Consider the following 72,089-nt stretch of genomic DNA (forward strand, 5'->3'; position numbering starts at 1 on the left):
GAGGGCGTGAGCCCATTTCTTTCCAGAGAGATTCCGACCCTGTGCCAGCATGAAGTTCATATTCTATCATCTTGCACAAAAGAAAAAGATTTACTGTGCTGATATATTAAACCATAATGCACACACACACACACAAAGATAATGTCTTAAGGAGCATTTTCATTTAGAAGGCTGAATCCGTGCATCGTGGTAGAAAATCAATTCCAATACCAAAACTGCCATGCAAGAGAGGGGATTTTTTTTTCATAAAGATGAGAGAATGCACAGGAACCAAACTGATTTTTTAATTGATTTACTGGACCTACATGTCAATTAAATAGTATATATGTTGTTGATGTTAGTTGCCGTCCAGTCCGTAAGATTTTCCTTGGCCGATTAGTGGAAGCAGATTGCCAGGTCTGCCTTAGTCTGTAAGCTCTGTGGAAACCTGTTCAGCATCATAGCAACACACAAGCCTCCAATTACAAAATAGTGTTGGCTGTGCACGAGGTACTTCTCCCTCATGGAACGTAAGAATTCTACTGCTGAACCACCAATGCCCTCAAATAGCATGTATGGATTGTGGAATACAAGAGGGCCATATTCTTGCATGAAAGAAGTACATCAAACGAACAGGGAGAACTGCACAGCTTCCACAGCATGCATGCCCCTGCTGCAGAGTGCCCCATGAGATGTCCAGGATCCTAGATGGTTTAGCCAAATGTCTTCCAATACGGGCATATTTAATGTCTTGTGCCAAAAACCTATACGGCACGAATAACGAGCTAAGCTCTTACATCTACATTGTTAAAAAGAGCAAGAAACTGTGTGTATAAAAATGAATGGTTGGACTGACAGTGCAATTGGAAACAAAAGCCTCACAATAAAACTAAACAGATGATAGATTGATAGATACATGCTTACATAGAATCTTTGGCTAATATTAAACAAAAAAAATTCCATTAAAATATTTACATAACAGGACTAAAAACAGATTATGGGAATAAAGGGATTCCTCACACTTGGGTCTCTGACTACTTCTTGGAAAAGATATCCTGTGTGTGCCCCCTCAGTCCCCTGGCAGTCTGCAAGGCACCTCTTGCTTTGGCAGGTTCCCAACCTGTAAGTCAAAATATTAAGAAACCATTATACAGGGAAGTGACTCATCTGAAAATATTTGCATTACACTTCCCACTAAGCAAGAGGCTTAAAGAAGGATTGCAATTACTTAGAAATAACAATGCTTTGTAGAAAGACAAATGAGAGTTCAGATAGAACTCACCTTGTTTGTGCAGACAACTACTACACAATTTGAGATTCTTATATTCTGGTTAAAATACTTATGTCTGTATTTTACTTGGAGCCACTTGCCCAGTGGTTAAAAGCTATGGCTGCTAACCAAAAGTTCTGCAGTTCAAATTCACCAGCTGCTCCTTGGAAACCCTGTGAGGCAGTTCTATTCTGTACTGTAGAGTTGCTACGAGTAGGAATCAACTTGACAGCATTGGGTTAACGGGTTAATGTTTTACTTACAGAAAGATGTAATGTTTGGATGAAAGATATCACTCGTTACTTTTTTGTCTAAATTATATAACTTTACCCTCTAAAGCCTATGGGAATTTCAATCAACCATTCTTTGGGGCACCTTTTGTTTTTCTAGGGCCATATGAGAGTCTTAAAACTCATGGGTATCGCAAGAGAAATCTCTCACTCCATAATCAAATTCACCTTTTCTTCATAGGATAACTCGTTTCCTTGTTCAGACATTGCTTCTCCGCTGTCTGTCTGCTTGGTGGTTCTGTCTACAATGTTTATTACTTGCTTAGTTTTCTGGATATCCCTGGATGATGCAAAAGGGTAATGCGTTCTGTTGCTAACTGAAAGGTTAGAGGTTTGAGCTCAGTGAATTCGTGGATGAAAGTCTTGACCATCTATTTACAAAAAAAATCAGCCATTGAAAACCCTTTGAAGCACAGTTCTACTATGACACACATGGGATCACCATGAGTTGGAGTCCACTCAATGGCAAATTATTATTTTTTTTAAGCTTTCTGGCTAGGACAAGTCTTCTTATGTTGGTAGACGGCTTTTGCTAGTGGCATCATTTTATCCAAAGCCCAGGGCTTTGTGACTCATTCTTCCTGTTACTCCACTGCCATTCCCATGAGATGGATGCCCTAACATTTCTGAGATGCTATGCTCCACAGGACTGAGCCCATGTGTCTTCCCTTCCATGAGATCTACAATCCTTTCTCTCTATCCACTAGGAAGAGCCGTCATGTATAATTTTGTAGTTTGTGCAATTGTGCAACAGAACCTAGGTGAAGGGGCAAATCAGAGGGCTAAAATCCAGGCTTGCTCTGCTGGCCAAACCTTGAGTCTTGGCACTGGAATGTGTTTCCCAAGAATGAGTCTTTCTCTAATTTGCAGAAACATTGTATCAGTCAGTCTGTGATGGCATTGCCCCAGGGTCTAACACCCTTCCCGATTTAGTCCACTTTGCACTCAATTCCCTCTTTGAATGGAGTTCCCCTCTTGGATAATCCACATTAATCCTTTTGTTGGCAACTGCCGGATAGTTGGTCACCAATTCATAGTGACCCCATTCACAACAGGATTGGACCATTGTGATCCACAGGGTTTTCGCTGGCTGATTTTCAGCAGTAAATCACCAGCTTTTCTTCTTAATCCATCTTAGTCTGGAAGCTCTGCTGAAACCGGTTCAGCATGATAGTAAAACACAAGTCTCCACAGATGGGTGATGGCTGTGCATGAGGTGCTTTGTCCAGTAATTGAACCAGGGTCTCCCTCATGTTGTTGTTGTTGGGTGTCGTCGAGTCGGTGCAACATGAATGTACAACGGAATGAAACTCCACCAGGCCCTCCTGCACCATCCTCACAATCATTGTTATACTTGAGCCTGTTATTACAGCCACTGTGTCAATCCATCTCACTGAGAGTCTTTCTCTTTTTCACTATCCCTCTACTTTACCAAGCACGATGTCCTTCTCCAGGGACTGTTCTCTCTCGTTAACATGTCCAAAGTATACAGGATGAAGTCTCACCATCCTTGCTTCCAATGAGCGTTCTGGCTGTACTTCCTCTAAGACAAATTTGCTCGTTCTTCTGGTAAAAAAAAAAAAAAAATTTGCTCATTCTTCTGGTAGTCCATGGTATATTCAATATTCTTCACCAAGCCAACACCATAATTCAAACACATTAATTCTTCTTCAGTTCTCCTTATTCATTGTCCAGATTTCATGTGCATATGAAGCAACTGAAAATACCATGGCTTGGATCAGGCACACCTTTGCTTTTTAGCAAAGTGACATCTTTGATTTTTAACTCTTTAAAAAGGCCTTTTGCAGCAGATTTACCTAATGCAATTCATCGTTTGATTTCTTGACTGTAGCTTCCATGTACATTGATTGTGGATCCAAGTAAAATGAAATCCTTGACGACTTCAATCTTTTCTCCATTTATCATGATGTTACTTGTTGGTCCAGTTGTGAGGATTTTTGTTTTCTTTATGTTTTCTTCATGGAAGGGGAGAATTCTACCACTGACCCACCACTGCCCTTATCAATTCTCTTAAGGACCCTGAAACATAAAAAGCTTTTAAGACTTTCATGTCACTATCCTGCCCCAAAAGAAGTAATAAAGACTTGGTTGCCTTCCTGTGTGGTTGAGGGAAAAGAGAGGTGCGAGAGATCGGGGAATTGCTTTCACATAAATTTAGACAATTAAGAGAGAGAGAGAAAAGACAATAACAGTTAACTTTTTACTATGCTCTAAATGCATGTTATCTAATTTAATCCTCACAGCAACTGAGAGATATTGTAATTCCCACTTTACAGGGGAGAAAACTAAGGCACAGGAGCATTACCCAACATCCCTAAAATCACACACTTAGTAAAATGATAGATTCAAGACTTGAACCCAGGCACGCTAAGTCCAGACTTGCGCAATTAATAGCTAGACCATAATGATTCTGTGACTTATTCTGTCACAAAGGTAATTTGAGGAAACCATTGAAAGGATCTGTCCTTTAAAAAACAACCACTTTGAATGACAGTTTGGCAGTTTCTTACAAAGCTAAACATAGTCTAATAATATAATCTAGCATCAATATAATCAAATGAGTTGAAAACTTATGCCCCCACAAAAACCTACACAAGAATGTTTACAGCAGCTTTATTCACAATCACCAAAAACTAAATGCAACCAAGATATCTTTCAATAGGTAAATGGATAAATAGTGGTACATCTATAAGAAAAATTATACAACTGAATATTAGTGATAAAAGGAAATGAGCTATCAAGCCAAAAAAAAATACATGGATAAAATTTAAATGCATATTTCTGAGTGAAAGTCGTCAGTCTGAAAATATTATATAGTGTAGAATTGCAATTATAAGACATTCTGGAAAAGTCAAAACTATGGTGATGGTAAAAAGATTAGTGGTAGCCAAGGGTTCAGGGGGAGTAGGAATAGATTGAATACGTGAAGCTCGGGGAGTAATTTTTAGGGCAGTGAAACTATTCACCCTAAATTATTGTAGCAATATCTTAAATTTACTGAAGATTGACTGTGTTCCAGGCACTGCCTTGAGTGCATTACATGGCTTTACAGATGATGCACAAAAGCAAGGGAACTCAAATAAGCCGAACATTGCAATGAATTCAATCAAGTCAATTTTTAACTGTATGTCATTTATGTACAGAGTTATGGCCTAAGTTTTGTAAACAATAATATTTATAACTTTAACTTTGAAATGTGTTTGGCATACACGCAGATGAAATCTAATATACATTTAATATAATACTAACATAGCTAACAGTTTAATATAATACTAACAAATGTCCAAAAAATACTGGAAATGCTAACACTTATCTAACAAGAAAAGTTTTAATTTATGTATCAAATGAGTTTCTTTTTTTATTGTCTGTTGCTAATAAATGAGGTATTAGGCCTATTAAGAGGACATGAAATTAAATATTTATTTACATGCAAAATATATTTGTTTTGCAACAGTGAGTATGCTTCTAAATTCATCTTCCAAGAAAGCAACAAAGGGTATTTATCAGAACATCATATCTATATTTTATTAGAATATTTACATATCTCTGTATAAGGAAATTGGACAATTCCTTGGGGAAATAAATGAGTACTTAACCAAAAAAAACAAACAAACCCATTGCGTCAAGTTGATTCCGACTCAAAGCAACCCTATAGGACAGAGTATAACTGCCCCATAGTTTCCAAGGAATGCCTGGTTAATTTGAACTGCTGACCTTTCCGTTAGCACCCAAACTCTTAAACTCTGTGGCACCAAGGTTTCCAACATGAATACTCAGATAATAAAAATCATATAAATTTATTTTAATTTCCGTTTCCTTCAGACTGACTTTCTTTTAAGAAATTTATTGATACAGTTTTATATAGTTATGACTCACAAAACAAACTTGCTCATGAAGAAGTGGTGCTATTGTTACATCAATTATGAATGTATATCCAAATAAGGGAGTTGAACAATTTCACAAAGAAATAAAATATACATGTTATAAATTTTGTATCTAATAACAATTATATTTTCCTTTTCATTTCAGACCAATCAGGTATAAATTCACATTCAATTCTCTCTAGTCAACAACATAAGAACGTGCCAGCAGCACTGTAATCATGAATCGTGACATACCTGGTCCTGTCCTGAGTAAAGTGAACCATAACACATCTTTAGATTGAGCATACCATTATATTTATTTTTGTCATGCTCTTGGAGATTGCTCTCACCCTCGCTGACTGTCAGCAGTAGTCCAATGAACTGTGAAGATGCAGCATCAAAGGGCAGAAAGTGAGTGTGCAAGTTTTTATGTATTAGTTCAAGATGGAAAACTCTCATGGTGATCTGCGAAGGGCTTGCCAACAAGCATTGCATGACAAAAGAATGAAATTATTTCCACCTGCCTTGTAAATACTATTTCTTTTGACTGTCTCAGACTTGAAGAGCAAAATTACATGTTTCAAATCAATTTTTTTACTTGCTAATTTTCAAATATGAACTTTTGTGCTAATGCCCAAATTTGAATGTAAATTTTATTTTATAAATTTTATTTATTTTCAATTATTCAAATTTATTTGCTATGGTAGAACCAAATTTAAAACATGACATAGTTTTGTATCCAGGTACAATGAAACAGGAACAATTAAGTGAAATGCAAAAACAAAAGCTTGCAGAAGATAAAAAGAAAAGGATTTCTGAATCCCTGAAGACAATTCCAAAATGAGCTTCCTTCTTAAAACAATGAATCAGAAGGGACTTCTTGCATTAAATGCTTAAGTTTAATGGGTGCAAATCATTGCACTAATACTGCTCGTGCTGAAATTACTAATAACAATATGAATATAACAGAATTGGTTCCAAATTCTGCATCCATTCCTTGCTGTAGTAAAAAAAATTAACAATGGTGTAAAAAGTGAAACTCTTTTAGAATCTGAAATTATCACATCTGCAGACCCCATGAACAACAGAAATAAAGATCCTGTTTTGAGGAATAATTTTTTCTTCTAATGGTATAAATTATTGGGTTGACAGAGGGTCAAATGGTTGTCAGCATTACAGTGGACCATTTCAAAATTTGTTTTGAAAATTTCTGGATGGTAAACAAACAAGGTTCTGTAGCCAGAATATATTTTTAGGGTACAAAGCTAATGGTGAAAATTATAAGAGGAAGTGGCCACTGTACTCTCCACCAGTCACTCTGTAAATTGTTCTATCTGCAAAGTATTCAGTCCTAAATTAATTAATTCTCAATTTGCTATGGATAGATTTAACAATGGCACAACTCAAATATGACTGCTAAACATGAAAACAGTTCGATTCACAGAGATTGTATGTTCTCATATTTAAACCAAAAGCATGGTTTTGGCTTAATTCATGAACTAGAAATGCAAATTAATGAAGAATGTCAGTATTGGAAAGCCATTTTGCAATGCATTGTTGCTGTTGTTATAACAATCATTGAATGTAAACTATCTTTTCAAGAAAGAAACGAAGTGTTTGGGTCCCCACAAAATGGAAATTTGGGGGGTTTACTTGAATTTGTTCCTTAGTTTGATCCATTTTTAGCAGGTCACATCTCAAAATATGCTAACACAGGAAAGAGCAACCCATCATATATATCCATAACAACGTGTGAGGAATTAATAAACTTACTAAGTGATAAAGTTCAAACAACTATTTTCAGTGAAATAAGTATAGCCTGATATTTCAGTTTGTCTGTAGATTTGACTCCTCATCTTTCTCATACAGATCAGCTAAGTACTGTTTTAAGATATGTATCTGCAAGAGTTGGAAAACCTGTCAAGCAATTTGTCACGTTTACTAGCTTAAAAAGTCATATTGGTGAAGAAATTGCAAATCAAGCACTTCACTATGTGAAGTTTGCAAAATTTATTTTTCTAAGTGCAGAGGCTAGTCCTATGACAATGTTGCCAATATGTCAGGGCTTCATAAAAGCATGCAACAGAAAATTTTAGAACATAATGAATATGTCATTTTAATACCATGTGCTACGCAATCACTTAATCTTGTAGGATGTAGCCCAATAGATTATTGTCTGGAAGCTGTTGTTTTGCCATCTCTGCTCACCAATGGGGTTCTTAAAACATATTTAGGAAAAAAATCAAATATTAAAATACTTTCCAATACACATTGAGAAGTGCATGCTGTAGCAACAAGTGCAATCCTGGAATCGTACAGTCAGATTCTAGATGCCTTAGAAAATATTGCTGAAGACCAGACACAAAAAGGACATACCAAAAGAGAAATGGAAAACATCACCAACAAAATGCAAACATTAGAGTATGTATTTATGGTGTTTATGTGGAATAATATGTTAGAGCATTTTCATTGGACAAGCCAAGCTCTCTGAGATTTGGAAATAAATTTAAAGACACACACAGATCTCTAGTAGTCATTAACAAGGTATTCACATAATTTAAGATTTTGAAAACACAACAAGAAAAATACTGATTATCATGCAGTTCACCATCACAGAAGCATTAGAAAGAAACAAGTGAATGACAGAAGTGCTTCAGAAGTATTGAGTGCCAAAACTCAATTTCACATAACTGCATACTACGCCATCTTTGAAACACTTGAATCTTGCATGAAAAGAACGGCAAAAGTGTATGAAGTTCTTTCAAATAGATTTTCCTTCTCAAACAGTATGGGTATACCTGATGAAGAATTCATGAAGGCATCCAAGAAATTAGTGTAGGCTTATCCCAATGATTTAAATACAAACATTTATGGAGAACTGCAACAATTTCATTCTTACACGAGAACGGAGTTTACAGGTTCAGGAAAGACAAGTTTTGCTCATGTTGGCATGTACCACTGCACCACCAGGACTCCGTGATTCCATCATAGAAGATAAAATACAATGCATATTTCCCAATGTTGAAATTGCTTTACACATATTCCTAAATTTAATGATCATGAATTGCACAACAGAACGCATATTTTCATCCCTAAAGAGACAAAAACCTCAGCATGCAGCAATATTTCAAGAAAGACTAGATTCATTATACTTATTATGTATGGAAGTAGATATTGTTCAGCAGCTTAATTGTGATGAAATCATTGAAGAATTTGAGCAAAGAATAGAAATATTTTTAATTATAACATGTTAGAGATGAAAGATCTAAAAATGAAATACAGTAATTTGTTGTAATATTTGTTTTCTGATCATTAAATTTTCTTTAATGACATCTTTTCACTTGTTCTTTATAATTGTAACATTTATTACGAAACATGCATCAAAATTGAAGTAACAGCCACTTAAAGTAAAAACGGCGAAAGCAATTTTTTCTTTGTGAGAGATAAATAGAATTTTACATGGATTGTTTAAACAACTAACTTCACTGACTCATTTTCTTTGTTGTACAATATGTAGAATATTCTTTTTGTAGAAAATATGGTATATAGTAAAAACAGTACCCCGTATCCACTAAAAAATTTATAATCCAGTTCATCTCATTCTGCTAAAATGGAATATGGTACTTTTGCATTCAATTGCTAATATTATAGTTGCACTTAAAAAGAAGTTACACCATGAATAGCTAAGGCATACACACACATATGCATGCATATCCTATTCAAATCCATGAGTAAGCAGAGGAAGGGGCACCATAGATTATCAGTGTTTAGGGCCCTCACATGCCTTAATCTGGCCCTGGGAATGGGTTTTGTTCTGTGTCAGTTAAATTAATACGAGGTCATACTGGAATAGGGTAGGTCCTAATCCTGAGTGATGTGCTTATAAAGAGAACAAACACAGAGAGACAGGCAGAGGAAAGACAGCCATGTGAAGAGGCATCTACATAACAAGGAATGCCTAAGGATTACCAGAAGCTTGGAGAGACAAGAAACAGTCTTCTAGAGCCTTCAAACAGAACATAGCCCTGCTTCCTAGACTCCAGAACTGTGAGACAATAAATTTCTGTTGTTTAAAGCCATGTAGTTTGTGCTACTTTGTTACAGCAGCCCCAGGAAATTAATATACTATTGAATGAAAGTTTATGCTTTAACAAGATTCCCTCGGACGATTTGTCTGTAAATTAAAATTTAAGAAGCACTGGTTTAGAGAGCACAGTTCTAGTTCAAAAGAAGTTGGAAGTTCTTTAAACTTTCATCAAACTATTTCAGATTTACTTGTTCTTCACTAAGAATGAGCCCTTTTAAATCAAAACAACCTCTCCCCTTGCAGAACAAATATGTGTCTTTTGGTGTCCCCTTTTTATGCATAGACCATGCCAGCTACAACTTTTATGTTAACAAGTCCTCCAGTCGACCAAGTTCATTAGAATGAATCTCCGTCTTAGTCATCTAGTGCTGCTGTAACAAAAACCAAAAGTGGATGGCTTCAAAAAAGAGAAATTTATTTTCTCACAGTCTAATAGGCTACAAGTCCAAATTCAGGGCATCATCTCCTGGGGAAGTCTTCCTCTCTCTGTCGGTTCCAGAGGAAGTCCTTGTAATCAATCTTCCTTTGGTCTGGGAGCTTCTCTGTGAAGGAACCCCAGTCCAAAGGATAGGCTCTGCTCCCAGTGCTGCTAACTTGATGGTTTGAGGTAGCCCACTCTCTGCTCACATCCTCTTATCTCTTATAAGATAAAAGGTGATCTAGGCCACATCCGTGGACTCTCATGGACTTGCTTTGATTTTCTTCAGTTTCAGCTTGAACTTGCATATGAGCAATTGATGGTCTGTTCCACAGAGCAAGTCCACGAGAGCCAAAATATGACCTTGAGTATATATATCACACCTGAATTTAAAGACCATCTCAAGAATAGATTTGATGTATTGAACACTAGTGACCGAAGACCTGACAAGTTGTGGAATGACATTAAGGACATCATCCATGAAGAAAGCAAGATGACATCGAAAAGATAGGAAAGAAAGAAAAGACCAAGATGGATGTCAGAGGAGACCCTGAAACTTGCTCTTGAGTGTCGAGCAGCTAAAGCAAAAGGAAGAATTGATGAAGTAAAAGAACTGAAGAGAAGATTTCAAAGGGCCTCTCAAGAAGACAAATTAAAGTATTATAATGACATGTGCGAAGAGCTGGAGATGGAAAACCAAAGGGGAAGAACACACTCGGTGTTTCTCAAGCTGAAGAACTGAAGAAAAAATTCAAGCCTTGAGTTGCAATAGTGAAGGATTCCATGGGGAAAATATTAAACGACACAGGAACCATCAAAAGAAGATGGAAGGAATACACTCAGTCATTATACCAAAAAGAATTAGTCAATGTTCAACGATTTCAAGAGGTGGCATGGAAGAAGTTCAATCTGCTCTGAAAGCACTGGTGAAAAACAAGGGTCCAGGAATTCATGGAATATCAACTGAGATGTTTCAACAAACAGATGCAGCACTGGAGGTGCTCACTTGTCTATGCCAAGAAATGTGGAAGACAGCTTCCTGGCAAACTGACTGGAAGAGATCCATATTTATGCCTATTCCCAAGAAAGGTGATCCAACCGAATGTGGAAATTATAAAACAATATCATTAATATCACACGGAAGCAAAATTTTGCTGAAGATCATTCAAAAACAGCTGCAGCAGTATATCGACAGGGAACTGCCAGAAATTCAGGACGGATTCAGAAGAGGATGTGGAACCAGGGATATCATTGCTGATGTGAGATGGATCCTGGCTGAAAGCAGAGAATACCAGAAGGATGTTTGCCTGTGTTTTATGGCTATGCAAACGTATTCGACTGTGTAGATCATAACAAACTATGGATAACATTGCGAAGAACGTGAATTCCAGAACACTTAATTGTGTTCATGAGGAACCTTTACATAGATCAAGAGACAGTTGTTCGGACAGAACAAGGGGATACTAATTGGCTTAAAGTCAGGAAAGGTGTTCGTCAGGGTTGTATTCTTTCACCATAGCTATTCAATCTGTTTACAAGTTTTATTCAATCTGTATGCTGAGGAAATAACACAAGAAGCTGGACTATATGAAGAACAGGGCATCAGGACTGGAAGAAGATTCATTAACAATCTGCATTATGCAGATGATACAACCTTGCTTGCTGAAAGTGAAGAGGACTTGAAGCATTTACTAATGAAGATCAAAGACCACAGGCTTCAGTATGGATTGCACCTCAACATAAAGAAAACAAAACCCTCACAACTGGACCAGTGAGCAACATCATGATAAGCAGAGAAAAGATTGAAGTTGTCAAGGATTTCATTTTACTTGGATCCACAGTCAACAGCCATGGAAGCATCAGTCAAGAAATCAAAAGATGCATTGCATTGGGTAAATCTGCTGCAAAGGACCTCTTCAAAGTGTTGAAGAGCAAAGATGTCACCTTGAAGACTAAGGAGCGCTTGACCCAGGCCATGTTATTTTCCATCGCATCATATGCATGTGAAAGCTGGACAACGAATAAGGAAGACAGAAGAAGAATTGGCACCTTTGAATTGTGGTGTTGATGAAGAATATTGACTATACCACGGACTGCCAAAAGAACAAACAAACCTGCCTTGGAGGAAGTACAGCCAGAATGCTTCTTAGAAGCAAGGATGGCAAGACTGTATCTTACATACTTTGGACATGTTGTCAGGAGGGATCAGTCCCTGGAGAAGGACATCATGCTTGACAGAGTACAGAGTCAATGGAAAAGAGGAAGACCCTCAATGAGGTGGATTGACACAGTAGCTGCAACAATGAACTGAAGCATAACAATTGTGAGGATGGCTCAGGACCGGGCAGTGTTTAGTTCTGTTGTGCATGGGGTTGCTATGAGTCAGAACCAACTTGACGGCACCTAACAACAACAACAACAGACCACACCGCAGGGAGACTCCCTTTACATTGGGCCAGGGATGTGACATGAGTGAGGGTTTTACATCCCACCGTAATCCTCTTTAACATAACCTAATCTTGCCTCATTAACCACAGGCAGAGATTAAGGATTTACAACCCATAGAAAAACTACATCAATTACAAAATGGAGGACAACCACACAATACTGGGAATCATGGACCAACCAAGATGACACATATTTTGGAGGGACACATTTCGATCTGTAACACTCTATTTCTTAGCTTTATTCCTGTTCAGTCATGTCTTCCTGACACCATACTTTGTTCTAGTAGTAGAGAAATGTCTTGATTAGCGGCTCATTATTAACTAACTTTTAGGGAGGGCCACTCTGTAGACTACTCTTTTCATCTATTATGTACTGAATTATTCTACTTTAAGAACTTTTTGTTCTTTTTCCATATTTATACACTAATACAAGTGCCATAACCAAAGGACTGACTCTGGTGATTGTGATTTGAAGCATTATGGAAGAATGATAAGTGAAATTTGGCAGGAATCCTTTTATTGCCTCAAAAGTGGCCCCATAACTCTTTCATACATTTCCACCAATTCACCATATTTAGCCCACGCTATTAATCAATCCACAAACATCTTGTTTGAGCAGCTACTATAAGTAGGATATTCTGTTAGTGCCTCTGAACAATTCAAAGAAATGTAGAATATGTGCACTACCCCTAAAAAACTAAAATTCAGATAAACATTCAAACACATAAAAACTAAAATAACCATAAAGAAAGTAAATGAAAGCAAATGATACAAGGCAATACATTTAATGTATAATTGGAATCAATTATAAATGTAACTCACAGAAGAATATGAAAGACAGTTTTTGAGTTACCATTAATGGCTGGCATTTATTACGTCCTCATAAGGACCAAGAAGTCTGGGAAGCCTAGACTTCTGTTCAGGAGCTAGTGAATAGACCTGTTAAGCTGAAAAAGAGGCTTTATGTAGGAGGTTGTTATTAGAAAGGCAGTCAAAGCCACTCTATCTTGAGCCTTTATCTTATAGGCAGTGAGAAGGCTGCTGAATATGGACTTCTGTATAAATCATAGAAGCAGCGAAGTTGAAGGGTCTACAGAATCAAGCCACTAAATTAGGAAGCTATTCAAAAGTCCAGGTACCATTGCCAGTCAAGTCAATTCTGACTCATGGAGACCCCATGTGTGTCAGAGTAGAACTGTGCTCCATAGGGTATTAAGTCACTCAGTTTGTGGTATTTTGTTATGGTAGCATTAGGACACTAATACACCTTCTAGCTATTCTACCTGATACTACCTTGCTCACCCCTTAAATTATTTTGTCCTCTCTCTGTCTTCCACAGAGCAATTGTTGTTGCTAGCTGTTGTCAAGTCAGCCCCAACTCGTGGTGACACCTTTCACAACAGAATCCATAGGGTTGTGATCCATAGGATTTTCACTGGCTGATTTTTGGAAGTAGATCACTAGGCATTTCTTCCTAGTCCATCTTAGTCTGGAAGCACGGCTGAAACCTGTTTAGCATCACAGCAACACTCAAGCTTCCACTGACAGACAAGTGGTGACTGTGCTTGAGGTTCATTGGCCAGGAACCAAACCGAGGTCTCCTGCTTGGAAGGCAAGAATTCTACCACTGAACCACCAATCCACCAATTCCCTCAGTCCACAGCATTCTAAATGGCTATATTTTTCCAAAGTAGATCACCAAACTGTCTTTTGAGGTACCTCTGGGTGGACTTGAACCACCAAACTTTCAGTACAAGATAATAAATAAATACTGATCAAGGATGGTGGTATTAGGATTGGAAAGGGTGTAATGATACAAGAAATTTTGGAAGAATAATAGATTTGATGTTAAAAAGAAATTAAATCATAACTTGAGTTTTAAGTACCATTAGCTAAAAAAATAAAAAGAAAACTAATTTAGAAAGAGAACCCATTTAGAAATAGCAAGTTAGAATAGAAATGTCCAACTAGAAATGCAAGTTCATAATTCAATGAGTGGTAAAATAAGCCCAGTAACACTTAGTAAATGATTGTCAATGAATAAATAAATATGTGAAATCCAAAGATGAAATTTGGAGATAAAGATTATAAAATCATATGAGAATAAATAAATATACGAAATCTGAAGATGTGCTTTGGAGACAGAGATTGTAGAAGCATACAAACGTAAATTAAAATTGAGACCAGAGATGGACAGGGAGTCACACACAAGAGGAAGAATGGTCATGTGACAGATACAGCTGGAAGCCAAGGAATGTCAAGAAATGCCTAGGGTTGCCAGAAGCTAGAAGAGACAAGGAAGGATCTTCCCCAAGAGCAGAAAAAAGGAACAAAACCCTGATTTATGACTTCTAGCCTCCAAAAATGTGAGACAATAAATTTCTATTCTTCAGAGCCATCCACATTTTGGTATTTGGTCGTGGTAGTTCTAGGAAGTTAAGACTCACTTGAAAGCTTTTTTCAACAGAAAGTAGGCAAGAATCATATTCAAGTTGAAAACAGAGGACATTTCTTATAGGAAAAGAAAGATGACTGAGACGATAGAGCCAAGCACCACAGAAAAAAACCGCCAGAGAGTGGAACTTACCTCTAATCAAGGAACTAGAAGCATGTGCTCAAATAAATGTTACAACTGTTACGGATGTGAGTGCTATATACATCCTGTTTTCTCCCTTTTTGGAACAGGAGCGTCTATTGCCATTACCTTATACCTATGCTACCACTGTATGTTAGACGTACAGAGGACAGATAACCTTTTCTCTTTAGTTCACATATCTTTATAACAAAAAAAATATAGTAAAGGGGTAATACTCAAGGAACCACACCTGAAGAGCCTCATCCACACCTGAACTTGACTTAGTGATTAGATTCTGGATCTTAAGCCTGAGCCTGATGCTTTAATAGAACAAGACTTTTGGGCGGCCTTGAGAGACAAGGTGAGTGTATTCCTCATGTGGGAAGAGTTTAATTAATCTGTGGCCAGAAGAAATACTAATATCTTATAGAGAGATGGGGTCTCTTGACATTGGGAAGGCTTGTGACTTACTTGTAACCAATAGAAAGTAGTGGAAGTGAAGCTGTATGACTTCTGAGACTAGAACATAAAAGGTGATGCAGCTTTCACTCTATTTAAGACACTCACTTTTGAAGGTCTCTGTAAGAAGTCCAACAACCCTGAGGCTGTCGTGTTATGAGGACACCCAGGCCACATGGAGAAGCTATACATAGGTGCTCTGATCAACAGCCCTCGCTCAGGTACCAGCCTTTAGTCAGCAACAACTGCCAGACATAGGAATGGAGATTCCCCCAAATACTTTCAACTCCCCACCAGCAAATTACCACCAGCTATCAAGACTTCCCAGTGTTACAGCAACACACTAGCTATCGTGGGGCAGAAATAAGCCATTCTGCTGTGCCCTGTCTGAATTCCTGACCCACAGAATCCACAAGCTTAATAAACTGCTTATTTTGAGCCAATAATTTTTGAGATAATTTATCACAAAAGAATAGTAATTGGAACATTTAGGAATAACCTTACAAGAAATGTGCCAGCTCTATATAAAGTTCTCCTAAGAGACTCACTGAGAGACATGAACAAAGGAAGGAGTGGTGGCACTGTGTGTAGATGAGAAAATGATCTCTAGTTTCAAATCCTGGCTGTCTCTTACTTTCTATGTGAGTTTGACAAAACCCTCTTTAACCTCTCTTTCACTCAGTTTCCTCATCAATAAAGTGGAAATAATAAAAGTACCAACCCATAAGGTTATTACGAGGAACGAACACTTAGAACAGTGCCTGATACATAGCAAGCATTATACATGTGTTGGTTTTGTGGTGGTGGTTGTTGACGTTGTTATTTCGTAATGTGTCAGGCCTCCCTAAATTAATCTATAAATTTAATATAATCTGAATTAAAATACTCACAGGATTTATTTTCAAACCAGGCAGGCATAGATAGCTACATTATAAATCTTCTGTAATTAAAACAATGGTACTGTGTTTCATATTACTAAAATAATAGTTCATGAATAAATAGAACCAGTGAACAGACTAGAAAGTCCAGAAACAGATGCAAGTACATTCAGAAATTTATTGTAAGACGCAGATAGCTTCTCAGTATGGAGGGAAAGGTGTATTATTCAAGGAATGGTTTGGGGAGACCATTTGGGGAAAAAAATAGATCCATTCTTTATATCTTAGAATAAGTTCTAGTTGAATAAAATTGTTTTTTTAAAAAAATAAAAGTTCGGAAATGAATATGGAAGAATTATTTTATATCTTTTAAATGCAGAAGACCTTTAAAATTCTCCAACAAAATCAAGAGGTCATAAAAAAATTGCTATATTGAACTATATAAATATTAAAAATAGCTACATAGCAAGAACCACACTAAGCCGAGTCAAAAGAAATTGAGAAATAATGGGAGTGGGAGCATTGTAGCTCACATCATTTACAAATATGTGCTTTACATACATCATAGACATTGACATATATCATTTACTTATAACCTTTCCCTCTAATATTTAAAGAAGTCTTGCTAATTATTAAGAAAATGTCCAAGATCCCAATAGAATGGCAAAGGATATGAACCAATGATTCACTGAGTAGGAAATAGAGATGATTTTCAAGTATATGAAAAGACGTTCTCTCTTGTTCACACATGATGCCAGAAAGAAAATTAAAACCCAGCCAGATACCATTTTTAACTTATTACATTGCCAAAGATCCAAGTTTGATAGCACATTGTATAGGTTCAATGAAAGAAAAAGGCATTTTCATATTTAAATTTGCACAAATTTTGTGAAGAACAGTTCGGCAATATCTATTTAATATGCCAACTCATATACACATCAGAGGAAACCTTGGTGGCATAGTGGTTAAGTGCTATAGCTGCTAACCAAGATGTCGGCAGTTCAAACCCACCAGGCTCTCACTAGAAACTCTATGGGGCAGTTCTACTCTCTGTTCTATAGGGCCGCTATGAGTCGGAATCGACTCGAGGGCAGGGGGTTTGGTTTTTTGTTATACACATCAGGAATTGACAAGCCAAGGACTTGTTTAAACTGACCAACCATTTTTCCTTGTGAAATGTAGCATTTGCCTTTAAAATCCCCCAACCTCCATCCCTTGCCTTAGATAAAAAAAAACTAGTCCACAGTGGCTGTTCTCCCTTGTATAAAGTCATACAGCTGTGAGTAAATGACTAGCACTTGAAACTAATCGTGGCTGAGTTATTCTTTGACACTTCTTCTAAAAGCTCCATCCCACAGAGCCTACTAACTGTGCTGAATTAGGTTTTACCCTCCTTGCCTAGCAGTACAACTTAGCTTAAGTGCATAATAAACTGCTTAATAAAGCTTCTGACACAGGGCCTTTATTTTTCTTTCATCACTATGTTACCATTAATGTAAAATGTGGAAAACAGATGTATTTGCTTTAGATAGCAAAAGGTATATTTGGATGTACATGCAAGCAAATAATTATACAGGAGGGAGATTTCATTATATATCCCATTATACTTTTTGTAATTTTGAATGATGAGAATACATTACCTACACAAAAACTAAATAGCAATGTACTTTTGAATTCAACTCTATCACATTTATAAAAATTAAACAGACTGTTCAGTCTTCCTAAACACCTATTGGTTCATGCAGGAATCTCCGTAGATAAAAATTGGCATTCCAATGGATGTAATGCACCTCAGAAAGCACCCCTAAATCACTGTCTTTATGTATTCTGCTCAGTTATCTCTGGACTCAGCAGAAAGCCAGTTAGATGAGTTAAATGGGCATTAACTTCTAAATTAATAGGGTCAAACAGGGAAAGAATTATCCTCCAGTTGGCTGTCTCCTTAATGTACCCTTTTCTATGCTGGAAGTTGTCTAAATTGCAAGTTTGAGTACTTTCTCTCTCATTTTAGCCTACGTCTTTCTTGTCCTTTAATCATTACCTTGATTCCTGCTTATTCCCTTAGTCAACTTCTGCAGTCATGGTTTCGTCATATTAAAATAGACATATTAACTCTGTAATGGCTGCCATATTCCCTGACGAACTTTTTGCCCAGATATGGAGCCAAGAGTTTCTAGAGCTGCATTTTTCATTCATTTATTTAAAAAATACATTTATTGAAAAACTACTGTATGCCTAGTATTAAGCAGGGCACTGGAGACAAAGCCATGAGCAAGATATCTTTATGGAGTTAATATTTAAGTGGGAAAGAGAGATATTAAACAAATCATAGAAATTATAACTTTGTTTTCATTAGTTGCTGTGGAGTCAGCTCCAACTCATGGTGAGCCATTTACACCAGAACTAAATGTCACCCAGTCCTGTGCCATCTTCACAATCATGGGTGTGCCCAAGCCCATTGCTGAGGCTCCTGTGCATTTTGAGTGCTTTACAACCTAGGGGCCTCACCTTCCAGTACTCTATAGGACAATATTATGTTGTGATACACAGCATTTTCATTACCTAATTTTTCAAAGTAGGCCTTTATTCCTAGTCTGTCTTAGTCTGGAAGCTCCACTAAAGCCTGTCCAGCAGGTTACCCTGCTGGTATTTGAAATAGCAGAAGCATAACTTCCAGTACCATAGCAACACTCAAGCCACCACAGACGGATGGGTGGTAAGTTATAATCTACTAAAAAAAAAAAAAAAAAAACTCATTGCCACTGAGTTGATTCCAACTCATAGTGACTTAGAATTGTGGTAACAAGCACTATAAAGAAAAAGTACAATAAAACTTTTGCATGAAAAGGGGACACCTAAGGACATATGGGAAGAGTAAGACTTTGTCATGCATGAGAGGGTAGGAGTGTTCGGAAGAGGGAACAATGTGTGTAAAGGCCCTAAGGAGAAAAGTGTTTGGAGTGTGCAGGGAATAGAAAGCCTACTTCTTGTTGGGGAGTTCTGGGCCTGATTACCTTAAGCATTGAATAGTCACAACCTGCTGCTGGACAAGTTTCAAACAGGGTTTCAAACAGTTTAGTTCCAGTTCAAACTTCTGCAGAAATTTTGCATTTCTAACAAGTTTCCAGGCAATGCTATTGCTGCTGGTTAGGGATCAGTTCTGAGAACCATTAGTAGAGTAGTTGTTCTCAAAATTTATTATACATAAGAATCACCTGGGGATCTTGTTAAAATGTAGATTCTGGTTAAGTACATTTGGGGTAGAAATGTAAATTCTCGACAGAGGTTGAATCAAAACGAACCAATTCAAAACCCTGGATATGGTTCCTCAAAGCCTTAGTAATGATATTTGATGTATTTGTTTCTAGTCTAGTCTGCATGTATCAAAACCACTGCCAAAAAAACAGACTATAGGCTGAGCTTCCAGGAATGACTTCTGACACCAAACCACAAAACTGGCACCTAGGGAGTTTCTGCCACTAACACATTACCTAGTGCTACTGTAACAGAAATTCCACAAATTGGTGGCTTTAAAAACCAGGAGTGTATTTTCTCAAAGTTTTGGAAGCTAAAGGTCCAAATCAGGGTCTTGACTGTGTCAATTCCTTCCTTGTTGGTGGCCCAGCTGTCCGTTGGTTCTTGGTGATCCTCACATGGTGTCTGTCTTTCCCAGTATATGCTCTGCTCTTTTTTTTTTCTATGTCTAATCTAGAAACCCTGGTGGTGTGGTGGTTAAGAGCTATGGCTGCTAACCAAAAGGTCAGCAGTTTGAATCCACGAGGCACTCCTTGGAAACCCAATGAGGTAGTTCCACTCTGTCCTATAGGATCACTATGAGTCAGAATCAACTCGATGGCAATGGGTTTTTTATGTCTAATCTACTCTTTTTATAACTCAGCAATGATTAGGTTTAGGACATGCCCTACATAGATATGGCTTCATTAACATGGCAAAGAAAACTCTATTTCCAAACAGGATTACATACACAGGTCATAGAGGTTAGGATCCCAATACATACTTTTATGTTATTTCATTTTATATTTCAATATAAAGAGTGCCTCACATTTCCTTCTTCAAAGAGAGGATTCAGGTGGAGAGAGCAAATGTGAGGTTGGAACATTGATGGTCCATGGGCCTCTTGGTGAAAACAGTAAATTATATCTCCTATAGACACCTAAAATGAAATGAGTATTGAAGGCCAAGTTTTCCATGACCAAAGGCCAGTGTAACTGACCATAATGGGAGGAATGAGGAATATCTGGAGTGTTGATTAACTGAAGAGCTTAAGGAAATAAAATTATGAGCTCAAGGTTGTAAATCCTTGGCTCTAACCATTGACACAATTTGATGCAATTAAATTCAAGCCCCTTTGCAGAGATAATATTGGAGGCCAGTTTGTGAGGTTAGTTCTTAACTCAGGAAAGCTATTCCTAGCTGGCTTGTCTCTGGTGAACTAGCTGGCTTTTGTTATAGATTGTTTCTTTCCTAGAGCCAATAGCCTTCTTTAATTGCTTACCATCAAAATCTCCATTGCTTTTTTTTTTTTTCTTTTCATCCTGTTTTTTTCTTTTTTTAATTTTATTGTGCTTTAGGTAAAAGTTTACAGCTCAAGGTAATTTCTCATTCAAAAATTTATATATATATTGTTTTGTTACCTTGGTTGCAATCCCCACAATGTGACAGCATTCTCCTCCTTTCTACCCAGGGTTCCCTGTGTCCATTTGTCTTCTTCCTATCCCTTTCTGCCTTTCCTTTGGACAGGAGTGGTCCATTTGGTCTGTATATTTGTTTGAACTAAGAAACACGTTCCTCACATGTGTTATTTTTTTTTTCATAGGCCTATCTAATTTTTATCTGAAAAGTGGGCTTTGGGAATGGTTTCCGTTCTGAGTTAGCAGAGTTCCCCGGGGCCACAGTCTTGGAGGTTCCTCCAGTCTCCATCACTCAGTAAGCCTGGTCTTTTTTCGTGAATTTGAATTCTGTTCTACATTTTTCCCCCATTCTGTCTGGGACGCTCTGTTGTGATCCCTGACAAAATGATATTTGGTGGTAGCCGAGCACCGTCTAGTTCTTCTGGTCTCAGGGTGGTGGGATCTGTTGTTTATGTGGTCCTTTAGATGTGTGGGCTAATATTTTCCTTGTGTCTTTGGTACTCTTTTTTCTCTTTTGCCCTGGGTAGGATGGGACGAATAGATGTATCTTAGATGGCTGTCTGCAAGCTTTTAATACCGCACAAGTTACTTACTATAGTGGGATGTAGAATATTTTCTTTATGAACTATGTTGTGCAAATTGACATAGATGTCCCCTGAGACTGTGGTCCCCCAGCTCCAGCTACTAAAAAAAAAAAAAAAAATTTTTTTTTTTTTTGCTACTGGGTCCCGCAAAGTGTTTGGATATGTCTAGGAAACATCTATGTTTTTGCTTTGGTCTAGTTGTGCTGACTTCCCCTATATTGTGTGTTGACCTTCCCTTCACCAAAGTTGGCACTTGTCTACTATCTAGTGGCTTCCCTTTCCCCTCCCTCTGTTCTCTCCCCACCCTCTAACCATCAAAGAATGTTTTTTCTGTGTATAAACCTTTTCTTGAGTTCTTATAATAGTGGTCTCATACAATATTTGTCTTTTCGTGACTGACTTATTTAACTCAGCATAATGCCCCCCCAGATTCATCCACATTGTGAGATGTTTTGCAGATTCATCATTGTTCTTTATTGTTGCATAGTATTCCATTATGTGTATGTGCCATAATTTGTTTATCCATTCATTTGTTGCCGGGCGTTTAGGTTGTTCCCGTCTTTTTTGCTATTGTGAATAGTGCTGCAATGAACATGGGTGTGCATATGTCTATTTGCGTGACAGCTGGTATCTCTCCAGGGTATATTCTTAAGAGTGAGATTGCTAGATTGTATGGTATTTCTGTTTCTAGTTTTTCAAGAAAGCACCATATCATTTTCCAAAGTAGTTGTACCATTTTATATTCCCACCAGCAATGCATAAGAATTCCAATGTCCCCACAACATATCTAACATTTGTTATTTTCTGTTTTTTGGATTAGTGCCAGAATTGTGGGGGTGAGATGGTATCTCATTGTAGTTTTGATTTGCATTTTTCTAATGGCCATTGATCATGAGCATTTCCTCATGTGTCTGTTGGCTTCCTGAATGTCTTCTTTGGTGAAGCGTCTGTTCATATCCTTTGTCCATTTTTTAATTGGATTATTTGTCTTTTTGTTACTGTGGTGTTGAAGTATTTTATAGGCTTTAGAGATTTGACTCTTGTCTAATACGTCATAGCCAAAATTTTTTTCCTAATCTGTAGGTCCTCTTTCTACTTTTGGTGAAGTCTTTTGATGAGCACAAGTGTTTAATTTTTAGGAGCTCCCAGTTATCTAGTTTCTCCTTTGATATTTGTGCATTGTAAGCTATGGTTTGTTTGCTACTTATGCCATGTATTAGGGCCCCTAGGGTTGTCCCTATTTTTAATTCCATGACCTTTACTGTTTTAGATTTTATATTTAGTAGGAGGCTATAGGCTGCCCCCTGGTGCACATATGGAGGGTGTGCCCCTGTCTGTTAGAGGCATAGGTCAGGGGGTGAGGGGGTAGTGCAGCAGATCCATGGGTGCCCCATGCCACTGGCTGGAGGGATTAGGAGGCACCACTAATTCTCAGGCCACTGTCTTGTGTGGCTAGATGGAGTGGGTGGTACCTCTGGCCCTCAGGCTGCCAGTGTGGGTTGGTGAGGTACCTCTTCATGGGGGGGAGGCGGTGTCGAATGTCACAAATATGCAACTCCCATTTGGCTGCTGCAGGTGAAAATGCACTTCAGGTGGATGCCCTATACATTTTGTCCTAATGAGGGCGTGCAGTGTTCCGTAGGCAGGCAAGGAACTGGGGTGGGTGATCAGCAGGGGTGAAGGGCGCTGCAAATCCATGGACCCCCTACACCAATGGCTGGAGTGGGTGCCGCCAGCTTAGGGGTCGTGGCAGCGTTGAATGCTGTGGCACTGGTGTTGGAGCAGGAAGACAGATGGGTGTGCTCCTCCGCCTTGGAGCTTTGATTGGGAGAAGAATCATGGTGCGCGCGCGGTGGTTTGGCAGCTTGCACTTAACTTTGGAAGGTCTGGTGTTGCTTCTGTTTGGTTCTGGAGGTGCCTGCAGATTCACTGCTGCTTGGCTGCATCAGATGGGATGGGTTTCAGCTTGGGATGTTGCTGCTTGCCTTAACCTGTGTGCACTGTGCAGATTCTGCTAGCAGGAAGCTAGCGATTCCACGATCCATAATTCCCTTCTTCCGCTGTTTTTGAATTTTCTCTCCTTTCACCTGTTGCTCAGTCCGATTCTTCAGCTTTGTCTTTGATTATTCGGATTCATAGATTGTCATATATATCTGACTCACTTGTTTGCTTTTTTTTTTTTTTTTTTGTATCTTTGTTGTAAGAGGGACCACAGGAGGCATCTATTTTGTCGTCTTGGCCCTGCCTCTCTCCATTGTTTTTGATATGACCCTTAGGTTTGATTTTCCCACACTCTTCTCCAAATAAGGTCATCTACTTTGGGGACAGCTTTGGAGCGCTCTGTTTCTATGGCTTGCCTCTTCCTCCCTGAGCATAATCTCTGAGCCTCTGCTCTGGAGCTGGGGCCAGGGACAGTTGCATGCTTCTCTCAGAGTGATAGTATTGTTTCATGAGTGTAACACTGTGAGGGCTGAAGCATCTGGTCTTTTCAGCTTACATCTCTCAGTGTGGAACCTCCAGCCTAATAAGGGAGCTGGAATGAGAGCAACTGGAACCCTATTGTTTTTGCCATTCCATACCCGGGGTATAGCCTCTATGCCGTGAGTGGGGGCTGGATAGAGAAAGGAAGTCTTTGATCTCTTGGTTGAACTTGCCTGGAATAGAGCTTCAATGAGCTGGGTGGAGGGAGGGAGACAGTCATGGCTTAAATGCTACAGACTTGTCACTGTTCTTAGTAAGATTTTGTAGATTTTCTTGAATAAGTTTTTCTCCATTTGCAGCATGCCTTAGGGACAGTTTCCAGAGACTTTAAATTGTTGTTCTTTTATAAATTTTTCCAGTTATGGTTATTTTGCTGGGGAGCAGGTTCATGGAGCTCCTCATGCCACAATTCTGGAAGTAGAAACCCACCAATCATTTCTGGAAAGAAGATCTCATCAGCACAACTTCATAGCTGTCACCTGGAATCAACAACGGTCTCTGATGAATGTAGCTGAAATGTCAGAAAATTTTTTGATATTATGTAACAGAGGGAATTGAATATTTTAGGAAAGTAGTAAAATGTTGAAATAAGTTTGTCATGTGCAACCAGTTTGTTGCTGGTGTTGTGGGTGGTTGAGTCAATTCTGACTCATAGTGACCCTATAGGACAGACTAGAACTGCCCCATAGGGTTTCTAAGGCTGTAATCTTTACAGCAGATCTCCAGGTCTCTTCTCCTACAAAGCAACTGGAGGGTTTGAACCACGACTTTTCAGTTAGCAACTACAATTTTTGGTAAGTGCTAATAGTGACTTCCCTTTGGGGATAAAGGCTGGAAATACTACACTACTTAATCCCCAGAGGTAAAATGGTCATAGAGACATAAGGCGGCAGAACCACAGTGGTAGTCAGAAGAGTCTGACCCTCAGGAATATTTAATAGTAACTAATTGTCAGAATCAACTCAATGGCAATGGGTTTGTTTTGTTTTTTTATTATAGTTTCTCTAGGACTGGCATAGGAAGGCTTCCCACTTAGGTCCTACATGATCCATATAACTTTAAATCTGCAATGACTGGTCCTGGTTTAAATTGAAAGTATGGTTGCAGTTACAAATTGGGCATGGAGGAGTAAGTTTAGTCCTCTTGGGCACCTCCCATTTCAATCACACTGACGCTGAATTCAAAGATGTACATACTCAGGGGCTAGCAAATACATTTCTAAGTTTCTAACCTAGAGAAATTCTGGAACATGGATAAGGATGCTTAATGTTGCACTAAGGGCACCTACTTTTGGAGCCCTAGTGGTGCAGTGGTTAAGAGCAATGGCTGCTAACCAAAAGGTCAGCAGTTCAAATCCACCAGCTGTTCCTTGGAAATCCACAAGCTGTTCCAGTCTGTCCTATAAGGTCGCCGTCTTAGTCATCTAATGCTGCTATAACAGAAATACCACAAGTGGGTGGCTTTGACGAAGAGAAGTTTATTTTCTCACAGTAAAGTAGGCTAAAAGGGCAAATTCAGGGTGTCAGCTCCAGGAGAAGGCTTTCTCTCTATGTCAGCCTTCTCATTAGTGTTCCCTCAGACTAGGAGCTTCTTTGTGCAGGAACCCTGCATCCAAAGAATGCGCTCTGCTCCTGGCATTACTTCCTTGGTGATATAAGGTCCCCGTGTCTCTCTGCTTTCCTCTTTTATATCTCAAGAGATTACCTCAACACAATCCAGTCTTGTAGGTTGAGTCCTGCCTCACCAACAAAACTGCCACGCATCCTCCTTCATTAACATTATAGAGGCAGGATTTACAACATAAGGAAAAATCGCGCAATACCAGGAATCATGGCCCAGCCCAATTGATACACACGTTTTTGGGGGGACATAATTCAATCCATGACAGTTGCTATGAGCTGGAATTGACTGGACAGCAATGGATTAGGTATGGTTCGGTTAACGTAGCACTGTTTACGAAAAAGTAAAAACAATTCAACTGAGTCTCCGTAGGGGAATGGTTTGGTCACCAAATGGAAAATTGTAAAAATAGTTTAAATGAATATCATTATCATTATTATTATTATTATTGTTGTGCGTCATCCAGTAAATTCTAACTCATGGCAAACCTATAGGAAAGAGCAGAACTGTCCCACAGTGTTTCCTAGGCTGTAATCTTTATGGGAGCAGATCTCCAGGTCTTTTCTGCTGCAGAGTGGCCAGTAGGTTCAAACTGCCAACCTTTCAGTTAGCAGCCAAGATCTTAATCATTGCACTCCCAGGGTTTCTTAAATAAAGATTAGAACTATATTTATCAATGTAAGTAAATCTCAAAAACACACAGTTGAATGAAAAAAAATTTCGAAAAGGATATATACAATGATGTCATTTGTATAAATTTTCAAAATAGCCAAAACAAACAGTATATTCTGTTTGGGGATACATGCATATGTAATAAAAATAGTAATTAAAAAACAAACAAAAAAAAACTTGCATAGCTCTGATTCACATCAACTTTATGCTTATGATCTTACCTCTGGAGGGTAATGGGGGGCGCTTTAACTTTATCTTTAACAATTTATGTCTTTAAAAATACAGATCTGAAGCAAACATAACAAAATGTTAACATCTGCTTCATCGAGATTGTAGGCTAATGTCTGTTACGTTATTTGGGGAACTTTTCTTTATCATTAAGATCTTTAATAATTTAAAATAAACATTTTTAAAAAGAAATAGGTACTCCATATGAACACATTATTTGTAAGAATTAGTACTTTTAGAGGCAGGGCCAAGATGGCAGAGTAGTCAGATGCTTCTGATGAACCCTTTTACAGCAAAGAACCGAAAAAAACAAGTGAAACAATTACATTTATGACAAGCTAGAAGCTCTGAACATCAAAGGCAAAGTTAGAAAATGTACTGAGTGGCAAGCGGAGGGGGAGACTGTTCAGAAGCAGAGAGGAGTTACCAGACCTGAATCACCAGGATCCCTCAGGCACCATTCCCGAGAGTGGCGGCAGCAGGCTGGTGGTAGCACTCGGCCGCAGTTTCGTCAGGGAGAAACAGCCAGCCATACAGCCTACTCACACCTCCTGAACCAGAGAAGAATGGCACTTTCGGCAAAAGCTAAGTACTTGTGTATATTTTACCACGCTCCCAGCCCCAAAGCTGGCTTCAGTGGCTGTCGATTTCCCTGAGCCTGAGATAGGTCTTGTTGCATGCCCTGAGCCATTGTCCTAGGCTTGGAAAAGGAATAAATTCAAAACTGGAGAAAAGATAATGTGCCAGCTCCACTGACCTGGGGAGCTCAGGACAGAAGTGGCTTCTGTCTAGGCATAAACAGTCCATGGACTTTGAATACCTTTCCCCTCTACATGGACTTTCGTGGGCCTATTTTAGGAGTATAGGCCCTTGTTGGCAGACTGTTTCAGCCATGTGGTGGAGAGATGGGTGTTTGATGTTTGACACCACTTTGCCTATTAAACAGGGTCCTCATCTTCCCACAGCAGGGGCCTAAGGATGGATGGCTCCACTCAGGTCACCTACCCACCCACGACAAGGGTATAAGGATAACTGGTACCTCCCGGACCTTACAACCAAAAGCACTGGGTGCCCAAAGTCCATCTGCAGAACTCACCCACGCGTGCACTCTAGGGAACAGGGACACGCTTTCCTCACAGACACTTGAGAGACGGTTGTCAGCCCCCTGCCTTGTTCAGAGTGTGACCCCTGGCAGCAACCAGATACTGGTACCTACACCAACCCCCCTGCCCCTCTAAGATTTTAGGACAGAGCTTGTACCACATACCTGATGACCAACTACCTAGACACCTGAGCCGAAGCCATACAAGAAAAGTGAATGGACTCTTAGAGTCATATACCTGGTAACAGCTCTAGCCATCTGGGGACAGGGTGTTAGACCTTCAAAGGCAAAAACAATCAAGCTAGCTCACTTAAACAATCTATTTGGATATATCAAAACAAAACAAAGCAAGAATCTAGGATATAGTAAGCAAACATAAAGTAAACTAATACAGTAACTTATAGATGGAATGGAGACAAGAGTCAATATCAAATCACATAAAGAAGCAGAACATGATCGCTTCACCAAGCTGTCAAAACAAAGAATCCAGGGATCTTCTGGATGAAGGTGCCTTCCTGGAATTACCAGATGCAGAACATAAAAGATTAATATACAGAACTCTTCAAGACCTAAGGAGGGAGATCAGGCAACAAGCAAAACAAGCCAAAAAACATACAGATAAAGCAGTTGAAGAAATTAAAAAGGTTATTCAATAACATATTGAAAAATTTAACAAGCTACAAGAATCCATAGAGAGAGAGCAATAAGAAATTCAGAAGATTAACAATAAAAATACAGAATTACACAACTCAATAGAAAGTCAGAGGAGCAGAACTGAGCAAGTGGAAGGTAGAATTGGTACACTTGAACATAAGGCAATTGGCACCAATATATCTGAAGAAAAATCAGATAAAAGAATTTTAAAAAATGAAGAAATCTTAAGAATCATGTGGGACTCTATCAAGAGAAATAACCCACAACTGATTGGAATACCAGGACAGGGAGAGATAACAGAAAACAAGGACAGAATTGTTGAAGATTTCTTGGCAGAAAACTTCCCTGATACGGTAAAAGATGAAAAGATATCTATCCAAGATGCTTATCAAACTCCACATAAGGTAGATTTTAAAAGACAGTCACCAAGACATATTATAATCAAACGTACCAAAACCAAAGATAAAAAGAGAACTTTAAGAGCAGCTAGGGATAAATGAAAAGTCACCTACAAAGGAGAGTCAATAAGAATAAACGGACTACTCAGCAGAAACCATGCAGGCAAGAAGGCAATGGGATGACTTATATACAGCATTGAAGGAAAAAAAATTGCCATCAAGAATCACATATCCAGAGGCGGAGCCAAGATGGCGGACTAGGCAGACGCTACCTCGGATCCCTCTTACAACAAAGACACGGAAAAACAAGTGAATCGATCACATACATAACAATCTACGAACCCTGAACAACAAACACAGATTTAGAGACGGAGAACGAACTAATACGGGGAAGCAGCGATTGTTTCCAGAGCCTGGAGCCAGCGTACCAGTCAGGTACGGCACAAGCACAGAGACCTGCTCCACCCCCCTGAACTAACCCCGGGAGGGGGACCAGCCGGTTCCACGGGTGGCGTGGGACGCAGCCGTTAGGAGAAGTCCCCGGGAGGCAGTGACTGATCTTGGAGCAGAAAGAGCAGCATCCGAGCCGGGGAACCGTCCCGCAGAGATTTGGACTGCACGCAGGCGGCTTCATTAACATCTGAATAGCCTGAGCCAGAGGGAGAACTCTGATAGGGATCTGACTGCTGTTTTTTTTTAGCGGATTTTCTGGAAAAACTAGTTTCCCAGCGATGGCTCGGAGACAACAATCCATATCAAACCACTTAAAGAAGCAGACCGTGACAGCTTCTCCAACCCCCCAAACAAAAGAATCAAAATCTTTCCCAAATGAAGATACAATTTTGGAATTATCAGATACAGAATATAAAAAACTAATTTACAGAATGCTTAATGATATCACAAATGAAATTAGGATATCTGCAGAAAAAGCCAAGGAACACACTGATAAAACTGTTGAAGAACTCAAAAAGATTATTCAAGAACATACTGGAAAAATTAATAAGTTGCAAGAATCCATAGAGAGACAACATGTAGAAATCCAAAAGATTAACAATAAAATAACAGAATTAGACAACACACTAGGAAGTCAGAGGAGCAGACTCGAGCAATTAGAATGCAGACTGGGACATCTGGAGGACCAGGGAATCAACACCAACATAGCTGAAAAAAAATCAGATAAAAGAATTAAAAAAAATGAAGAAAACCTAAGAATTATGTGGGACTCTATCAAGAAGGATAACCTGCGGGTGATTGGAGTCCCAGAACAGGGAGGGGGGACAGAAAACACAGAGAAAATAGTTGAAGAACTTCTGACAGAAAACTTCCCTGACATCATGAAAGACGAAAGGATATCTATCCAAGATGCTCATCGAACCCCATTTAAGATTGATCCAAAAAGAAAAACACCAAGACATATTATCATCAAACTCACCAAAACCAAAGATAAAGAGAAAATTTTAAAAGCAGCCAGGGAGAAAAGAAAGGTTTCCTTCAAGGGAGAATCAGTAAGAATATGTTCTGACTACTCAGCAGAAACCATGCAGGCAAGAAGGGAATGGGACGACATATACAGAACACTGAAGGAGAAAAACTGCCAACCAAGGATCATATATCCAGCAAAACTCTCTCTGAAATATGAAGGCGAAATTAAGATATTTACAGACAAACACAAGTTTAGAGAATTTGCAAAAACCAAACCAAAGCTACAAGAAATACTAAAGGATATTGTTTGGTCAGAGAACCAATAATATCAGATATCAGCACAACACAAGGTCACAAAACAGAACGTCCTGATATCAACTCAAATAGGGAAATCACAAAAACAAACAAATTAAGATTAATTAAAAAAAAAAATACGCATAACAGGGAATCATGGAAGTCAATAGGTAAAAGATCACAATAATCAAAAAGAGGGACTAAATACAGGAGGCATTGAACTGCCATATGGAGAGTGATACAAGGCGATATAGAACAATACAAGTTAGGTTTTTACTTAGAAAAATAGGGGTATATAATGAGGTAACCACAAAAAGGTATAACAACTCTATAACTCAAGACAAAAACCAAGAAAAACGTAACGACTCAACTAACATAAAGTCAAACACTATGAAAGTGAGGATCTCACAATCTACTAAGAAAAACGCCTCAGCACAAAAAAGTATGTGGAAAAATGAAATTGTCAACAACACACATAAAAAGGCATCAAAATGACAGCACTAAAAACTTATTTATCTATAATTACCCTGAATGTAAATGGACTAAATGCACCAATAAAGAGACAGAGAGTCACAGACTGGATGAAGAAACACGATCCATCTATATGCTGCCTACAAGAGACACACCTTAGACTTAGAGACACAAACAAACTAAAACTCAAAGGATGGAAAAAAGTATATCAAGCAAACAATAAGCAAAAAAGAAGAGGAGTAGCAATATTAATTTCTGACAAAATAGACTTTAGACTTAAATCCACCACAAAGGATAAAGAAGGACACTATATAATGATAAAAGGGACAATTGATCAGGAAGACATAACCATATTAAATATTTATGCACCCAATGACAGGGCTGCAAGATATATAAATCAAATTTTAACAGAACTGAAAAGTGAGATAGATACCTCCACAATTATAGTAGGAGACTTCAACACACCACTTTCGGAGAAGGACAGGACATCCAGTAAGAAGCTCAACAGAGACACGGAAGATCTAATTACAACAATCAACCAACTTGACCTCATTGACTTATACAGAACTCTCCACCCAACTGCTGCAAAGTATACTTTTTTTTCTAGCGCACATGGAACATTCTCTAGAATAGACCACATATTAGGTCATAAAACAAACCTTTGCAGAGTCCAAAACATCGAAATATTACAAAGCATCTTCTCAGACCACAAGGCAATAAAACTAGAGATCAATAACAGAAAAACGAGGGAAAAGAAATCAAATACTTGGAAAATGAACAATACCCTCCTGAAAAAAGACTGGGTTATAGAAGACATCAAGGAGGGAATAAGGAAATTCATAGAAAGCAACGAGAATGAAAATACTTCCTATCAAAACCTCTGGGACACAGCAAAAGCAGTGCTCAGAGGTCAAATTATATCAATAAATGCACACATACAAAAAGAAGAAAGAGCCAAAATCAGAGAACTGTCCCTACAACTTGAACAAATAGAAAGTGAGCAACAAAAGAATCCATCAGGCACCAGAAGAAAACAAATAATAAAAATTAGAGCTGAACTAAATGAATTAGAGAACAGAAAAACAATCGAAAGAATTAACAAAGCCAAAAGCTGGTTCTTTGAAAAAATTAACAAAATTGATAAACCATTGGCTAGACTGACTAAAGAAATACAGGAAAGGAAACAAATAACCCGAATAAGAAATGAGAAGGACCACATTACAACAGAACCAAATGAAATTAAAAGAATCATTTCAGATTATTATGAAAAATTGTACTCTAACAAATTTGAAAACCTAGAAGAAATGGATGAATTCCTGGAAAAACACTACCTACCTAAACTAACACATTCAGAAGTAGAACAACTAAATAGACCCATAACAAAAAAAGAGATTGAAACGGTAATCAAAAAACTCCCAACAAAAAAAAAGTCCTGGCCCGGACGGCTTCACTGCAGAGTTCTACCAAATTTTCAGAGAAGAGTTAACACCACTACTACTAAAGGTATTCCAAAGCATAGAAAATGACGGAATACTACCCAACTCATTCTATGAAGCCACCATCTCCCTGATACCAAAACCAGGTAAAGACATTACAAAAAAAGAAAATTATAGACCTATATCCCTCATGAACATAGATGCAAAAATCCTCAACAAAATTCTAGCCAATAGAATCCAACGACACATCAAAAAAATAATTCACCCTGATCAAGTGGGATTTATACCAGGTATGCAAGGCTGGTTTAATATCAGAAAAACCATTAATGTAATCCATCACATAAATAAAACAAAAGACAAAAACCACATGATCTTATCAATTGATGCAGAAAAGGCATTTGACAAAGTCCAACACCCATTCATGATAAAAACTCTTACCAAAATAGGAATTGAAGGAAAATTCCTCAACATAATAAAGGGCATCTATGCAAAGCCAACAGCCAATATCACTCTAAATGGAGAGAACCTGAAAGCATTTCCCTTGAGAACGGGAACCAGACAAGGATGCCCTTTATCACCGCTCTTATTCAACATCGTGTTGGAAGTCTTAGCCAGGGCAATCAGGCTAGACAAAGAAATAAAAGGTATCCGGATTGGCAAGGAAGAAGTAAAGTTATCACTATTTGCAGATGACATGATTATATACACAGAAAACCCTAAGGAATTCTCCAGAAAACTACTGAAACTAATAGAAGAGTTTGGCAGAGTCTCAGGTTATAAAATAAACATACAAAAATCACTTGGATTCCTCTACATCAACAAAAAGAACACCGAAGACGAAATAACCAAATCAATACCATTCACAGTAGCCCCCAAGAAGATAAGATACTTAGGAATAAATCTTACCAAGGATGTAAAAGACCTATACAAAGAAAACTACAAAGCTCTACTGCAAGAAATTCAAAAGGACATACTTAAGTGGAAGAACATACCTTGCTCATGGATAGGAAGACTTAACATAGTAAAAATGTCTATTCTACCAAAAGCCATCTATACATTTAACGCACTTCCGATCCAAATTCCAATGTCATATTTTAAGGGGATAGAGAAACAAATCACCAATTTCATATGGAAGGGAAAGAAGCCCCGGATAAGCAAAGCACTACTGAAAAAGAAGAAGAAAGTGGGAGGCCTCACCTTACCTGACTTCAGAACCTATTATACAGCCACAGTAGTCAAAACAGCCTGGTATTGGTACAACAACAGACACATAGACCAATGGAACAGAATTGAGAACCCAGACATAGATCCATCCACGTATGAGCAGCTGATATTTGACAAAGGACCAGTGTCAATTAACTGGGGAAAAGATAGCCTTTTTAACAAATGGTGCTGGCATAACTGGATATCCATTTGCAAAAAAATGAAACAGGACCCATACCTCACACCATGCACAAAAACTAACTCCAAGTGGATCAAAGACCTAAACATAAAGACTAAAACGATAAAGATCATGGAAGAAAAAATTGGGACAACCCTAGGAGCCCTAATACAAGGTATAAACAGAATACAAAACATTACCAAAAATGATGAAGAGAAACCCGATAACTGGGAGCTCCTAAAAATCAAACACCTATGCTCATCTAAAGACTTCACCCAAAGAGTAAAAAGACCACCTACAGATTGGGAAAGAATTTTCAGCTATGACATCTCCGACCAGCGCCTGATCTCTAAAATCAACATGATTCTGTCAAAACTCAACCACAAAAAGACAAACAACCCAATCAAGAAGTGGGCAAAGGATATGAACACACATTTCACTAAAGAAGATATTCAGGCAGCCAACAGATACATGAGAAAATGCTCTCGATCATTAGCCATTAGAGAAATGCAAATTAAAACTACGATGAGATTCCATCTCACACCAGCAAGGCTGGCATTAATCCAAAAAACACAAAATAATAAATGTTGGAGAGGCTGCGGAGAGATTGGAACTCTCATACACTGCTGGTGGGAATGTAAAATGGTACAACCACTTTGGAAATCTATCTGGCGTTATCTTAAACAGTTAGAAATAGAACTACCATACAACCCAGAAATCCCACTCCTAGGAATATACCCTAGAGATACAAGAGCCTTCATACAAACAGATATATGCACACCCATGTTTATTGCAGCTCTGTTTACAATAGCAAAAAGTTGGAAGCAACCAAGGTGTCCATCAACGGATGAATGGGTAAATAAATTGTGGTATATTCACACAATGGAATACTACGCATCGATAAAGAACAGTGACGAATCTCTGAAACATTTCATAACATGGAGGAACCTGGAAGGCATTATGCTGAGCGAAATGAGTCAGAGGCAAAAGGACAAATATTGTATAAGACCACTATTATAAGATCTTGAGAAATAATAAACCTGAGAAGAACACATACTTTTGTGGTTACGACGGGGGGAGGGAGGGAGGGTGGGAGAGGGTTTTTTATTGATTAATCAGTAGATAAGAACTGCTTTAGGTGAAGGGAAAGACAACACTCAATACATGGAAGGTCAGCTCAATTGGACTGGACCAAAAGCAAAGAAGTTTCCGGGATAAAATGAATGCTTCAAAGCTCAGCGGAGCAAGCGTGGGGGTCTGGGGAACATGGTTTGCGGGGACTTCTAAGTCAATTGGCAAAATAATTCTACTATGAAATCATTCTGCATCCCACTTTGAAATGTGGCGTCTGGGGTCTTAAACGCTAACAAGCAGCCATCTAAGATGCAGCAATTGGTCTCAACCCACCTGGAGCAAAGGAAAATGAAGAACACCAAGCCCACATGACAACTAAGAGCCCAAGAGACAGAAAGGGCCACATGAACCAGAGACCTACATCATCCTGAGACCAGAAGAACTAGTTGGTGCCCGGCCACAATCGATGACTGCCCTGACAGGGAGCTCAGCAGAGGACCCCTGAGGGAGCAGGAGAGCAGTGGGATGCAGACCCCAAATTCTCATAAGAAGACCAAACTTAATGGTCTGACTGAGACTGGAGGAATCCCGGCGGTCATGCTCTCCAGACCTTCTGTTGACACAGGACAGGAACCATCCCTGAAGAAAACTCATCAGACATGAAAGGGACTGGTCAGCGGGTGGGAGAGAGACGCTGATGAAGAGTGAGCTAATTATAGCAGGTGGACACTTGAGATTGTGTTGGCAACTCTTGTCTGGAGGGGGGATGGGAGGATAGAGAGAGAGGGAAGCCGGCAAAATTGTCAAGAAAGGAGAGACTGAAAGGGCTGACTCAAGACGGGGAGAGTAAGTGGGAGTAGGGAGTGAGATGTATGTAAACTTATATGTGACAGACTGATTGGATTTGTAAACGTTCACTTGAAGCTTAATAAAAGTTATTATAAAAAAAAAAAAATTTAAAGAAAAAAAAAATGACTAGAGTGGCCGATGGTATAATTTGAGCATCAAAATAAACAAACATAATAAAAATCAATATCTGTTGAACTAAATAAGGCTATCTGAATCCATACTCACCTAAGTAAATAAATGGTGGAGAAGGAAAAGCAAAAAAAAAAAAAAAAAAGAATCACATATCCAGCAAAACTGTGCCATCAAGTTGGTTCTGACTCGTGGCAACCCTATGCACAACAGAACGAAACACTGCCCAGTCCTGCACCAGCCTTACAATTATTATTATGCTTGAGCTCATTGTTGCAGCCACTGTGTCAATCCACCTTGTTGAGGGTCTTCCTCTTTTCCATTGACCCTGTACTCTGCCAAGCAGGATGTCTTTCTCCAGGGACTGATCACTCCTGCCAACATGTCCAAAGTATGTAAGATGCAGTCTCGCCATCCTTGCCTCTAAGGAGCATTCTGGCTGTACTTCCTCCAAGACAGATTTGTTCGTTCTTTTGGCAGTCCATGGTATATTCAATATTCTTCGCCAATGCCACAATTTAAAGGGGTCAACTCTTCTTCGGACTTCCTTCTTCATTGTCCAGCTTTCACATGCATATGATGCAATTGAAAATACCACGCCTTGGGTCAGGCACACCTTAGTCTTCAAGGTGACATCTTTGCTCTTCAACACTTTGAAGAGGTCCTTTGCAGCAGATTTGCCCAATGCAATGCGTCTATTGATTTCTTGACTGCTGCTTCCATGGCTGTTGATGGTGGATCCAAGCAAAATGAAATCCATGACAACTTCAATCTTTTCTCCTTTTATCATGATGTTGCTCATTGGTCCAGTTGTGAGGATTTTTGTTTTCTTTATGTTGAGGTATAATCCATACTGAAGGCTGTGATCTTTGATCTTCATTAGTAAGTGCTTCAAGTCCTCTTTGCTTTCAGCAAGCAAGGTTGTATCATCTGCATAATGCAGGTTGTAATGAGTCTTCCTCCAATCCTGATGCCCCGTTCTTCTTCATATACTCCAGCTTCTCGAATTATTTGCTCAGCATACAGATTGAATAGGTATGGTGAAAGAATACAACCCTGACGCACACCATTCCTGACTTTAAAACAATCAGAATCCCTTTGTTCTGTCCGAACAACTGCCTCTTGATCTATGTAAAGGTTCCTCATGAGCACAATTAAGTGTCCCGGAATTCCCATTCTTCACAGTGTTATCCATAGTTTGTTATGATCCACACAGTCGAATACCTTTACATAGCCAATAAAACATAGGTAAACATCCTTCTGGTATTCTCGGCTTTCAGCCAGGATCCATCTGACTTCAGCAATGATATCCCTGGTTCCACATGCTCTTCTGAAACCAGCCTGCATTTCTGGCAGTTCCCTGTCGATATGCTGCTGCAGCCGTTTTTGAATGATCTTCAGCAATATTTTGCTTGCGTGTGATATTAATGATATTGTTCGGTTGGATCACCTTTCTTGGGAATAGGCATAAATATGGATCTCTTCCAGTCAGTTGGCCAGGAAGCTGTCTTCCATATTTCTTGGCATAGACCAGTGAGCACATCCAGTGCTGCATCTGTTTGTTGAAACATCTCAATTGATATTCCATGAATTCCTGGACCCTTGTTTTTCGCCAGTGCCTTCGGAGCAGCTTGGACTTCTTCCTTCAGTACCATCAGTTCCTGATCATATACCACCTCTTGAAATGGTTGAATATCGACTAATTCTTTTTGGTATAATGACAGTGTGTATTCCTTCCATCTTCTTTTGATGCTTCCTGTGTCGTTTAATATTTTCCCCCATGGAATCCTTCACTATTGCAACTCGAGGCTTGAAATTTTTCTTCAGTTCTTTCAGCTTGAGAAACTCTGAGTGTATTCTTCCCTTTTGTTTTTTCATTTCCAATTCTTTTTACACGTCATTATAATACTTCACTTTGTCTCGAGAGGCCCTTTGACATCTTCTGTTCAGTTCTTTTACTTCATCAATTCTTCCTTTTGCTTTAGCTGCTTCACGCTCAAGAGCAAGTTTCAGAGTCTCCTTTGACATCCATCTTGGTCTTTTCTTTCTTTCCTGTCTTTTCAGTGACCTCTTGCCTTCTTCATGGATGATGTCCTTGAGTCATTCCACACCTCGTCTGGTCTGCGGTCACTAGTGTTCAATGCGTCAAATTTAGTCTGCAGATGGTCTCTAAATTCAGGTGGAATATACTCAAGGTCAGGTTTTGGCTATCGTGGACTTGTTCTGATTTTCTTCAGTTTCTGTTTGAACTTGCATATGAGCAATTGATGGTCTGTTCCACATTCGGCCCCTGGCCTTCTTCTTACTGATGTTATTGAACTTTTCCATCGTCTCTTTCCACAGATGTAGTCAATTTTGTTTCTGTTTGTTCCATCTGGTGAGGTCCATGTGTATAGTTGCTGTTTATGTTGGTGAGAGAAAGTATTCACAATGAAGAAGTCACTGGCCTTGCAAAAGTCTATCATTCGATCTCCAGCATTGTTTCTATCACCAAGGCCATATTTTCCAACTACTGATCCTTCTTCATTTCCAACTTTCACATTCCAATCGCCAGTAATTATCGATGCATCTTGATTGCATGAAGGATCAGTTTCAGACTGTAACACCTGATAAAAATCTTCTATTTCTTCATCTTTGGCCCTAGTGGTTGGTGCATAAATTTGAATAGTAGTCGTATTAACTGGTCTTCCTTGTAGGTGTATGGATGTTATCCTATCACTGACAGCGTTGTACTTCAGGATAGATCTTGAAACGTCCTTTTTGATGATGAATGCAACACCTTTCCTCTTCGAGTTGTCATTCCCAGCATAGTAGACTATATGATTGTCCAATTCAAAATGGCCAATACCAGTCCATTTCAGCTCACTAATGCCTAGGATATCAATGTTTATGCATTCCATTTCATTTTTGATGATTTCCAATTTTCCTAGCTTCATACTTTGTACATTCCAGGTTCCGATTACTAATGGATGTTTGCAGCTGTTTCTTCTCATTTTGAGTTGTACCACATCAGCAAATGAAGGTCTCGAAAGCTTTACTCCATCCAAGTCATTAAGGCCGACTCTACTTTGAGGAGGCAGCTCTTCCCCAGTCATCTTTTGAGTGCCTTCCAACCTGGGGTGCTTATCTTCAAGCACTGGATCAGACAGTGTTCCACTGCTATTCATAAGGTTTTCACTGGCTAATGCTTTTCAGAAGTAGACTGCTGGATCCTTCTTCCTAGTCTGTCTTAGTCTGGAAGCTCAACTGAAACCTGTCCTCTATGGGTGACCCTGCTGGTATCTGAATACACATGGCATAGCTTCCAGCATCACAGAAACACGCAAGCCCCCACAGTACAACAAACTGACAGAGGTAGAACAACTAAATAGACCCATAACAAAAGAAGATATTGAAAAGGTAATCAAAAAACTCCCAACAAAAAAAGTCGTTGTCCAGATGGCTTCACTGCAGAGTTCTACCAAACTTTAAGAGAAGAGTTAAAACCACTACTACTAAAGTTATTTCAGAGTATAGAAAAAGGGGGAAAACTCCCAAACTCATTCTATGAAGACATCATATCCTGGATACAAAAACAAAGTAAAGACATGACAAAAAAGGAAAATTACACACCTATATCCCTCATGCAGACAGATGCAAAAATCCTCTACAAAATTCCAGCCAATAAAATTCAACAACATACCAAAAAAAATAATTCACCATGACCAGGTGGGATTCATACCAGGTATGCAGGGATGGTTCAACATTAGAAATATAATTAATATAATCCATCACATAAATAAAACAAAAGACAAGAACCACATGATCTTATCAATTGAAGCAGGAAAGGCATTTGACAAAGTTCTACACCCATTCATGATAAAAACTCTCAGGAAAATAGGAATAGAAAGAAAATTCCTCAGCATAATAAAGGGCATTTATGTAAAGCCAACAGTCAACATCATCCTAAATGGAGAGTCTGAAAGCATTCCCCTTGAGATCAGGAACCAGGCAAGGATGCCTCTTATCACTGCTCTTATTCAACATAGTGCTGGAGGTCCTATCCAGAGCAATTAGGCAAGATAAAGAAATAAAGGGTATTCAGATAGGTAAGGAAGAAGTGAAAGTATCTCTATTTGCAGATGACATGTTCTTATATACAAAAAAACCCTAAAGAATCCTCAAGAAAACTACTGAAACTAATAGAGGAATTCAGCAGAGTATCAGGTTACAAGATAAACATACAAAACTCAGTTGGATTCCTCTACACCAACAAAAAGAACATCGAGGAGGAAATCACCAAATCAATACCATTTACAGCAGCCCCCAAGAAGATAAAATACTTCGGAATAAATCTTACCAGAGATGTAAAAGACCTATACAAACAAAACTACAAGGCATTACTGCAAGAAATCAAAACAGACCTACATAAGTGGAAAAACATACCTTGCTCATGCATAGGAAGACAACATTGTAAAAATGCCTATTCTACCAAAAGCAATCTATAGATACAACGCAATTCCCATCCAAATTCCAACAACATTTTTAAATCATTTTTATTGTGCTTTAAGTGAAAGTTTACAAATCAAGTCAGTCTCTCACATAAAAACTTATATACACCTTACTAAAAAAATAAACATACTCCCAATTACTCTCCCCTCAATGAGACAGCCCTCTCCCTCCTTCCAGTCTCTCTTTCAGTGACCATTTTGCCAGCTTCTAACCCCCTCTACCCTCTCAACTCCCCTCCAGACAGGAGATACCAACATAGTCTCAAGTGTCCATCTGATGCAAGTAGCTCACTCCTCATTAGCATCTCTCTCCAACCCATTGTCCAGCCCAATCCATGTCTGACGAGTTGGCTTTGGGAATGATTCCTGTCCTAGGCAAACAGAAGGTTTGGGGACCATGACCGCCGGGGTCCTTCTAGTCTCAGTCAAACCACTAAGTCTGGTGTTTTTATGAGAATTTGGTCCCTGCGTTCCACTGTTCTCCTGCTCCCTCAGGGGTTCTCTGTTGTATTCCCTGTCAGGGTAGTCATCAGTTGTGGCCAGGAACCATCTAGTTCTTCTGGTCTCAGGATGATGTATGTAGGCTCTGGTTCATGTAGCCCTTTCTGTCTCTTGGGTTTGTAATCACCTTGTGTCCTTGGTGTTCTTCATTTTCCTTTGATCCAGGTGGGTTGAGACTCATGGTGCATCTTAGATGGCCGCTTGCTAGCGTTTAAGACCCCAGATGCCACTCTTCAAAGTGGGATGCAGAATGCTTTCTTAATAGATTTTATTATGCCAATTGACTTAGATGTCCCCTGAAACCGTGGTCTCCAAACCCCTGCCCCTGCTTCTCTGACCTTCGAAGCATTCAGTTTATTCAGGAAACTTCTTTGCTTTTGGTTTAGTCCAGTTGTGTTGACCTCCCCTGTATTGAATGTTGTCCTTTCCTTCACCTAAAGTAGCTCTTATCTGCTATTTAATTAGTATATACCCGTCTCCTGCCCTCCCACCCTCACCCCGTCTTAACCACAAAAGAATGTGTTCTTCTCCCTTTAAACTGTTCATCAAGATCTTATAATAATGGTCTTATACAATATTTGTCCTTTTGCAACTGACTAATTTCACTCAGCATAATCCCTTCCAGGTTCCTCCATGTTATGAAATGTTTCACAGATTCCTCACTGTTCTTTATCGATGCGTAGTATTCCATTGTGTGAATATACCATAATTTATTTATCCATTCATCCGTTGATGGGCACCTTGGTTGCTTCCATGTTTTTGCTATTCTGAACAGTGTTGCCATAAACATGGGTGTGCATATATCTGTTCATGTAAAGGCTCTTATTTCTCTAGGATATATTCCGAGGAGTGGGATTGCTGGGTCGTATGGTAGTTCTATTTCTAGCTTTTTAAGGAAGTGCAAAAATCGATTTCCAAAGTGGTTGTACCATTTTACATACCCACCAGCAGTGTATAAGTGTTCCAATCTCTCCACAGCCTCTCCAACATTTCTTATTTTGTGTTTTTTGGATTAATGCCAGCCTTATTGCAGTGAGATGGAATCTCATTGTAGTTTTAATTTACATTTCTCTAATGGCTAATGATCGAGAGCATTTCCTCATGTATCTGTTAGCCACCTGAATGTCTTCTTTAATAAAGTCCCTGTTCATATCTTTTGCCTATTTTTTATTTGGGTTGTTTGTCTTTTTGTGGTTGATTTTTAGCAAAATTATGTAGATTTTAGAGATCAGGCGCTGCTCGGAGATGTGGTAGCTGAAAATTTTTTCCTAGTCTGTAGGTGGTCTTTTTACTCTTTTGGTGAAGTCTTTAGATAAACACAGGTTTTAATTTATAGGAGCTCCCAGTTATCTGGTTTCTCTTCTGCATTGTTAGTAATGTTTTTTATTCTGTTTATGCCTTGTATTAAGGCTCCTAACATTGTCCCTATTTTTTCTTCCATGATCTTTATCATTTTAGACTTTATGTTTAGGCCTTTGATCCATTTGGAGTTAGTTTTTGTGCATGGTGTGAGGTATGGGTCCTGTTTCATTTTTTTGCAAATGGATATCCAGTTATGCCAGCACCATTTGTTAAAAAGACTATCTTTTCCCCAATTAACTGATACTGGGCCTTTGTCAAATATCAGCTGCTCATATATGCATGGATTTATATCTGGATTCTCAATTCTGTTCCATTGGTGTATGTGTCTCTTGTACTAGTACCAGGCTGTTTTGACTACTGTGGCTATATAATAGGTTCTAAAGTCAGGTAGAGTGAGACCTCCCACTTTGTTTTCTTTTTCAGTCATGCTTTACTTATCCGGGGTTTCTTTCCCTTCTGTATGAAGTTGGTGATTTGTTTCTCCATCACATTAAAAAATGTCATTGGAATTTGGATTGGAAGTACATTGCATACATAGATGGCTTTTGGTAGAATAAACATTTTTACTATGTTGTCTTCCTAACCATGAGCAACACATGTTTTTCTACTTACATAGGTCTCTTCAGGTTTCTTGCAGAAGTGTTTTGTAGTTTTCTTTGTAAAAGTCTTTTACATCTCTGGTAAGATTTATTCCTAAGTATTTTATCTTCTTGGGGGCCACTGTGGATGGTATTGATTTGGTGATTTCCTCTTTGATGTTCTTTTTGTTTATGTAGAGGAATCCAACTGATTTTTATATGTTTATCTTGTAACCTGATACTCTGCTGAACCCTTCTATTAGTTTCAGTAGTTTTCTTGAGGATTCCTTAGGGTTTTCTGTGTATACGATCATGTCATCTGCAAATAGAGGTAATTTTACTTCTTCCTTGCCAATCTGGATGCCCTTTATTTCTTTATCTAGCCTAATTGTTCTGGCTAGGACCTCCAGCACAATGCTGAATAAGAGCAGTGATAAAGGGCATCTTTGGTTCCCGTTCTCAAGGGAAACGTTTTCAGGCTCTGTCCATTTAGGATGATGTCGGCTATTGGCTTTGTATAAACGCCCTTTATTATGTTGAGGAATTTTCCTTCTATTCCTGTTTTGCTGAGAGCTTTTATCACGAATGCATATTGAACTTTGTCAAATGCCTTTTCTGCATCAATTGATAAGATCATGTGGTTTTTGTCTTTTGTTTTATTTATATGGTGGATTACATTAATTGTTTTTCTAATATTGAACCAACCTTGCATACCTGGTATAAATCCCAGTTGGTCATGGTGGATTATTTTTTTGATATGTTGCTGAATTCTATTGGCTAGAATTTTGTTGAGGATTTTTGCATCTAAGTTCATTCTAAAGACATTTTTTAATGAGATGGAGAAACAAATCACCAACTTCATATGGAATAGAAAGAGGCCCTGGATAAGTAAAGCATTGCTGAAAAAGAAGACCAAACTGGGAGGCCTCACTCTGCCTGATTTTAGAACCTATTTTACTGCCACAGTAGTCAAAACAGCCTGGTACTGGTACAACAACAGATACATAGACCAATGGAACAAAATTGAGAATCCAGACATAAATCCATCCACATATGAGCAGTTGATATTTGACAAAGGCCCAAAGTCAGTTAAATGGGGAAAAGACAGTCTTTTTAACAAATGGTGCTGGCATAACTGGATATCCATCTGCAAAAAAAAATGAAACAGGGCCCATACCTCACACCACACACGAAAACTAACTAAAAAATTGATCAAAGATCTAAATATAAAATCTAAAACAATAAAGATCATGGAAGAAAAAACAGGGACAATGTTAGGAGCCCTAATACATGTCATAAACAGTATACAAAACATTACTAACAATGCAGAACTGAAACCAGATAACTGGGAGCTCCTAAAAATCAAACACCTATGCTCATCCAAAGGCTTCACCAAAAGAGTAAAAAGATTACCTACAGATTGGGAAAAAGTTTTTAGCTATGACATTTCCAAGCAGTGCCTGATCTCTATAGTCTACACGATACTGCAAAAACTCAATACAGAACGGCAAATAACTGAATTTTTAAAATGGGCAAAAGTTATGAACAGGCACTTCATTAAAGAAGACATTCAGGTAGCTAAAAGATACATGAGGAAATGCTCAGGATCATTAGCCATTAAAGAAATGCAAATCAAAACTACAATGAGATTCCATTTCAATCCAACAAGGTTTGCATTAATACAAAACACACAAAATAATAAATGTTGAAGAGGTTGTGGTGAGACTGGAACACTTATACACTGCTGGTGGGAATGCATTTTATGTAGCATTTTATGCTACAACCACTTTGAAGATTAATTTGGCACTTGTTTAAAAAAGTAGAAATAGAACTACCATATGATCCAGGAATCCCACTCCTTGGAATATATCCTAGAGAAATAAGAGCCTTTACACGAACAGATATATGCACACCCATGTTTATTGCAGCACTGTTTACAACAGCAAAAAGTTTGAAGCAACCAAGGTGCCCATCAATGGATGAATGGATAAATAAATTATGGAATGTTCACACAACGGAATACTATGCTTGGATACAGAACAATGTTGAATCCATGAAACATTTCATAACATGGAGGAATCTGGAAGGCATTATGCTGAGTGAAATTAGTCAGTTGCAAAAGGACGAATATTGTATAAGACCACTATTATAAGAACTGGAGATATAGCTTAAACAGAGAAGAAAATATTCTTTGATGGTTATGACAGAGGGGAAAGAGGGAGAGAGATGTTCATTAATTAGATAGTAGATAAGAAGTATTTTAGGTGAAGGGAAAGACAACACACAATACAGGAGAGGACAGCATAACTGGACTAAACCAAAAAGCAAAGAAGTTTACTGAATAAACTGAATGCTTTGAAGGCCAGCGTAACAGGGGCAGGGATTTGGAGACCATGGTTTCAGGGGACATCTAAGTCAATTGGCATAATAAAATCTATTAAGAAAATATTCTGTATCCCACTTTGGAGAGTGGCTTTGGAGTCTTAAACACTAGCAAGTGGCCGGCTAAGAAGTATCAATGTGTCTCAACCCACCTGGAGCAAGGAAGAATGAAGAACACCAAATACACAAGGTAATTAGGAACCCAAGAGACAGAAAGAGCACATAAACCACAGCCTACATCAGCCTGAGACCAGAAGAACTAGATGGTGCCAGGCTACAAACGATGACTGCCATTGCAGGGAATACAACAGAGAACCCCTGAGGGAGCAGGAGAGCAGTGGGATGCAGACCTCAAATTCTCTTAAATAGAACATACTTAAGGGTCTGACTGAGACTAGAACGGCCAGGAGGTCATGGTCCCCAGACCTTCTGTTAGCCCAAGATAGGAGCCATTCCCAAAGCCAACTCTTCAGACAGGGATTGGACTGGACTATGGGATAGAAAATGAAACTGGTGAAGAATGAGCTTCTCAGACCAAGTAGGCACATAAAACTATGTTGGCATCTCTTGTCTGGAGAGAAGATGACAGGGTGGAGAGGGTCAGAAGCTGACGGAGTTGACAGGAAAATAAATAGTGGAGGGAAGGGGTGTGCTGTCTTATTAGGGGGAGAGCAGTTAGGAGTACATAGCAAGATGTATATAAATTTTTGTATGAGAGACTGACTTGATTCGTAAACTTTCACTTAAAGCATAATAATTTTTTTAAAAAACTTGTATAAAAAAAGAATTAATACTTTTACTATGCTCCCACTGCCAGACACAAAATCTCAAGCTGACGTAATCTAATTCTATAATGTACTTCTTTTTTTTACCATTTAGATCAGAAAGTTAAAGTTTCTTTTTTTTTTTTTTCCCTTTTCAGTAACCCAAAAACACAGGGAATTTTAAAAGTAAATTATAGCAAGTCCAAGAATTTGTGTCTTGGAGAAATGCCATCTGTCTACTTCCAATACATAGATGAAAAGTAAGTGGATTTTCACATAGATAATTTCTCCTGCTAAAACTTAGAATCAAGAAGAACAATGCCATTACACTATGGATAAGTGTTTGTAAATTGCCAGAGTCAATTTGTACATTATTTAGAATATTCAATAAGTGAATTTTGTATATATATATATATATGAGTTGGAATTGACTCGACGGCACTGGGTTTACTGGGTATATGAATAAAAAAACAATTTTTTTTTTTCCTTTCTTGTGCTATCCTTGCGCTGTTTAGATATCTGAGTTGTGCTGGATTTGCACAAGTTGATGAGGGGTCCTCAGCAATGCTTAAGATATAAATTATCTATTTCTTGAAAGTTTGGTGAAATTTGCCCATAAATTTGGTTGTCAGGGTCTAATAATATGGTTAGATTGAAGTTGTCAAGGATTTCATTTTGCTTGGATCCATAATCAACACCCATGGAAGTAGCAGTCAAGAAATCAAACAATGCATTGCATTGGGCAAAGCTGCTGCAAAAGACCTCCTTAAAGTGTTGAAAAGCAAAGATGTCACCTTAAGAACTAAGCTGCATCTGACTCAAGTCATAGTGTTTTCATTTACCTCATATACATGCGAAAGCTGGACAAGGAATAAAGAAGACCGAAAAAGAATCGACACCTTTGAATTATGGTGTTGGTGAAGAATATTGAGTATACCGTGGACTGCCAAAAGAAAGAACAAATCTGTCTTGGGAAAAGTACAGACAGAATGCTCCTTAGAAGCAAGGATGGCGAAACTACCTCTCACATACTTTGGACATGTTATTAGGTGGGAGCAGTTCCTGGAGAAGGACATCATGCTTGGTAAAGTAGAGGGTCAGTGAAAAAGAGGAAGAACCTCGACAAGATGGATTGACACAGTGGCTGCAACAATGGGCTCCAGCACAACAATGATTGTGAGAAAGGTGCAGAACCAGGCAGTGTTTCACTCTGTTGTACATAGGGTTGCTATGAGTCAGAACCAACTCAACGGCACCTGACAACAGCAACAACAGTGATATGATATCTCTTAAGTTAACTTTGTTAATTTTCCTGGGAACATATTTATTTTATCCAACTTTGCAAACATATGGGGATAAACTTTTATATGTAATTTTCTTAGAATTTTTTTAACTCCTCTATATGTAGCTATAGATGTTTTATCCTTCTCTATAATTTTTGTGTTTTTTTTCCTTGGTCATACCTACCAAAGATTTTTCTATTTTATTGATAATTTTTTTCTGAAAACAAGCTTTTGATTTTATTGATGAATTCTGCCTTTTTCCTACTTCATATTGTCTACTTTTACCTTTATTAATTTGCTGCTTCTATTAGAATAATATATTGTATCAATTAACCTTAGAAGAAAAGGTTATAACTTTTGTCTTCACTTCTGATTTCTAACTTTTCCCTAGATTAATATATTCTCATTGTCAGGTGCCGTTGAGTTGTCCTGACTCGTAGCGACCCTAAGTACAACAGAATGAAACACTGTCCGGTCCTGCACCATCCTCATGATCGTTGTTAAGCTTAAGCCCACAATTGCAGCTACTGTGTCAATCCATCTCATTGAGGGTCTTTCTCTTTTTCCCTGACCCTCTACCAAGTGTCTTAATTATCTAGTGCTGTCGGAATCGACTCGATGGCAGTGGTTTTGGCTATAACGGAAATACAAGTGGATGGCTTTAACAAAGAGAAATTTATTGTCTCACGGTCTAGTAGGCAACAAGCCCAAATTCAGGGTGTCAGCTTCAGGGAAAGGCTTTCTCTGTCAGCTCTGGAGAAAGGTCCTTGTTATCAGTCTTCCCTTTGTCTGGGGGCTTCTCCCTGAAGGAAATCAGAGTCCAAATGACACACTGTGCTCCCTGTACTGCTTTCTTGGTGGTATTAGGTCCCCATGTCTCTCTGCTCGCTTCTCTCTTTTATGTCTCAAAAGAGATTGGTTTAAGACACTATCTAATCTTGTAGATCTCATCAATATAATTGCTACTAATCCATCTCATTACATCATAGTGATAGGATTTACAACACATCGGGAAATCACATCAGATGACAAAATGGTAGACAATCATACTGTATTGGGAATCATGACCTAGCCAAGTTGACAGATATTTTGGGGGGACAAAATTCAATCCATGACTCCAAGCATGATGTCCTTCTCCGGGGACTGATCCCTCCTAATAACGTGTCCAAAGTATGTGAAAAGTAGTTTCCCCATACTTGCTTCTAAGGAGTATTCTGGCTGTAATTCTTCCAAGACAGATTTGTTTGTTCTTCTGGCAGTCCCTGGTATATTCAATATTCTTCTTCAACACCATAATTCAAAGGCATCAATTCTTCTTCAATCTTCCTTATTTATTGTCCAGCTTTTGCATGCAAGATTAATATATACTCCTACATTTTTTGAAACATTTCAGGTTTTTCTCACCTTCCTTCTCCAATCTATCACTCCATCTCTCCCCAGTGGAGGTCTCTACTTTTATAAAATGACAGCCAGCATAAATGAATACAGTCATAAACAAATTAAGTGATTCTACAAGCAATGCATGGAAATTAACACTTGCTGGGCATTACATTTAGGACAGATGGCTTCTTTAGGTCTGGCCTCCTCAGGGATGGCAGAGATAGTTGGATTAGAATTCTGGATGCCCATTCTTATGTATTAGAACACACACACACACAAATGGATTACAGCTTTGAGGGAGAAGCACATGGGTCCCATACCAGCTCTCACGATTATTCTTCTAACCATGTGTCTTATGTCAACAGGAATTATTTATATCAAAAAGAATCTCTAAGCCAAGATTCAACAGTATGATGCAAGAAAATAAAATGCGTTCATTTATCAGTGAGTTGGTTTTGTGTTTAACAAGGTGTTTTTTAAAACAAACAACGATGGCTTGGGACATCCCTTAATCAGTGAACTAAATAAAAGAAGTAAACCCTTCTAACCTGTATCTTACCCAGAATATTACAGTGAGTAGATGTTATGAATTGAATTGTGCCCCTCAAAAGTATGTGTTGTAAATCCTAACCCCTATAGCTGTGATCAGAAAACAATCAGAAGAAAAAATATGATTTTTTAAATTTATTAAAAAATGCAAATACATTTGAAATATCATTCATATACATGTCAAACTTACAAATATTTATAAAGAGTAATAGTTTTAAAGAGTACGAAATAAAACAGGTATTCTGCTCAGAGTGAAATGGTAAAATTTTTCTGGAAAAACAGTTCCATTATCTGTTTCAAGAGCCTTAAGAATATCCTCATTTTTTCATTTTATTTTTAAAAATAAGAAAATAAGCATACAAAGACTTATGCACATAGAAGTCCAGTGTAGCATTATTTAGCATATGTTTATTTATAATGGATAATGTATCATTGCAATTACTGCATTGCATTTAGTTCTAAGATTTCTATAAAATTTTTGTTCATATCTAGCTGTTCTTTATGTTTTTATTTACTTTAAATGAAGGTTTATAGAACAGACTAGTTTCTCATTAAACAGTACACATATTGCTTTATGTCATTGGTTAACAACCTCACAGCATGTCAACACTCTCCCTTCTCAGCCTCAGGTTTCCTTTCTAGTTTTCCTGTCCCCTCCTGCCTTCAAGTCCTTGCCCCTGGGTGGGTGTGCCCCTTTAGGCTCGTTTTGTTTTACGAGCCTGTCCAATCTTTGGCTGAAGGATGAATCTCAGGAGTGACTTCATTACTGAGCTGAAAGGGTGTCCAGCAGTCATACTCTCAGTGTTTCTCCAGTCTCCATCAGGCCAGCAAGTCTGGTCTTTGTTTTTGAGTTAGAATTTTGTTCTACATTTTCCTCCAGCTCTGTCCGGGCCCCTCTATTTTGATCCCTGTCAGAGCAGTCAATGGTGGTAGCCAGGCACCATCTAGTTGTACTGGACTCTGTCTAGTAGAGGCAGTGGTAGATGTGGCCCATTAGTCCTTTGGACTAATCTTTCTGTTGTATCTCTAGTTTTCTTCATTCTTCCTTGCTCCCAAAGGGGTGAGACCAGTGCAGCATCCTAGATGGCCACTTACAGGCTTTTAAGACCCCAGATGCTACTCACCAAAGTAGAATGTAGAACATTTTCTCTATAAACTATGTCATGCCAATTTAGCTATATGTTCCTTGAGACCATGGTCCCCACAGCCCTTTCTAGCTGTTCTTTTGTGTTTTTTTTTTGTTTTTGTTTTTATTTCACAACCTCTTCCTTGTTTTATAAATATTATTCTTTAATTTATCTCTTTGATGACATTAAACATATATATCTTTTATAGAGAGCTCTATTTCCTTGGGAGTGAATTCTCTTGGTTGATTTTGGGAAGCTATCTTTCATAACATTAGTTTCATTTATGTGCTTCTAAATTTTACTCTGCAAGTATGTCCGTCTCAAGCAAAAGTTTCTTGGTGAGTATGTTTGTATGTGTATTATTTCTTTTTATCTGCACTCAGCCTTTCATTCATGGAAGACAAAGCCCCACCAAATCCTCTCCCCAGCCACCTCTATGCTTTTAATTTTTACTTTGCAGGTACGTGTGTCTCAAGCAAAAGTTTCTTGGGTAGTGTGTTTGTATGTGTATTATTTCCTTTTTCCTACACTCAACATTTCATTCATGAAAGGGAAACCCCTATCAAATCCTCCCCCCAACCACCACCATTTTCATGGAGGGAAGATGGTCTCTGATTCCTGTTACACATGACATGCTTTCAATTCCTATTAAAATGTAAGATGTGACATTTAGTCTTTATATCTTTCGAGTGACAACCCATGTGGTCTGTAGTTTCAACCTTGGCAGGAAGTACAATTTAGTGGTCAAGAATTCAGACTCCAAAGCCAGACTTCAATCCCTGGTTTGAATTCATCTTCACCATTTAGTAGTAAAATTTTGGCAAGGAAGGAAATGAGAGTAAACATATTCACTTTCTTTTATTTGGCTCACTGTGACTCTTAAAAATTTACATAATGGAAACTATCAAAGTAGAGTACATTTTAGACTACTGATAATTGTTTTGGAAAAGACTACAAAAGCATATTTCAATTTCTTAGAAACACCATTGTCTTAGTTATCTAGTGCTGCTATAATAGAAATACCACCAGTAAACAGCTTTAACAAACAGAATTTATTCTTTCATAATCTAGTAGGCTAGAAGTCTGAATTCAGGGTGCCAGCTCTAGGAGAAGGCTTTCTTTTTCTATTGGTTCTGGGGGAAGGTCTTTGTCATCAATCTTCCCCTTGTCTAGGAGCTTTTTGGCACAGGGGGCCCACGTCCACAGCACATGCTCTTCTCCTGGCACTACTTTCTGAGGTTCCCTGTCTCTTCAGCTTCTGCTTCCTGGTTCCTTGGTCTCTTGGCCCCTCAGGCCTCATTGCCCCTATCTTCCCTGCTGGGGCAGCGTTCCAAAGCTCCATAGCTCCACTGATAAGTGCCTGGAGGCATCCCACTCCACCAGCAAACTTTGGTTGGAAGGCATTCAGCTCCCTTGCTCAGTGGATTGGCCAAGCCTAGCTCCAATAATAAATGCCCGTAGGAACACCACTCCACCAGGAAGCCTTCTGTGCAAAGGCATTCAGCTCTCTCAGTCCATGAGTTGGTTCCAGTACCATCTCACTCTGGTCTCCTGGTTCTGCTGCTGTCATTTCTCTGCTCCTGCTTCTTTCAGTCTGTGCTGTCTCCAGTGTAACAGCTCTTCTCACTTTCTTCTGAGTCCTCACAAGAATTGTCTTTGATGTCCATAATTTTACCAACAGTCTCTTCAAGGCAATCTAGGCTTTTACTATTAGGCACTTTAAAACTCTTCTAGCCTCTACCCACTCACAATTTCAAAACCACTTCCACATTGTAGGTATCTGTTAGAGCAGCACCCCACTCTCTCATTGCCAAATTCTGTCTTAGTCATCTAGTGCTGTTATAACAAAAATACCACAAGTGAATAGCTTTAACAAAGAGAATTATATTTTCTCACAGGCTAGGAGGCAGAAGTTCAAATTCCGTGTGCCAGCTCCAGAGAGAGGCTTTCTCTCTCTGTTGGCTCTGGAGGAAGGTCCTTGTCATCAATCATCCCTGGTCAAGGGGCTTCTAAGCACAGGCATCCCAGGCCCAAAGGATTCATTATTCTAGCTCTTGTTTCTTGATGGTATAAGGTCTCCTGTCTCTCTGCTCACTTCTTTCTTTTGTATCTCAAAAGAGATTGAATAAAGATACAACCTAATCCTGTAGATTGAGTCCTGCCTTATTAACATAACTGCCTCTAATGCTACTTCATTAGCATCACAGAGGTAGTATTTACAACACATAGGGAAACCACATCAGATGACAAAATGGTGGACAATTACACAATACTGGGAATCATGGCCTAGCCAAGTTGACACACATTTTTGGGGGACACAATTCAATCCACAACGACCATAGTGCATAAAATCTTGGCCTTTGGTTGTATTAACCTCATTTCAAAAAAAATTAAAAGTGATATTTAATTTTCTCTATTGTCCCAGAGGACATGATTCCTAGAACTAGATCAGCAAGCCAGAGCTCTAGGTTATTAGCTGTGCAATCTTTGAAATAATAATAAAACTGGGTTATAGTTTCAACCCAAACCTGATCTGTCAGTTTGTTGTATTATGGTGGCTTGTGTGTTATTATGATGCAGAAAGCTCTGCCACGGGTATTTCAAATACCAGCAGGATAACCAGCATGAACAGGTTTCAATGGAGCTTCCAGGGTAAGACAGACTAGGAAGAAGGACCTGGTGATCTACTTCTAAAAAAAATTGGCCTATAAAAACCTTATGAACAGCAGTGGAACACTGTCTGATATAGTGCCAGAAGATGAGCCCTTCAGGTTGGAAGGCTGAAAGTAGGGTCAACTTTAATGATTGGTTAGAACGATACCTTCAAGACCTTCATTTGTTGATATGGCATGACTCAAAATGAGAAGAAACAGCTACAAACATCCATTAGTAATCAGAATGTGGAATGTACAAAAAATGAATCTAGGAAAATTGGAAGTTGTCAAAAATGAAATGGAATGTGTAAACATCGATATCCTAGGCATTAGTGAGCTGAAATGGACTGGTATGGGCCATTTTGAATTGGACAATCATATGATATAAAAAAATATATATATATATATACTATACAGGAAATGACAAATTGAAGAGGAATAATGTTGCATTCATCATCAAAAAGAATATTTCAAGATGTATCCTGAAGTACAATGCTGTCAGTGATAGGATAATATTCATATGCCTACAAGGAAAACCAAACCAAACCCATTGCCATTGAATTGGTTTTAACTTATAGTGACCCTATAGAGTAGAATGGCCCCATAGGCTTTCCAAGGAGCAGCTGGTAGATTTTAACTACCGACCTTTGGTTAGCAGCTGACCAGTTAATATGACATTATTCAAATTTACGCACCAACCACTAATGCTAAAGATGAAGAAATTGAAGATTTTACCAAATTCTCCAGTCTGAAATTGATCAAACATGCAACCAAGGTGCATTGATAGTTCCTGGTGGTTGCAATCCAAAAGCTGGAAACGAAGAAGGATCAATAGTTGGAAAATATGGCGTTGGCAATAGAAATGACACCAGAGATCACATGATAGAATTTTGCAAGTCCAACAACTTATTCATTGCCAATACCTTTTTTCAATAACATAAACAGTGACTGTTATGGATTGAATCGTGTCCTCCCCCAAAATATGTGTGAACTAGGCTAGCCATGATTCTCAGTAGTATATGACTATCCACCATTTTGTCATCTGATGTGATTTTCCTATGTGCTGTGAATCCTACCTCTATGATGCTAAGAAGGCAGGATTAGAGGCAGTTATGCTAATAAGGCAGGACTCAAACTACAAGATTAAGTTGTATCTTGAGTCAATCTCTTTTGAGATATAAAAGAGAGAAGTGAGCAGAAAGACAGGGGACTTTATAGCACCAAGAAAGTAGCTCCAGGAGAAGAGCATGTCCTTTGGGCCCAGGGTCTGTGTGCTGAGAAGCTCCTAGGAAAGGGGAAGTTTGATGACAAGACTCTTCCTCCAAAGATGATAGAGAGAGGAACCTCCTGGAGCTGGGACCCTGAATTTGGACTTCTAGCCTACTTTTTTTTTTTTGGTTTTCAGCCTACTAGACTGTGAAAGGATAAAATTCTGTTTGTTAAAGCCATTCACTTGTGATATTTCTGTTATAGCAGCACTAGATAACTAAGACAGTGACTATACAAGTGGACCTCAATAGATGAAATACACAGGAGTCAAACCAACTATATCTGTGGAAAGAGATGATGGGAAAGCTCAAAATTATCAGTCAGAACAAGGCCAGGGGCCAACTGCAGAACAAACTGTCAACTGCCCATACATATGCAAGTTCAAGTTGAATCTGAAGAAAATTAAAACCAGCCCACCAGAGCCAAAGTACCACCATCAGTATATACTACCATTTCAACAATAGATTTGATGCACTGAACAGTAATGACCAAAGACCAGACGAGTTGTGGGATAACATCAAGGACACCGTACATAAAGAAAGCAAAAGGTCATTTAAAAGACAGGAAAAAAAGACCAAAATGGATATCAGAAGAAAGCCTGAAACTTGCTCTTAAACACAGAGTAGTTTAGCTGAATGGAAGAAATGATGAAGTAAAACAGTTGAACAGAAGATTTCAAAGCTCAGCCCAAGAAGACAAAATATTAAAAAGCAATGTGGAAAGACTTGGAGTTAGAAAACCAAAAAGGGAAGAACATGCTTGACATTTCTCAAGCTGAAAGAATTGAAGAAAAAATTTACAAGTTGGCTTCAATCCTGCAGGCTTCTGAATTCATGTACTCTGTTTTCATTCATTCCTACTTTCAAGCTGACTAACCCTTTTAGAATCTTGTCTCTTTCTTATAATTCCAAATCCATTTGATATAATTATCAAATGCAGCCAACATCAACCAACAAATACCACTAAAGCTCTTTTTTTCAACTTCTTCCCCTAAAGCTACAAGTCCATTAAGTACATTATCTTGTTTCTACATCTTTATAAATAACAATTTACCAATATTTTGCCACCGCATAACATGGATTGCCATCATTCCAGCAGCCAATTATAGTTTCTCCACTGACTTCCATCAGAAAAATAACCAAATGTCACATTACAACACATGTATGACAACATCTCCCTTTGGGTACCAATTTTTGTATCTGTCAGAACAGGCTAGGATATACTGCAGTAACAAAGAACTTTAAAATCTCATGACATATGACATAAGAGTTTATTTGTTGTTCATGTCACATGTCCAAGGTGGATCAGCAATGGCTCTTTTCATCATAGTTTTTCAAGGACCCAGAATGTTACAGATTTCATCTTGAGAAATACTTCTAAGACACCTGCAACAGGGTTAAGAAAACATGGCAAACAAGCACAGGCTCTTAAGGTTTTCATAAGGAAGTTGTACACATCATTTAGTTGAAGCAAATTACATGGCCATGCCTAATGTCAAAGGGTGAAGGTAAGTGTAATCTTAATATATACACGGAAGGAAGACAGCTAGAAATATTTATGATCAACAATAATGATTACTGTAGTTATTCGAAAGAGGGTAGCATTAAATACTTGTTTCCTTCTTTCAATTATTACTGTAATTTTGGTAATGCAGTAGGTGCAACTGATGTCAATATAAAAAAAGTAAAATGGAAAAAATGATACTGAAATCCTGGGGAAAAGCATGCCTATATAGTGTAAGATTCTAATTTTATTAACTTTGTTAGATCAAATCACAAATTCAGAACAATGAACAGAAAGTTTAATCTGAAGGTTTTTTGAATTATTGATATGCTTGTACAGCCTATCTAAAACATAATGATAATCAAAGAAATGGAAAAATAAAATAAATCAAAATATTTGTTGTACAAAGATTTGGTGGGGTTGTTTTTATATAACTCTTTCAAATAATTATAATTTAGAATCTTCAGATAATATATTACTATTTACACAGCATTCAATCAGTAACTTAATTACAAATGCATAGGCATATTCTTTATTGTTTTCATAAATAAAATACTTCACAGGGAGGTAATTGCAGGTATATATATTTTATCTATTTCTGTAATGATTGTAATTCACGCACAAAGCAAGGTATGCAAATACTAATCTCAAAATTTTGAGGGCCCTCATTGTGTCATTTTTAATAGGTATTAGCGGGAATAAATTATTTACTTGTTTGAAATATTGGATTTAAAAGCAATGAGGATTAACATTGCTACATGCATTAAACTAATATTTAAGATTATTTTTAAAAACTTATGTAAGCATATTTTAAGAGCTTAGGCTGCTAACCAAAAGGTCAGCAGTTCATATCTACCAGCCGCTCCTTGGAAACCCTATGGCGCAGTTCTACACTGTCCTATAGGGTCACTATGAGTCGGAATTGATTCAACAGCACCAAGTTTTGTTTTTTTTTTTTTTTTTGGTGCTTAAAAAAATCTGAAATTCTACAAATTTGCAGCAAAAGAGAATACTTAATATCTCAAATTTAAGAACTTATATGTAGTTTCCTTAAAGCAAAGGAAAGGTTTTAAGGAATAATGATAGGTTTTCTTCAAAAAACAGCAGAGATAAAATGTGACTATTATACAACTAGCCAGCTGGCAGAAAAGAAATAAAATACATATACCTTTTTAAACAGACTGCTAAGGAAAATTTACATCAAGAGGAAGTGCTCACGTTTAGGAATCTTAAGTGAATTAGTCTTTGTTCTTCTATTTTAATTGGAATTGGAGCAAAGTAAAATAAATGCAGACTTTGTAGTCGACATCACCAACGACCTAGGTTTGGTTGTTTGAAGATACAAAGTATTTGTCCAAATAAATTATACCTAAATAGGTAAATAAGATCTGGATATGCGACCAAGGATAAAAATAAGAGGCTTCTTGTTATGTATTTAAAATAAAGATTAGGAAAATCAAATATTATAGAATTTTTTTATTAGGAGACCAAAGATACTAGACTGTATGTACCTAGGAAAACAAAGTGAGGAATATGCCAACTAATTTTAACTATATCTTGAGGAAATCAAGTCAAATAAACTTTTACTTCAATTGAAGATTTTTTTGCTTTCTCTTATTTTTTTATTTTAAATAATATTTTATTATATTTTTGGTGACTTATTTTTTGAAAAGAAAAATAATTCAAAAATATTTATGACTGCATAGGACAATGAACTGATTATGAAGATGAAATTTAAAAGAGACACGTAATGTTCAAATAAGAAATTTTGAGAAGATTGGATCAATGTAGGAAACTTAGTATTTGTGTTTATATCCACTGCCACTCCAAATTTCCTTATGTACAGAAAAAAACTGATAATAAATAGATGCCATAAAAGAAAAGAAAAGTTAAAAAAAAAATATTGTAGATGATGAAAAACAGACAGTCCTGGATTAATAGAGAAACAACAGCATAAAATATTACTTAAAACACCAGCAGGAGAGGGTAATGGCTGAGGAGTGATATGGTTATGCAAACCCTTCACAGATAATATAAATATTGGATAAAATAAAAATTAAACAATTATTTAAATACACTATAAATTATTCAAAATCAGATAGGAGCAGGAAGGATTTAATCCAAAAAAAAAAAAAAAATCACAAGAAATGTTTAAGAATTGTGACTTTGTGGATTTCTCACCCAAGGTTACTGTCCAATGCCCACAGCTACAACAAATGCTATAGGTAAAAACTATAGCCATGCTGGGTAAAGGTGACATAATAAAGTTCAGTTCAAGAAAAGCAGCTAGAAATTTAAAGTGAAAACTTTTAGCAGTAAGAGAACCATAAAAGAAATAAAAGCAAACTTCAGAGCATACATTGTCCACATACCTGGTTGACAGTATGAGGGAAAAAATAACACAGGAAGAGAACAAAGAGAAATCTCCTCTTGAAAGATAAAATTGGATGAAATTATATTTGAATCTAATGCTTTTCTTAGCTGTGCACATTCTCCAACCGTGCACAGTTTGGTCAAAGAAATCTTGAACAGTACAGACCTAAATGATGACAGAGGAGCTGGAATTAAGGAGGAATCCATAAAATTAATGAGGCTGGCTCAAGAGCAGACTTTGAAATGTCCAAATAATCATAGAACAATAGAAATTCTCCAATATGAAAAACTGATAGAAAAAATGAACAGAACCTCAGAAGTAGTCTAACATGAATGTAATTGGAATTCCAGAAAAAGAGAAGAGGGACAAAAAAGACAGAAAAGATACTTGAAAAAGTATTAGTTGAAAACTGCAAATTCAATAGAATGCATTAATTTACAGGTCCAAGAGGGTCAACAAATCCCAGTCAAGATAAATGAAAACTACTCAGAGACAAACTGCCATGGGCCAAAGCTAAACAGACAATCTTTAAAGAAACCAGAGAAATACAAAATATTACTATGGGATTGGGGAAAGGGTTTGGGGGAAACTACAGTTTAATAGCTGACTTCTCATCAGAAAACATGGTACTCAAAAACATTGGAACAGCATTTTCAAAGCACTGAAGAATAAAATATTATGTTCAGGAAAGTTATCCTTCAAAAATGAAGGCAAAATAAGGACATTTTCAGATGGACAAAAAGTGAGAGAGAGACATTCACGATAGATATGCACTACAAGAAATGCTAAAAGAACTTCTTCAATCCAAAAGTAAATGATACTAAATGGTAACTCAAATCTACAGGAAAGAATGAAGAACATCAGAAATGTAAAAGAGGAGGTAAATATAAAAGACTATATTCTTTTCTTCTTTGATCTTTTTAAAAAAATTTACATAACTAGGTAAAGCAAAAATTATAACATATTATGTGCTGCTTTAAAAGAAAAATATATATGTTGTATTTACAATAACTCTAAGAAGGGCAAGAAAATGGAAATATATAATGTCACAAGGTCCCCGAAGTAAATCAAAATTGTGTAACTCAAAAGATAAGTATAAGCTACATAGTGCAACCTTTAGAGCAACCACTAACAAATGCAAAAAGGTATAATTAAAAGGCATATAAAAATATATATATAAATAAATATTTGTTTCAAACAAAAACAGTAGAAATATTTAACGGCTATAGGAGCCCTGGTGATGCAGTTGTTAAAGCACTTGGCTGATAACCTAAGGTTCAGTAGTTCAAACCGATCAGCTGCTCCTTGGGAGAAAGATGTGGCAGTCTGCTTCCACAGAGATTTACAGCCTCAGAAACCCTATGGGGCAGTTCTACTCTATCCTGTAGGATCACAATGAGTAGGAAATGACTCCACGGCAACAGGTACGGGTTTATTTAAAACAAGTAGTGTTTTTACAGATGTGCATGTGTGATAGGCACCATTGAGTCAGTTCCAACTTGTAGCAAACCTATGGACAAAAGAATGAAACACTGCCCGGCCCAGCACCATTATCATAATCATTGCTATGTTTGAGTGCATACATCTCACAAAGAGTCGTCTTCTTTTTTACTGACCCTCTACTTTGAAGTAGGAACTGATACCTTCAGATAACATGTCCAAAGTGCGCCATGAAACAAGGTCTCACCATCCTCGCTTCTAAAGAGCACTCTGGCTGTATTTCTTTAAGGACAGATTTGTTCTTCAGGCAGTCCATAGTATATTTAATAATCTTTGCCAGCACCATAATTCAAATGCATCAATTCTTGCTCATTCTTTCTTATTCTTTGTCCATACTTTACATACATATAAGGCGATTGAAAACACCATGGCTTGGGTCAGGTGCATCTTAGTCCTCAAAGTGACATCTTTGCGTTTTAACACTTTAATGAGGTCTTTTGCAGTAGATTTGACCAATGCAATGCATCATTTGATTTCTTGACTGCTGCTTCCATGGGTGTTGATTGCACATCCAAGTGAAATGAAATCCTTGACAACATCAATATATTCTCTGTTTATCATGACATTACTTATTGGTCCAGCAGTGAGAATTTTTGTTTTCTTTATGTTGAAATGTAATCCATACTGACATTGTAGTATTTGATCTTCCTCAGTAAGTGCATCAAGTCATTTCGCTTTCAGAAAGCAAAGTTGTGTCATCTATAGATCACAGCTTGTTAATAAGTCTTCCTCCAAACCTGATACAGATTTCTTCTTCATATAGTCCAGCTTCTTGGATTATTTGCTGAGCATATAGATTGAATAAGAATAGTGAAAAGATACAATGCCGATGCACACCTATCCTGATTTTAAACCATGCAGTATCCCCTTGTTCTGTTCAATTGACTGCCTTTTCATCTGTATACAGGTTCTTCATGAGCACAATCAAGTGTTCTGGAATTCCTATTCTTCACAATGTTATCCATAATTTGCTATGATTCACACCGTGAAATACGTTTGCATAGTCAATAAAACACAAGTAAACATCTTTCTGATATTCTCTACTTTCGGTTAAAATCCATGTAACATCAGCAATAACATCCCTTGTTCCACGTCCTCTTCTGAATCTGGCTTGAATTTCTGCTAGTTCCCTGTTGATGTACTGCTGCAACCACTTTTGAATGATCTTCAGCAAAACTTTACCTGCATGTGATATTAATATTGTTTGATAGTTTCCACATTCTTTTGGATCACTTTTCATTGGAATGGGCATAATTATGGATCCCTTCCAGTAGCTGTCTTCCAAATTTCTTGGCATAGATGAGTGAGTGCTTCCCAGCATTGCACCTGTTTGTTGAAACATCTCAACTGGTATTCAGTCACTTCCTGAAGGCTTGTTTTTTTGCCAATGCCTTCAGTACAACTTGGACCTCTTCCTTCGGTACCATCGGTTCTTAATAATAAGCTACATCCTGAAATGATTGAGTGTTGACCAATTCTTTTTGGTACAGTGATACTGTGTAATTCTTTCCATCTTCCTCTGATGCTTCCTACATTGTTCAATATTTTGCTCATTAAAAAACAAAAACATTGCTGTCAAGCTGATTCCGATTCATAGTGACCCCATAGGACAGAGTAGAACTGCCCCATAGGGTTTCAAAGGAGCAGCTGGTGAATTTGAACTGCCAACCTCTTGGTTAGCAGATGTGCTCTTAACAACTGTGCCAAGGTGAATTCAAACTGTCGCCATTTTGGTTAGCAGCCATAGCTCTTAACAACTGTGCCATCAGGGCTCCATTTCACCCACAGAATCCTTCAATATTGCAACTCAAGGCTTGAATTTCTTTTTCAGTTCCTCCAGCTTGAGAAATTCCAAGTGTGTTCTTCCCTTTTGCTTTTCAGATTGCAGGTCTTTGCACATTTCAATACTTACTATAATACTTTGTCTTCTTGAGCCTCCCTTTGAAATCTCCTGTTCAGCCCTTTAACTTCATCATTTCTTCTATTCAATATAGCTATTCTACATTCATGAGCAAGTTTCAGAGTCTTTTCTGACATCTATTTTGGTCTTTTCTTTCTTTCCTATCTTTTTAATGACCTTTTTCTTTCTTAATGTATAATGTCCTTGATGTTATTCCACAACTCATCTGGTCTTCAGTCATTTGTATTCAATGCATCAAATCTATTCTTGAGACAGTCTCCAAATTCAGGTGGGATATCTTAAAGGCCGTACTTCGGCTTTTGTTGATGAACTTGTTTTTTCTTCACCTTAAACTTGAACTTGCATACGGGTAATTGATGGTCTGTTCTGCAGTTGACCCCTGGCCTTGTTCTGACTAATGATATTGAGCTTCTCCATCGTCTCTTTCCCCAGATTTTCTTGATTTGATTCCTGTGTATTACATCTGGTGAGGTCCACTTGTATAGTCGTTGTTTATGTTGTCAAAAAAGGTATTTGCAATGAATAAGTCACTGGTCTTGCAAAATTCTATCATGCAATCTCCGGCATTGTTTCTATTACCAAGGCCATATTTTTCAACTACTGATCCTTCTTAATTTTCAGCTTTCAGATTCCAATTACCAGTAACTATCGGTGCATCTTGATTGCATGTTTGATAAATTTAAGACTGCAGAATTTGGTAAAATCTTCAATTTCTTCTTCTTTGACATTAGTGGTTGGTATGTAAATCTGAGTACTAGCTGTATTAACCTGTCCTCCTTGTCGGTGTATGGGTATTATCCTATCACTGACAATGTTGTACTTTATGATAGGTCTTGAATTGTTCTTTTTCACAATGAATGTGATGCCATTCGTCTTCAATTTGTCATTCCTGGCATAGTAGACCATATGCTTATCCAATTCAAAATGGCCAATACCAGTCCATTTCAACTCACTAATGCCTAGGATATCCATTTCATTTTTGACAACTTCCAGTTTTCATACTTCTTACATTCCATGTTCCAACCATTAATGGGTGATTGCAGCTTTTTTCTTTCAGTTTGAGTCATACCACTTCAGCAAATCAAAGTCCCGTAAGCTTTACTCTATCAACGTCATTAAGGTCAACTCTACTCTGAGAAGAATGGCTCTTCCTCAGTCATATTTTGGGTACCTTCTATTCTGAGGAGCTCATCTTCTGGCACTATATCAGACAATGTTCCACTGCTACTCATAGCATTTTCACTGCTCAATTGTTTTAGAAGTAGATTGCCGGGCCCTTCTTCCTAGTCTATCTTGGTCTGGAAGCTCTGCTGAAAACTGTCGACCATAGGTGAGCCTGCCAATATTTCAAATACCAGTGACATAACTTCTAGCATCACAGCAACACACAAGCCACAACATTATTTGAAACTGACGGATGACCGGTGGCTTGTTAGAGACAGACAGGTATATTTCATCTTTATAAAAGTCAATGCATCAAGTATCATTTTTGTAGTGTTCCTGCCAAATATACATAGCCCAAATCTAATCATGAGGAAACCTCAGACAAACCCTAATTGGGGGACATTCTAAAATTAGCTTGCCTGGAGTCCTGGTGGTTAAAAGCTTGGCTGTTAACCAAAAGTTTGGCAGTTCAAATCCACCAGTGGCTTCTTGAAAACTGTATGGAGCAGTTCTGCTCTGTCCTGTAGGGTCACTATGAGTCGGAATTTACTTGATAGCAACCAGCTTGTGGGTTTTTTGTTTGTTTCTTTTTGGTGCAGTACTCTTCAAAAATGTCAAGGTCATGAAAGACAGGAAAGATGGAGGAATTGTTCCAGACAGAAGGAGGCTTAAGAGACATGACAACTAAATGAAACACATGATTTTGAATTGAATACTACACCTCTAAAAATTACAATTGGAACAAAAGGTAAAATTTGGATGATGTTTATGTATTAGACAGTGGAATGTATCAATGCTCATCTCCTGATTCTGATGGTTGTACTCTAGGTATTTTAGAAAAGTGCCCTTGTTTCCAGGAAATGCACAGTAAAATATTTAGGGCCAATATTTGCAGCAATTTCAAATGGTTCAGAAGTAAATAATGGGAAGAATACATAATGAAGTTATATATGATAAAATGTTAATAATTGGGGAAGGTGGGTAAAGAGCATGTGGGACTTCTTTGTCCTATTCTTGCAAATTTTCTATAAGCATGAAATGATTTCCAAAAAAACATTAAACATGCACACAGAATGAAAATACGTATAAAAGAGAATAGGAATTTCATACAAAATTTCCATGGTTACAGGAATGTTTGTATTCTTCAAGTTTTTTAAGCACCAGAAATGAATACTGATGTATGTATATCTAAAGAATGAAAATTATTACAGAGCATAAGGTAAACAACACTGAGCTAGAAATTAGGAGCCCTGAGGTTTAAGCTGTCTCCAGCTGAGTGATCTCAGGACAGACATTTAATTTCCTGGGCCTCAAGATTACTTAGATATGAAATGAGTGCTTAAACCATAAATTTCCTTTTATTCCTAAAACTTAGGAGTGTATAACTTCTTCCAATTAATGATTTAAATAAAATTACCAGTACCTTCAATATTGACCAAGTATTTTACTAAGCACAAATTAGTAATCAAGCTTATTACAATGATCTTGAGTTTAGTTGACAATATGAGGGAAAAAAATCTAGAAATGCTTCCATATACACATGTATATAATATTTTGTTGTTTTAGAACAAGAATTCTTCCTCATTTCTCAACACATGGTAGAAGAATCATGACTTGAGCTGAATTCAAATGATTGCCTGATTCAAGTCTCTGAAGAAGTGATTATCAAAATGGTCACATTTTCCTTCTTAACCTGGTGCTCGTTTAGCATAGCTGATTAGGAAATCACACTAACAAGCTCATAGGATCGTCATTCAGATGACTCAGTCAGCCCTCACCCTTGCCAGCCATCTGACATATGCTTATCATTGGTCACAATGTCAATTGAGTGATGGTATGTAGACATATCATTGCAAATTCATCACCAATAGAAAAATAATTCAAAAGGCACATCCCATTCACAATGGGCTAGCAATATCATTTTTATGTATGAATGCAGGACATCAAATTAAATTTCTGGCACTATCAGTATACACTATTAATTTCAAATTCCTCCAGCTCAAATTTTACATCTCTGCCCAATCATTGTGTCCTTTAGTGATTAATGCCTCCTCATCTCTGTTACTCTTTGAGCAGAATTGAAGGGCATAAAATCTGAAATACGTGTAGTTCCAGTTTCTCCAAATTTGTAATCTAGGAGAAAGCAATCACCTTTTCAGTTGTCCCTGTATTATTGCATCAATGATCCAATGTACAAAGACATTACTGTGAAATAAATACCTCCGCTTGATCATGATAGTAATATGTTCTTCACATTTTCACAAGTACAATAACTTACAGACAACTGAATTTTTAGTTGGGATGTTGGTGTATTGAAAGACACATTTTAGAACCTTACTAGCCAAACAAATGATACAAAAACAAACATTTGGTTTGACAGTCACTCTGAAGATTTAAATCTCGATGTCTTTTAAATGCTCTGTTCTGAATGTGATGTCTAATGTGAGCAAAGGTGGGGAATCAGGAAGCAATGTATGTACAGTGAAGCAGCTCAGCAGTACCCTAAATAGTATGAAAGGAGAGATCTAAAGTACAAAACCTTTCCACAGAAGAAATATGCCTTTCATGCAGAGCCCTCCAATGAGCCAGAGTGACTCTGTGATTAGTTATATGGAATATAGTTCAAATGGGTTTTGGTTCTCATTGTCACTCTGTCAGAAGAAGGCAGAGAGATAAACTGACAAGAAAAGACCTTATTCTGCTTGAATATTATATTAACCTATGAGCACTACTGCTCCCTTGGTCAGCTTTTTCTGGGCTTGCTGGCACCACGGCCCTGCTGACCTGGTAGGTCTGATTATGAATGATCAATGTGCCTATTTGCAGTAAAACTCTTTGCACAGATCTGGACCCTAAGCCCTTATTCACTCATGCAGATAATAATGGCAGTTCAAGGCACTTGCCCATAACTCCAAGCTTCATTAAACAAAGGGAATGTCACCAAAAGTCCCTTTAACTGTGTTCTTGCTGCAAGGCAGAGAAAAAATTGGCAATCCTGAAGAAATGGAATTTGCAGTGTTAATAAAATAAGAATTTGTATACCACTTTGCTCTATTTTCCAGTCTTTCTTGAGCTTCTGGTGCTAAAATCCACTAACAACACTGAGGGGAGAGGAGGGAGAAATGTGAACAAAGAATGCTGTGTGCTGGAGGTCAGACTCTTCTTCAGAGGAAATATTTCAATGGAATTTTTCAGGTCTGTGACAGGGAATGGAGTATTGCCACTCCTCCTCATTCACTGCAGACACAACTAGTGTCAGGCTGGTGTCTCAAAGGGTTGGCGGTCGGGGAAGAATGGTGGGGAGGTTTCAGAGGAATTCAGTGAGGACTTGAAAAGAGGTTCCTCTGTCATGCATCTACTCATGAAGAGGGCTCACTCCCCAGTCTCTGGAAGGATGTGAAGGTTTGGTTACCCATTTTCTCAGGCAAAACGTGTTAAAAAGTCACTGCTGTTTGTAGAAAGTGTCAGCTACCAAAATTCTAATAAAGGATGGTTATCTAAGATGCAATCCCCCATGCATCACCACCTTACTCATGCTCCTCCAATGAACTCACACCCCGCCTTTGCATCTCTCCCATATTACCTTGCTACATATAATTCTCCTGTGTAATTCACCCATTTACTATCTTTCAAAGTCTTCTTTCTTCAAACGGGACTTTAAGGGAATCCTTTAAACAAATATTGCCTGAATAACCCTGTGTTTTGAAACTCACAGAGAAAAGGAGTTTGGAGTTACAAGGGTCAAAATAATCCAAAGTTTGGGTTCCTTGAAAATTTACTAAATGGTCATTTCTGGATAGTGATTGCTGTTTTAATTTCAACCTTTAGGCAATACCAGCTTAAGAAGAATTAAAACAATGGACAAATGAGAAATTACCCTGTGCAATGAATAAACACAAACAAAACTTAGATAAAACATGTTACTAAGAGAAATTTTTGGCCTCAATTATTTGGAAACGTTTTTTCCTTCTTCGGCCCATAAAGCATAGACATAAGGTCCTAGGTACACATACAGAGCTACGTAAAACATGATAGGCCAGTTGCTTTGTGCTACTTCACTAGTAAATGCTAACAAAATGGGCTACCAAATTTTCCTTCATTCAGAAATGTATTAGTAGGCAAAGTGCACACAGAAGTAGTCTACTAAGAAATGATACTAGAGTTACATTCAAATATTTGAAGGGCATCTATAGATGGGGAATGCCGATTTGGTTTGTATTTGTCTAAAGGTCACAAGCAGGATTAATGGGTAGAAGGTAGAAAGTAGTAGGTTTTGTCTCAATCTAAAACAACTTTTTAATCACTGAAACTACCAAACGATGGATTGTTCTGGAAGTAATGAACTCCCTATGACCATATATGAAATGTGCTTTAGGAGAAGACATTACTAAAATAGGTAAGACATTATTCTTAGATGATTTTTTAAAAATATTCCTATCTTAAAGAATTTTTAGCAAGCAAACAAGAGACATTATTAACAAGCATTTATTTATTCTTCTCATAGCATCTTTAAGGTAGGTTTGTGCCCCATTAGGGCATACGTCTCTGCTTAAACCAAGAAGATGACAGGTGCAGGGAAATTAATTTTGTTGACAGAAACTTAGAAAAAAAAAATCATGAAATGGCAGTGTGCTAGTCTGACAAGCCATTCCATTTATGGAAATTCCATGTGGCATTAAAATGTCCGGGTTTAAAGTTATGGCATTTCTTGCCTATTTGGAACAGGTTGGTCATCTCAATTCAGTTTAAATAAGAAACCCATTGTTTCCATTTTAAAGCTCAGAGATAAAATATTCATTATATATTCTCCTGTTCCCTCCCACACTTTTCCAAGTGCTAAGAAGTTTCTGCCCAATACTAGCTATTCAAACTCAAAGACTGGCTGAGCCATTCAAAGCCAGGGGCTCCCTGGCACTTAGAGCTTTGTGCTATTGTCCAGTTGTATAATACTTCAGTGGATTGTGTGGTTCAATCTGTTCAGATACACCTCCCACCAGCTGGAATACATGTGTTTATTATTGAAGTATCCCTCCTATTAATTTGAATCTAGTCAGTTTGTGGTTTATTTTCTTTTGGATCCTGTGTTGTGGTCCATGGGCTTCCAGAAATTTTTTTTTGTGTGTGTGTATATTTCTACTAGAATATAAATGCTTTTGGATGGAATTGTTTATAAATGGTGGGTAGGAACTGTCTGTCTTAATCTTTTTATGTTTCCCACATCACTTGGCACAATGCCTTGCACACAATAGACATTCAACAAAGGTTGTGAAATTCAATTACTCTTTTTTTTTCCATACCCATGTGTTGTCTACAAAAATAAAATTAGGCCAAAATGATAATATTTTCAAGACTATGCACTGAAATATTCTTTTGATAGTTTTCATTCATTTCAATATTGATTAGTCAACTTACTATTGACATTTATTGAGATTTGAAGTATCTGATCAGCTACTATTCAAAATCAAGAACCTCAGTTGTCTGGAATGAAAGCCTGATTGAAAAGCATGAAATCAAATTTTGAGCAACTTTATGATTTCCCTATATGAGGAATTATATTGCTGAATCACTGTTTTCGGTGGAAAAAGACTTCAGAAGTCCAGCTTCCTAAATGAAAGAGGGACTGTGCTATGTTAAGTGAATGATTTTTTTTTTACATCTCAAACAAAAAGATCAAATTCTTCATTGGATTTTACAATGGGGAAGAGAGGGGGATTAGAATGACAAGGCCTTTGCTCTCTTCCTCAGAGAGTTCTGCAGACATCGGCTACCTTCAGGGGTGCAACCTAGTTTCCACTGTGGTGGAGGAGTTTGCTTAATGGGTAACAGATGATGGTCATGTATCAAGGACCCTTTCTTCCACTCCTCACGTTTCCATCTAGGGGACAGAATTTCCACTCTATTCCCCAGGGTGGATGGGGAGCATGGAGAGAGGTTTCAGTCTCTCTCCCATTTCACCTGTCTCATGGGAATAGTGACTGATATAATTGGTAAATTTGGAAGAGGTAACTGAATACATTTGGTTCAGCATCTTTTAGGTCCCTCTCTTTCAGAGCTAGCCTCACTGCAGGATGCAAGCTTTTGGGTCTATTCTCCCATGTGATGAGTTCAGCAGGTTGAGTTCTGCCTCTGCAAGGGGGAGCCAATAGTCCCGGAGACAGATGGTAAGTTCAAATCAGAGGACGTATTAGCAAGTCCTTTCTGGGAATAAATCTAAAGCAATAATCACTAATTCAGCTTTTATGAATAATAAGGTTTCTATTTATCTGATGCCTGTGTCCTATCTCTCAGTTGCTTCAAAACTTGCAAGAAGAAAGAGATAAACAGAATAGAAAAAGTCTCAATTTTTAAACTCATGCATTAAAGAACTATAATTATGAGCTCTCCTTTCAAATTCTACTAACTTTAAAATCAATACAGAGGATAATTAGGTTATGTTCAACCTAAATCAACTTCTAGGTTTTCAACATTAAAATACTCTATTTTATTTTTACACTGTGTTTCTGTATAATAAAACAGAAAATTTTGAGTTTTTATTGCTTAACTTGTATCTTTATGAAGGGAATTTGTATTGGTAAGCATACTAAAGAAATATGTAGATTTATAATTTGGCACTTCAAACATCAGAGTAGTTTTACCTGTTTATTTATTTTAGCCTGATAATGAATATTAATTCTCTTGGTATGGTTGACATTATTTCCAGGCACACGCCATCTGAAATATAAACATATACTTTCAATTATCATCTTCATCATCATATCAAATACTTTTGTTTGTACAGTTTTTAATGTTTTTACATATTGTTTCATTTGACCATTTCAACAACCCCATTAATTGGCAGGGCAAATAGTTTTATTTATATTTTAAAGATGAAAAAATTGTCAGGCAGAGACTATGTGACTTTCTGAAGTTACTCAGTCAGTAGTAAAAAAGCTGATACTAGAACTCAGGTTTCCTATCTGCTATTCCTACATAATTTTTTATCCTTTTATTATATTATTTTTATCTTACATAATTATAAAAAAATTATAAAGGCAGCATTAATTGAATGTGACTCCTAAGGAGGGCAAATATAGGAACACACAAATAGCTAGAATACATGGTGATACGTATTATAACAGAATCAGGTATATTGTGCTGGGGAAACAGATGACAGAACAATTTATGGCGTTGTATTTTGAAATTATTCTATAAATGTTATGCTATAGACCCACTGAAATGTTCTTTATGTTGTGAAGAAAAGAATTTGAAGTGATGAGGCATAAAGAGCCCATTGCAAGAATTCTTCAAAGAAAAAAAAACTTTGAATCCATGAAAATCAACAAAGAATGTAGGAATTTAAAACCTCAAAGCTCTTAAATGAAAAACCGAGCCCTACACTTTTTTATTAGAGCAGTGACATCCAGATGGAGTAAAGGGCTGAGAGGAGACACATAATTTCATGTACGTGTATATTTAGTGGTAAAAGAAAACATTGAACTAAGGCATTAACATGGCTCTAACCTTGACATAAGTTGATGATAAAATGGCCCTTAGGATAAACAGCACAATTGGCTTTATTTTGACCTGCGTCAGCAGGAGCTTTTAGCAGTGCAATACTTGGAGTTCTGTCATGTAAATACCTTTTGAACAAAAATAAAACACATTGTTTGAGTTGCTCAAACAGTGCTGGAGGTCAGTAACTGGAACAAGGAACCTGGGTAGAGGGAGAACAGGGAGAGGATCTCTTTCAGGATGAATGGCGGGTGTTAAGGGTATTGAACAAAGTGAAAGGAAACTATTCTGGGAAAGATAATGTATGAATCCAAAATATTTTGGCACTTTAACCGAATATGCTGCTTAGGGAAAAAGCACAGTCTGTACCCCAACACCTGCTGGACCTAATGGACTCTGAAATGTTGTTTCAGAATTAATCAAGTCATTTAAAATCATAGCTGCAGTCTCCATTCACTACTTCTGTGTGTAAATGTGCTGATCCCAATACTAATCCATGTCGGGTGACTTGAGCAATATATCACCATAATTGCCATTTTAGGGCTGCAAATTGGAGCTAAAATAACCAGATGCAAAAGAGATGGCCGTATCATACTCTCAAGATGGATCTTCAAAGTTCAAGGAGAGTTCAGGCATGGAAGAGGCAATAGAAAGGGGTCAAGTGTAAGGGGATTGTTCATGTTCAAGAGGAATTAACTTTATAAATATATTGTTTCTGAGGTGGTAATTGTCCCATCTTACAGTTATTCATACCTCATTTACTCGTTGCATTCTTCTCAAGCATTTAATGAAATGAATTTGATTTTGACAAAATATTCTATTTCAAAATTGCCATTAATTTTCAAGATTTTTTATCCTCTTTTAAATTATCTGTTTTAAAGGGATAAAGACTAGATTTTGAATTTGGAAAATCTAACATTTTCCTAGTTCATTCTCTGGCCAGAATCTATGTCAATTTCAGGTTATTTCCTTCTTACCTCAATTGGTTAAATCCCTGGACTAAAAAGAGTCACCAGCATTGCAAAACCCCAAACTCAAAAGGTTAGGACAAAGCTCTGTCCCATGTAAGACTAAAGTAGTTCTCTAGCTTATCAGTCATAGTTTCTCACTTACGAGACTGCAAAGTATGCGAATGAAAGCCAAATGTATATTATTTGTTTACGTAAAATTGAGACAGGTTTGGGAAATTGGAGAAAAGAGGAATTCTGTGACTGTGTCAGTACCAAAATTGTTAAAAATGCCACTGTCACTTGCTACATTGAGTCATGATTCCCTGTATATCCTTATTAAATAAATCACCATTACAGGGAAGCACAATATACTACCTCTATTTCAAAATCCAAACTTGCTAACATGGCAAAGAACTTCCCAATCGGAAGCCAACACACTTTTTCTTAATGCTTCTTTCATGAGTCTTTGCACTGTAGCTTCTGCAATGTCAAATAGCTCATCATTCCCCATAAAAAAGGCTCATTTTAGCCTCCAAGCCTTTTCAAATATTTGTCTCTATGTGACATCTCTCTCTTTCCCTCTTTTCCATTGAGTACACTATTTATTCTTTAATACCCAGCTCAAACATCACCACCCTTCTCTGACCAGTCTCCCTCAATATAGAACAGTTTGTTCCTTTTTTTCTTTTTTGCTTTCCCACAGTACAGAATGTAAACCTCCGTTATAGTTCTTAAACAACATATTATATATTTTCTGTTTGTCCATCACCTTCAATTGCATTATGAACTAATCTAGCAACCAGCAGAGTATTGTATTGGGGTAAAATAATATTTAAAGAAATAATTGTCAAAATTTTTTCAAATTTTGATGAAAATTATAAACCTTCAGTTCTAAGCAGTTCAATGAACCACAATCAAGAGAAATACAAAGAAAAACATGCCCAACATATCATAATCAAATTGATGAAAGCTAGTTATAAGGAGAAAATTGGAAATGCAACCAGGGAAAAAAGACATGTTACATACAACACGAGAACAAAGATAAGAATGACCTCAGACATCAAAAGCAATGCAATTCAAAAGACAATGAAATGACATTTTTAAGTACTGGGA

The sequence above is a fragment of the Elephas maximus genome, chromosome 5, assembly GCF_024166365.1.
Source record: "Elephas maximus indicus isolate mEleMax1 chromosome 5, mEleMax1 primary haplotype, whole genome shotgun sequence".
Lineage (NCBI taxonomy): Eukaryota > Metazoa > Chordata > Mammalia > Proboscidea > Elephantidae > Elephas > Elephas maximus.